This window comes from Choristoneura fumiferana, chromosome 27, assembly GCF_025370935.1.
Source record: "Choristoneura fumiferana chromosome 27, NRCan_CFum_1, whole genome shotgun sequence".
NCBI lineage: Eukaryota > Metazoa > Arthropoda > Insecta > Lepidoptera > Tortricidae > Choristoneura > Choristoneura fumiferana.
The window spans coordinates 3,016,371-3,080,545 of record NC_133498.1 but is presented as its reverse complement, the minus strand read 5'-3'; the positions used below and the strand labels follow the sequence as shown (position 1 = coordinate 3,080,545).

Genomic DNA, 64,175 nt, shown 5'->3' with positions numbered 1-64,175 from the left:
GTGTAATGGAATCCAGAAGTGCGTAGTAAAAACCACGGAATCTATAATACTCTCCAGATATCTTTTACGCTGTATAAAATCTGTCGCCATTTTCGAACAAATAACAATAAAAGAAATATGACTTCTTACATTATTTTGAGTATTGCTGAAGTTATAGTTATGATTTCAGATAAATAAATCATAAGTGATACCTGTTGTACAGTATTATTTAACAATCTTATGATTCTAACCTCAAAACCATAAACTTACTTACTTGTTTTGGTAATATTCCTCGTGAATTCTTCAGTATTTCGCGGGCGCGTGAATATTTTTCCACAAAACTATGCACTATTTCCCAGTAAAATAAATCGGCACGTTGAATCTACAATTATCACTTCCTAAAGTCCAACATTTATTCTTGACTTATAACTTCACAGTAAATTGGCGGCCCACCATTATCATAACTAAAAAGAATAAGCGGTTGTTTTCATAAATTTCACATTGTAATTCTCATAAAAAACCAATGAAGAACTATTATCTTTTTAAGAAACTTATAAGAGAATAACTATATGCCTATGGTTTTCTTCAACATCATACTACAGCTCTTCTACAGCTATAGTACAGCCTATTTTTAGCTATACAGCAACTATACAGCTATAATAACGCATAAGGCTGTATAACAAGGGGCCCAATTTTTACTTATAGAGGTTGTATAAGCGCTTATACAGCCTTGTACAGCCTCACTATATAGCCTGTGGAATACAATAAAACTAAAATACAGCTTCTATACAGCCTGTCGTGCTGCTTGGGCTTATACCTATTCTCAAGTCTACTTCCTTCGATCTTCATATCGTGCCGTCATACTCACGCCAAAAGTATTTACAGGGGTGTAAGAGGGACGGTACGATGTAAACTCTGAATTTCGTATATCCGAGAGCCTTCAAGACTCAAGTCGTAAATAACGAAAGAAACCGAACGAATACGAAATGTAATTGAAATTCTCCGTCGGTTCCCCATAATGTACATTTCTTAAATTCAATTAGTACTGCGAGAGACATTTTTCTTGAACCGACTATTAACTGGCCTGACTTTTACTCAGTTTAATAATAATTATTCTAGAGCAGTGTTGGAGTGTTATTCGACTGTGTGCAGCGACCCTTGACTGGTCTTATAAACTCAACAAAGAGGACGCGAATGTTGCAGCCTTAATTTAAAAAAATAGTTTTTTTCATTAAGATTGGATTTTGGAATCTTTTTGTATTTTTTATTTCAATTCCAAATTTTTACTTTTACGGTCATCCCGTAAAACCTGAATGGCTATCAATGTTGCCAGTTTAGTGACTTAGTCCCTAGAAGTGACGACTTTTGCTTAAATCATAGCGACCGCAAAAAAGTTTTGACGACAGAAATGGTTTTAGGTATCTGGCGACTTTTGGAGTACAAATTAAAACAGTTCTAGAAACAATTATAGATACGACATTTTTGTCAACTCGACACAGAATTATACAGTGCCGCGAGATATATGTGGAAAACGACAAACGCGCTTGCGCACCAAGTCAAACTTTATTTACTTACTTAATTAATCCAATTTATGGAATGATGGGCGATGGATGAAATTTTTAAAAGTGGCTGATTTTTTTTTTTATAGAAAGGAATAAGCTTATACTAGTCAATGGAAAAAATAACAGATTTTTCTGTAGTACCTACCAATTAATTAAAAAAATAAAATAAATAAATTTTATTCTCGCCTAAATGAACCAGCTACTGCGCATGAATACAGTTTTTAGGGTTCCGTAGCCAAAATGGAAAAAACGGAACCCTTATAGTTTCACCATGTGTCTGTCTGTCAGTCTATCTGTCCGTCCACGGCTTTGCTCAGGGACTATCAAGGCTTCAAAGCTGTAATTTACATAGATATACTTATTATGAAAACTATCCCAACAAAATGGTAAAAATTAAAAAAAAAAATTTTTTTTGGGTACCTCCCATAGATAGTTTCTCATCCAACCCTATAGTGTAGGGTCTTTTAAATTAAAAGCATTAGGGGGTTACTAAGACGATTTTTCGATTCAGTATTTTTTTTTGCGAAATATTCAAATTTAAAGTGAACATTTTCATTAAAAACGAGTTTTTGGGGTTTTTAACTTAAACTATATATATAATATATAAATATTTTTGAGAGTTGGTAAACACTGCGCTCGGCTCGCGCTGTTTGTGACGACGGCGACGGGCGCGGCCCGCGCACGACCCGCGCCGCGCCCGCGTTCTGTGTGAAGGCGTCCATATACCGCCATGCAAATACGCCCGTCGCGGGCCCGCGCACGACCCGCGCCCGCTCTCTGTGTGTGTTGCCCTTTAAGTGGCTAAATAAGAAACAAACAAGCTGAGATATGAGGTGCATAGGGGAAATTCGTGTCGGTACCGTTGACCATCAGTGGTGTAGCGGTATAGCACGCGGTACGGAATACCGAGGACCTGGGTTCGATTCCCAGTGATGGTCTTATTTTTCTGGTTTTTCTGAGCATCTATATTTCAGTTTGTATTTTCAATAGTTTTTTCACTTCTCATGCTCGTAAAGTTTTATACTCTAGTGCATAAAGTAAAATCTTCTTCTAAGACCAAGGCAATCAGGTGCAAACAGCCACAAATAGAGAGGTTTCTACATACCTATATATATTTTTTTATTTATGTAAAACTATAAATAAAAGGTACATAGTAGTGAACAATTGTTTCCACTGTTGCTATTTCATTTCCTCGCCATCGAAGTGAAAAGCAGAGTGTAAAACTGGAGCATTAAACTCATTTTACCCTCGACGTATCTATCCACCCTCGCCGTACCGGCTCGAGTGGCTATATGAGCGTTTCGGGTAAAATGGCTCGTTTTATGCTCTCGTTGTACAATCTACTGCTTTTTCACATCTATAGTCTATGCACACCAGGTTTTTAGGTAAGTTGCCAAACGGGCCACACGGTACCAGCGCCATCTAGCCTGTCATAGAAGCCCTGAATGATTTGAAAAATCTCACTAATAATTATTATAAATGCGAAAGTTTGTAAGTCTATTTTTTGTTTATATTTGTTACCTCATCACGTCTAAACCCTTTTACCTTTACTTGCCCGAATTTCATTTGCCCGAATTTCACTTGTCATACCAACGTTTGCCATAAAATATATAGAACCGTGCCTTTTTTCAGGATTTTTTTATATCAACTCTGAAGAAATTACTATTTCAGAAATAAATTACTTTATGGCAAATGAAAATTCTAGAAAACGATACATTCGGGCATATGAAATTCGGGCAAACGATAGAGAACCCGTCTAAACCACTGAACTGATTTAAATGAAATTCGGTATAATAGATAAATAGTCCCGGGAAGGACATAGGATAGTTTTTTTCCCGGAAAATTGCATAGTTCCCGCGGGAGAGTGATAACGAGTTCGACGCGGCCGGTTGTTTGTTTTTTAGAAAAATATGGCTCTGTCCATTGGAGGACAATTTTGCCAGTGTCTAGTAGGTTTTGCCGTTGTATTGTACGGTATGAAATATGAGAGGTAATGGTGGATAAACGATGACAGCGCGAATCTTCTATATTATGCATTTATTGTTTATTTAAAATGGCAGTACCCTTTACGATACTGTCCAATATCCATTCACACGGCCGCAAAATCGCTGTCAAATTCAGCCCATCCGCACTCTTTACGGCAATCCCGCAACTTTCCTCTCGGCATATGACAGCTGACAGTTAACATGGCGGCCATTTACAATCAGGTATTTTAGAGGCGGAATGTGCGTGACCCTTCGATGTCCGAAATAGGTTAATTAAAATTTAATAATTAGGTGCCTGTCAGTGATCTAAATAGAAAACAGTCCAAGGAGTTAGTCTTGTTTATCTTGATGATGAATAAAGTAGCATATTTGCGACTGACTCATTTTGTCGTGTCAGGGAGGTTATCGGGTAGGTATTGCGTAAATCGCATAACTCAGTTGATGACTTTGTGTTTATTGAAACCAGCTGTTGCTTGCGACTCCGCCTGCGCAGAATCCTACTATCCTACTTAATATTATAAATGCGAAAGTTTGTGAGTGTGAGTGGGTATGTTTGTTCCTGCTTCACGCTGAAACGGCTGGATGGATATGGATGAAATTTGGTATGTAGTATGCTGGACATCTGGAATAAAACATAGGCTACTTTTTATCCTGATATTCCACGGGATGGAGACAAAATCTCGAAACAACAACCGCTGGGCCTAGAGTCATGAAATTTGACATGATTGTTTTTAATGTAACGTCAATGAAGTCAAATTACTGCCACCTCCACACTGTACGAACACACACAAATCACACAAACCCATCTACCACCACCACACTACACTGACGTTCGAACTCAACCAGAGCTCTCCCAGAGAGATCTGAAGATGAGCTCTGGTGTGTGGAGGTGGAGGAACTAAATGAATACGCATATATATTGCATAAAGGTGGCTATCATAAGGTCGCGGGTGAGCAAAGATATTCTTTTAGTTAACTTTTCTATGTTGCTCGAGTCATAAGTAGGTACCTACCTAATTACAAAATGAATCTGAATGGCAAACGAGCAAGTGGATCTCCTGATGGTAAGAGATCACCACCGCCCATAAACATCTGCAACACCAGGGGTATTGCAGATGCGTTGCCAACCTAGAGGCCTAAGATGGAATACCTCAAGTGCCAGTAATTGATTAAAGTTCTAAAAAAATAACTGTTGAATCATTCTATACTATGTGTGAAAAATAAAGCACAACATAGCAGTTCGTAAATCGAAAAATAAAACAATAACACTGGCTAGTTGAACAAATAACCGGAACGCGAAATGTGCAAAATAAATAACGGCTCGATTGTAATTCCATAACTAAAATAAATAGAGTCAGGCACGTTCCATATTCACGTACACGACGTGAACACAGCTTATCTTTACAAAACATTGAAAATATTGAAACATTTTAAACGGGTACAGTGCAGGCAACTGTTAAAGAAAAGCTCCAAATAAAATTTGTAGAAATTGCTGGCTGTAAAGAAAAAAAAAAACATTACGATAAATTACGTACCGAATCCGAACGCTTCCACATTTAGATTCTCAAGACGGCACACACTGCACTTTTTTAAACACAAAAGTAGGCAAAGGAACCAGAAAACATAATAAATTATTTCACCTATAAAGAAAACACGCACGAATCCTATTACAAATCAAGCGTTCGACAGATTTAATGTTTTATTGTTAGGAATGTAATGTCTTTCCCACATCATTAACACAGAACCCCATAAACTTAATGAGGAGGACGCTGCAATGCCCTTCGAAGGACACCGCAGCTTGGGGGATAAATAATCACATGTGAAAAATTGCGGAAAATTTACGACAAACGAGAAAACCGAACATCCACTCCCGACCACCGATCAACCGGTACTGAAATCGTACAGAGCCCTATCCTGCTTTCAGCAAATCTATAAAAGAAAGTACACAACATCTCCGTCCTTATCGCGCTCGGCAAATCGCAATACCCGCCTCTCGCTCACATTCATTATCTTGAACACTTGTAACCAAAAACGTTAAACAATTTATCAAAAAATTAAGCTCGCGTGAAATGGAACGCGGTTTATTTAAAACTTTTTTTTGATTGACAACGCGAGGTTGTCAATTTGGGCGGGAAATATGGCGGCATTGTAGCAAGGTTATTTTTTAGGTGTGTTTAATTTGGTTTATTTTGATAAGTTGCGTATCGGGTGTTTTATTATTGCAAGCCATATGGCTCTTTCTTTGTGGGTTAATGACGCATTTAGAGATGGCCGGCGTAGGTTCGCGGTAGTTAAAGCGATTTACGACAGACATTGTTAGGGATATCTATTGAGCAAGGCTTAATAAAAATCTCTTGGGGAATAAAAGTGAATGTAAAAATGTACTAAATGGAGGGACACAGTCTGAATTAACTTAGTTACAAAGGCGAAACGGCTTCCGCGTTTTAAATGCAGCCGTTTAACACCTTTAAGGGTCTTATTCAGTTGTAATTTGGACAAGAATCGTTTAAAATTCAGTTTCGCGAGTTTAAATGAAGTAAATGGAATTCGAGATGTCGACTTAGGACCGGGTCGCAATTAGTTAGCAATTTTGATGAAGTATTCTGTTTTATTTTAGTACATTGTGGCTTAAGGGCGGTAAATAAGGAATTATGAACGAGAGTCTATTAGAAGCCCGAAGTCTGGAACTTAGAATTAGAATTAGAATTAGAATTTATTTATTTGTCAAAACATAGGTTTATACAGGTTTTAGGTTTACATTCATTTGTTTCACTATGCTTTGCCTAGCGGCGTACAAATAGCGTGCAATAGTTATAGCATGCAGCATGCTCACTTATCACAATAAATACAATGTCAAAGTTACAAAACAAAGAATTACAATTTCTATATCAAAATTAAATTCCATTATAATTATATTTGTTATTAGTTTATGTCAGTCAAGTATTCATTTATCGAATAATAAGTTTTATTTACGAGCAAATTAAATAATGAACATTTGAACAATTGTCATCAGTAATAGTCACCAGTTCTTTTGGCAGCTTATTATATATTTTGTGTGCCATTCCTAGTATACTTTTCCTGAAGAATGCAGTTTTAGAAGGAAATGCACTCATTTTATTACGGAGTCGCAAACTCGTGAATTTTTTAAATTGATTCATATTACCTCTACAGAATAACACAATTTCGAAAATATAAAGGCAAGGAAGAGTCAAGATCTTCAGTTCTTTAAAGTAATTCTTACACGATGTCATTGAACTGATACCAATTGCCGCTCTAAGACATTTTTTTTGTGCTCTAAATGCAATGTCACGGTCACAGGAGTTGCCCCAAAATATGACACCATATCTCAGCGTCGATGTGACGTACGCGTGGTATGATGTGAAGACAGCTGCTTGACTTACGATCTTCCTAAGTTTATAAAGTGCATACGAGTATTGGCTTAGCTTTTTACATATTACTTCGGGCTATTATTGCTTTTTACTTCGGGCTTTAATGAGTCGATGTTTGTAATTTTAGTACCGCCCGTGCGACATAGAATGTTTTTCATCACATTTGCGAATAAAATTTTATATTTCTTAAAGAAAAAATATAATTGTTCTATTGTTCTAAATATTGGCGATACCTTAGGCTGCGCTCTTGGCAGCGCTGCCCCCCCCTCCCGCACCATGCGCCTGACGTGCGTGTGCATGTGGGCCTCCAGCAGCGCGCGCACGGGCACGGCACAGCAGCTTTAGTAGGTACGGGCACTGACTCATTTACCGACCTTGGGCTTCATGACAAAGAAATTTGTATGCGCAATGACTCATTTACCGACCACGGGTTTCATGACAAGCATTTTATTCGGGGCGTTGGAACCAAGGTAGCCTGCATGTCACGACACTGTTTACGAGCAAGTGTGATGAAAACATATCTAATTTTGACTGAACTTGATTAAAATTGTAAGTTCTTTTTAAGAGTTTTTGTTTCATTTATACATCACACCATTCATTTATTCCTCGCCTACGCCTCGTTTCATAAACCCACACTCGTGTTTTAAGGGGCCCTATTACGATACAGTTGCATAATAGTTATTTGTGGCTGGTGCATAATGAGAGGCATTAAAGTACGAGTGTGGTTTTATGTATGAAAAATACGAATGTTTGTTCTCGGGTCTTGGGTGTTTAATATGCATTTAAGTATGTACTTATCTATCTAAATAATTATATTTATCCGTTGCTTAGTACCCATAACACAAGCTTTGCTAAGCTTACTTTGGGACTAGGTTGATTGGTGTTAATTGTCCCGTTATATTTATTTATTTATTTTATTATTTATTTAAGATCACACGAGTGTTTTAATGCCTAATTATGTATAGCCGCATACATAACTTTATCTACATGCATATCATAAGTTTACTATAATATGTTCAGATATGGCCTGTATTTTTAAGTTAGTGTTACTGATAACTAGTTTGAAGTACCTACCAAAGCTTGAATAAAACAGATAATAAAAAAATAAAGTTTTATCTATAATAATAACTATTATCTACATGCATGTCATAAGTTTTCTACAACATGTACAGATATGCATTGTTAAAAAAAGTATTACCGATACTTTAATGTAAACATTAAGATGCACCCGCAGATACCAGTTTTCTTAATAAAGGCCATTTGATAGTCGTTTCTGAACATATAATAGGGAAGTTATGATATGCATGTAGATAAAATACTATTCTCTATTAAGTCGCTTCACACTTAACAGCGAAGAGATGGATCCGTTTTATGATAAAACTTGGCACGATACGGCAAGACTATCTATAACCTACATGTGTTCAATCTATATACGAATGAATAAACCCGCCAAGTGCTAGTTGGGCTCGTACACGAAGGGTTCCGTACCATTATCTAAGTATACAACATTTAGACATTAACAAAATACGGCAAAAAATCACGTTTGTTGTACCTATGATGGGAGCGCCCCTAAAATATTAAACCCTGACATTATATCCTGTCAATCGTTCAAAAGTTAACTGGAAGAGATCCCTTTAAGGGATAAGTTCGCCTTTGTACATCTTATTATCCTGTGTTATGTTATTTTCATGTGTTTTTATGTACAATAAAGAGTTTTACAATACAATACAATACAATATTTATTTTATGTTAGCTTAATTATTTATTTTTAAAGTTAATACATATTATACAACTTAATATTCTGTGAATATTTTAAGCCACCTGTTGCCGTTATTAATATTGAGCAAAAAACGGCAAAAAATCACGTTTTTTTGTGTATGGGATCCCCCCTTTGCGACTTCGTCTGAGTAGAAATAAAAATTATCCTATTTCCTTCCCCGGGACTCAAACTATCTGTATACCGAATTTCATCTAAATCGGTTCTGCGGTTTAGACGTGAAAAGGTAACAAATATACAGAATTACAAACTTTCCCATTTACAATTATTATTTTGATGAAAGTTCCGAAAAAAAAAAGTTTTCGCGAAAATCGTGAATTGGGAAAAGCGTTTGGGAATAATATATCGCTGAACTAACATAATTTCCTTGCTCACCCGCGACCTTACGATAGCTAAGCTTATGCAAAATATGCGTGTTCACTCTGAAGATGAGCTCTGGTTGAGTTCGAAACGCGTCAGTGTAGTATGGTGGTGGTGATAGATATGGGTTTGTGTGATTTGCGTGTGTTCTTAAAGTGTGGAGGTGGAGGAACTGCATGAACACGCATATTTTGCATAAGCTTAGCTATCGTAAGGTCGTGGGTGAGCAAGGAAATTCTTTTAGTTCATTGATATGGACCTCCGCAAAGTAACGCCTGATTCAATAAATAGTATTTCGCCTCAAAATATCCCCTTTATCCTGAATGCCTGTCAATATCCCTCCAGTTTCCAGTTCCAATGCATCGTTGGAGAAAATCATATTTTCCGCCCGGACCGCGACTCGGTCTCCCTAGGGGCGAAACAGATACTTATCGGGTTGCAAACTGACGAGCTAGATTATTAGTTTCAAACTAGTTCCAGTAAGTGAATGGAGCTGAAACATTTAGGGGCTGTTTCACCACCCATTGATTAGTGTTAACTGACGGTTAAATGTGATGCCGTCTCCGTCTATTCGAACAAAAAAAATAGAGACGGTGTGCCGAAGGCACAACCTTTTTTAAGTGAATTTATGTTTTTATACTTTTTTACCAATTTTGAATAATTTTGTATGTTCTATTTGGCAGTCTGATTAAAGATACGTACGAGTTAACACGTGTTTTGCATTTAGTAGGCTCGCAGACCCTTAAGGCCCAGTTTTAGCCCTTAAGGCACCAGACCGTAACAGACGGCATCACATTAACCGTCAGTTAAGACTAATCAATGGGTTGTAAAACAGCCCCTTCGACATTTATCCTGTAAGAATTTCGAATTAAAAAGGTCGTGAGTTAAGTACTATAGAAACCAAAGTGCAAACTTAGCTTGGTCGTGTTAAATACAAATTTTAGCATTAGCAGCTTTCATTCTATATCGCCGATAGCGTCTTACGAATTTTCGTCCTCTTCATGTTGAATTTTAAATTTTTGAACCGTTCTTATTGCTAAGATGGAAGTGCGAGGTGCGAACTTAGCTTGGTCGGTTATACAAATTTCAGAATTTATAATAAGTAGGATGAAAAAAAAAATGTATGCAAAGAAAAACGATTTACCCACAAAAAATAATTATCAGCTAGTATATATCAACAAACAGGGGGCCTACTCTGAAGTTCGAAGAAGTGAGACCGAACGACACGAACTTCGATTATCGAATTTCGTTGTAGCCCTGCACTGCAGAGCCATCGGCAGAAATAAAAAAAAGTTACTATAGGAAGGTTAAAAATGTGTTTTTATTAACCGACTTCAAAAAAGGAGGAGGTTCTATGTTCCAATGTTACAAATTTTTTTTTATGTTAATTGTGGACCTATTTTCAAAATTGTTTTATAATCGAAAGGGGTATTCTTTTGAGGTGGTCCCATTGTCACCAAGTCAAGATCTGATAATGGGATCCTAGGCAAATCGAGGGCAAACCTCAAATTTTATAGGCACACCTAAGGCGATTTTGGAATTTTTAGCATCAAAATGAGCATTTACATTCAGAAAGTATCATTTGGGAACCTGGACCTGATGAAGAAGACCGTGGTGACCAATGTTTCTCATCAAAGCTAAGTAGGTAATGCTCGCTCGTCTATAAACGATCACGATTCATAGCTAAGTACGTACCTAGGTTAAAATTCAAATTGAATTTGAACCTAGGTGCGTACTTACATTAACATTCCAAGTTATAGTTTACGCAAACAACTTTTTATTTTATTCGACTTGATGGCAAACGAGCAAGTGGGTCGCCTGATGGTAAGAGATCACCACCGTCCATAAACATCTGCAACACCAGGGGTATTGCAGATGCGTTGCCAACCTAGAGGCCTAAGATGGGATACCTCAAGTGCCAGTAATTTCACCGGCTGTCTTACTCTCCACGCCGAAACACAACAGTGCAAGTACTGCTGCTTCACGGCAGGATTAGCGAGCAAGATGGTGGTAGCAACCCGTACCTCGCACAAGGTCCTACCACCTGCAAAACTATTTAAATTTAACTTATTTTTAAAAAGGCTTATTTTTAGGCTTTTTAAAAAATTGACGCAGATAACGCGCGTCGTCCTGCGCCTGAAAAAACACGCGGTGTGGATGCGCCCTTAAATAAAACTTTTATAAAAAAAAAAATTGTCTCGTACCTAATGATAACGCGAAGTGCCCCTATTCAGGGCTTTTTCGTATCCAATGCGTTATTTTAGGCAGTCGCCGGCTAAATTGATTACCTCAGAGTCCCGGCGGAAATTAGCGAGTGGCGCTAAATGCTTCGACCCCGCCTCTGCACGCTACGGATTTTGTTACACATAATAATATACGTGTATTATAGGTACTAGCCTTTACCATGGTTTCACTAGAAAAACACTAGGTTCTAAAAACTAGCCTACTCCAGCGCTGGCAGCGCATCCCCAGCGTGCCCAAGCTTGGTTAAAATTATCTCCTGTAGATGTTTTATTTCTCAATCGATTCTTGTGAAATTTTGTAATTCTTTTTCTCGGTTGAAAAAAAGAATTATAAAAATGAAATATGTACCTATACTTGCGCCACGCCACGGCGACAAATTATTCAAACTTCGATTTGACACGCGTGTGGAAATTGTGAATTTTTCACAGGGTTTATATTCGTAAAAATACATGCAGTCGAATACCTCCTGTTTTTTTGAAGTTGTCGGTCTAAAAATGAAATGCCTACTCTGTTAATTTTAATTGGGGTGACGCCATCTTTTGTCGAATAGCTGGACTACTTAAGGCAAATGTGAATTTAAGCCATGTTGTAATCAAGTAAAAAATTAAAACGATGAAATCGGACCGCATACGTCAAATGCTAGTTTGACAGTTATAATTTTTGTTGCAATTTAATTCGTAAATTCGGAGATTCAAGTTTTTATTATTATGACAGGAATCGGTTTTTCACCAAACAGGAAAATAGTCAGTGCGTTAATAATAATGAAAATATTAGCAACAAAATAGGTGAAAAATATAAATAATACTAAAATTTATAATTTTAAGAACAGAAATCATGTTTTTCTGGAGTTTCTCTTTTTTCTTTTTCAAGAATTATTTTATTTTATTCATCAATTAAATTTTTTAGTAAAGATTCTTAGCTAGGTAGTTATTGGAAAATGTAGGTTCAGGAAATGTCTCTTATTTTCCGATGTTACATATATAAGATTTTTATAATTATTTTACTGGCAGCACTGATCAAATGTCAATATCAAACTAAAAAAAACGAGCGAAGCGAGTGTCAGTTATGTGTCAGTCATGTCAATATTAGCGCTATTTTGCCGAAAACGCACGTTTTTTAATGTCTTAATTTTTAACTTTTATACGGTATAATTTTCTGTAGCGTATAAATAACAATAACTCAACTAACTAAGAAACAATACAAAGAAGTAGATCAAACTATCACCAACATAGTAACAGTATAGCTAAAGTAATATATAATATTAGTTTTTTTGATCAGTGTTTTTAAATCATGTCGCAAGTAAAATTAAATTTAATTGCCGCGGCGTGCGAGAATATGGGCATTGGAGCTAAAGGAACCTTGCCGTGGAGATTGAAGTAAGATTGATTTATAATTCATTCATTAATAAATAGAAAATAAATAAATATCACGGGACACTTGACATTATAAGGATAAAACGTTAACATAATTTAAGTTTAGTACTTTTGCTAAAGTATCGATACTTGAACTGAATCGATCTTTTTTTTTATAAAATTTATAAAAAAGCATCAACTTTTTCTCGTAGCTCATTGCCATGGTTACGTCCCCTGGACAACTCTTTAAAACCATGAGTTTCTATGTTTATGATTCATCAAACATACATTTTTGGGTGAAGACCAAAAAGTTGCACACCTGTTAAGCTGCGTTAGCAATTAGTAAAAATGACTTTTAATTTTTTCCATTGTGACATGAATATTAATCATACATTTGTTTGGATATTTTTTTTATTATTTATATAAGAGGGGGAAAACGAGCATGTGGCTCACCTGATGGGAAACAATTACCGCCGCCCATGGACACCTGTCAATGCAAGGGGTGTCACAGGTGCGTTGCCGGCCCTTTAAGAGACTGAAAAGCTAATTTTTTAAAGATCCCTTAGTTGTACTGCTTCGGAAACACTGTCCGAGGAAGATGGTTCTATACTTTAGTTGTGCGTAATTTTAGGTACCTGTGTTAAGGTGTGCTACTTTTTGGGCTTCACCCTTTTGTTATAGTTACAAGCTCATTATTTTCAAGACTATCTCCTAAGCACGTTAGGAGCATATATTATTACTGCTTTTTATAAGAAACTCTGACACCGTTGTCTCTTGGACATCCCTTCTTTTTAAATCCCCATCTCCATTTTGCCAACGGACTTCCGGGCGGGGGGAGCGTCTTCACCCTTATGCAGTTAGTGTTCCGTTAGCCCGCATGAAGCGGTTTGCTTCATCTTTCAATATGGGAACTGCTAAGGAATGGAATTCGCTCCCGTCTGTATTTCCAGATAAATATAATCTAAGGCTCTTAAAGGCTAGAGTGAATAGGCTGTTACTGAACCAGTGAGATATACCTTTGGCCTCATCTGCACTTAACATCAGGTGCGATAGGGGTGAATCATGGTCAGTTTTATGCAAAAAAAAACCTTGTAGCAAATCTAATTAATTTAAAATTTCACAGGAAAGAGATGGCATACTTCACAACGATGACCACAAAGGTGTCTTCTCCCTCTAAAGTCAATGCTGTCATTATGGGCAGAATAACGTGGGACTGTATCCCTTTGAAATACAGGCCACTTAAGGACAGACTGAACATTGTAATGACTAGACATGTGGAGAAAGTAAAGGAGACGGTAATCCTATTAACATTATAAAAGGGAAAGTTAGTATGTGTGTAAAGTTTTTGTAAACGGAAAAAAATATGTGGATGTTGTAAGTTTTAAAAATAATACTTACACATCCTACTAATATTATAAATGTGAAAGTTTGTGAGTGAGTATGTTTGTTACTTCTTCACGCTGAACGGCTGGGCGGATTTGGATGAAATTTGGCAAAAAGTTAGTTTATAACCTGGATTAAAACATAGGATACTTTTTATCCCGATATTCCCACGGGATAGGGATAAAATCTCTAAATAACAACCGCTGAGCTTAGTCATGAAATTTGGTATGCAGATAGCTGGACATCTGGAATAACACATAGGCTACTTTTTATCCCGATATTCCCACGGGATAGGGATAAAATCTTGAACTAATAACCACTGGGCTTAACAACTGTTCCATTAATGTCTCTATAAAAGAAATACGTGTTTTTTTTAATATTTTCCGATTTTAAACTACTTCTTTTACAGTCAAATATCTAATTTGTATGCAGAAAAAGAACGCTCTACATAACGTGATAAGTTTTAGACAATCTAATTTAAAGTCGACATCATTTAGGCAGAGTCGATAAGTGAGAAGTCACTATGACAGGTCAAAAAATGTCGCGAAAATTCCGCTCTCTGAATATTAGTAATCTCAAGGCGCGGCCACATGAAATCGCTCGACGCTCGTTTCCAGCGTCAAATCTGGTCACGTGACATATATCGATAAAGCCGAAAATGTTGAGTTTTATCGATGAAAAAAAACCTCTTCAATTTCGGCTAAAACACTGTTTTTTTTTCATCAATTTCTTTTGTTTGTACCAAGACATCCGCTTCCAAGACCAAGAGGATTCCTGCAAGTAGCCATCTTGTCGCTGCTGCTCGACGCGGCGACTTGACGCTACTTTTTTGAGTCGCGGGAAATTCAAAATCACATTCAAAATGGGGTCACGTGATCAGACACCACAGATATAGATTACATTAGATAACGCAAACACCTCAATCTGTATGAAAACCAACCGTGTCACTTTTTTATATCTACTGTGACGTCTCAAGAGCCCGATGTCCGCGCAAAATCGATTCAAATGCGTCGCCCGCCCGCGCCGTGGGGCTCGAGTCATAGTCACTAGTCATGATTAGTCAGTATGGGGCCAACCCCGACGTTTGGTCGGGGTTCGGACACGCGAAGTAGATACATTTGCGTAATCTAGTGTAATCTATATCTGTGATACACACGAACATACCACAAACCCCTTGATTGGCCTTGATCGTGGTGTAAAGCGAGATTGTCTACTCAGCTACGAACTATGGCCCAAACCTTCTCGTTCTGAGAGGAGGCCTGTGCCCAGCAGTGGGACGTATACAGGCTGGGTTGATGATGATGGCATACTTTCAGGTTCCTGAAGGTGTGGTTGTGGTGCCAGGATTAGACGAGGCAATCAAATATATAGACGGAAGGGAGGATGTTGAAAGCACCTGGGTGATTGGAGGTTCTCACATATATCAGGTACCTATAATTGGGTTCTACACATATATGAATATAGGTATTTACAAATATTGTCTTAACCTTTTCGACGCCAACGACTCATATAACGCACCGCAGGTTCCACGCCAAATATACGTCCATTACTTCAATGAAAAAGCAACCTTCGTTCAATTGTGTTAAGGTTCATTTGACGTGGCGGCGAAAAGGTTAACACAGAAAGCACAGCGCTTGACCGGTTGTGCTAGCTAGCGTTTTTTCTAGGATGTCCATCATAGCGCGTCTAATGGCTGAGATGATGATGATAAAGTTAAAAGAATATGCGGCGGGGGTGGGAGCGGCGTTTTTCAGTTTTTGTATTCGTATTATATTAAAAATGTTTTAAGCTTCATAATATTAATTCTGAGCACTACTACATACAACAGGTCATTTACTAAAGTTTTTCAACTATAACTATACCTAGGTATATCTTTATTATTTTTTATTTAACCTACAATATTTTCTGATAATGTAACTAAAATGGACTAATTATAATATTAGCACACTAGCTTATTCCTCAGGATTGGCATATCTCATTCAAGTTTAAAATTGAAGTATTTCTGTTTTACTAATTTAATAACAAGTGAAATGATAAACGATACCAAAGTGTCAAACAAACGATATTACCAAGTGTCAAAGTTTATCAAGACTAGCACTTAGATGAAGCGAAGTAAAACAATAACAAGTTTCAACGAAAATACAAACCCAGAAAGAGACCAGCGTTGGGATCACTGTCCAGTGGTGGTGTAGAGTATGGCACGCAGCACGGAATGCTGAGGACCTGGGTTTGATTCCCAGCGCTGGTCTCTTTTTCTGTTTTTTTTTTCTGTGCATCATCATGTTTCATTTTGTATTTTCGTTGTATTTCACGGGATGACCGTAAAAGTAACAAATTTGGAGTTGAAATAAAAAATACAAAAAGACTCCAAAAACCGATCTTAATAACAAGTTTTTTTAATAAGTCAAAAATAACTTTCAATTTATGTCTGGTTACTTTATTTTAAACTAGCTTTTGCCCGCGTGTTCGTTCGCATAGGTAGTAAAATTAAGAAGAGCCCATTGCACCTTCAGAACTAGTTAATTGAGCCAATCAACTTTTTTACCGACACTAATCTGTCCGCGACATTTTTCAAACAATTGCAGATTTTTGCAAGTAAACACGTTTTATCTATAATTTAATAGATGGTGTACATGAATACATGCCATCCTACGTAAGTTCAACCTATTAAACTGTGAAAGATCCTGTTGGAAATACGATTTTTTGGTAACGCCAGAGACAATTTTGGTAACGCAGGTGACGCCCAAAGTGTCGGTAAATAGTTGATTGGCCCAATTAAGCTCGATTCCGCATACTGAAATTTTGTTAGACGAAAAATAATTATGTCAATCAAACATTATTCGAACCAAAATTATTTGAAATAAGGATTATACAAAACGACTTTTACTAAAATAAAAATTAGACAAAGTGAATAATTATCCATACTTAATATTATAAATTCGAAAGTGTGTGTGTTTGTCCGTCTTTCATGTCGAAACGGAGGGACGGATCGACGTGATTTTTGGCGTAGAGATAGTTTATGAGCCAGAGTGACATAGGCTATATTTTATCCCGAAAAAATGCACAGCAGGGCTACTACGAAACTCGAAACTCGAAGTGCGTGTCGTGCGGTCCCTCTGACACTTATACTATTTAATACGATAGCGAGACGGTACGATACGAACTTCGAGTTTCGTAGTAGCCCTGCAGTTCCCGAGGGAACAGCATGCGATAACCGAATTCCCCGCGGGCAAAAGCTAGTGCTAAATAATTAGGCAAAACAAGGTACAACCGTACACTACACTACACAGCTATACAATAGAGTTTTTCTATTCTTTTGCCTCACTAATGTAACGTTTCCTTGCAGGCTGCAATGGCCCATCCTAACTGCGGTAAAATATACCTGACGGAGATTCAGAAGTCTTTCAACTGCGACACTTTTTTCCCCAACATCGACAAGCAACAGTTCCATCTAGTGGATGAAGAAGAAGTACCGGAGGAAAGGCAGGTAGAAGGGGACATCAGCTATTACTTTAGGGTTTATAAGCGGTTGTAATTTTACCCTTGTTCCCCGTACATAAGTTATGACTAAAGGGCGGATGATGGATGCAATATGGTGACGAAAGCATAAGATGGATAAGACTTTTATTAAACTTCGATTAATATTTTTGTATAAAAAATAATAAAAATATATAGAAATTTGAGTGGTGGTAATAATGTTCCTAATAATGGTGAAGTTGTAAAGATGTTTAGATGTAAAGAGGTCATTTCCCCTGCATAAAGTGGACACTAAAAATATGTAATATGGAAAAAAGTACGATAATTTACTACAACAATAAAATTATCAATTTTTCAATTATTTAATCTCTTTTTAGGGTTCCGTAGCCAAAATGGCAAAAACGGAATCCTTATAGTTTCGCCATGTCTGTTGTCTGTCTGTCCGTCCGCGGCTTTGCTCAGGGACTATCAATGTTAGAAAGCTGTAATTTTGCACGGATATATAGGTATGTAAACCATGTCGACAAAATGGTTTAATAAAAAAATCAAAAACAATTTTTTTAGAGTACCTCCCATAGACGTGATTTTTTTTTCTCATCCAACCTTGTAGTGTGGGGTATCGTTGGCTTGAGAATTATTAGTAGTTTATGAGTAAATAGCAGCCTAAGGTATAAAATATACCTAAACTTGGAAGATTCCGTATAAAATACGAAATCCTTAGAAAAATATTACTTAATTTTTTCGTAATGGCTACGGAACCCTATTTTGGGCGTTTCCGACACGCTCTTGGCCGGTTTTTTGATATTCAACTAGTTCTGAAGTGTAAAAATGTTGCGTGAACATTTTATATATATTTTTTTTTTATTGAAACATACATTGTAAGAAGTCCTATTTTTTGCTGTTATTTCTACTATATAGTTATCGCTCTGTCATACTGCCGATATGTGGTTTTGGTGGTTGCGGCCAGAATATCAGCTAGGCTGTTATCTTGGTTGATAAGCCTTGCGCGTTTCAAAAACGCGCGTCGATGGCGTTTTAATAAAAATGCGCTGTTCAAAAGCTCTAAGGGCCTACGCTGGAGCGGGTGCAAGCCTATTAAACAAATAGTATGCATAGAATTGTACTGCACCCGCGCTGTCTAGCGTAGGCCCTAAGGGCATCTTTTTAGGGTTCCGAACCAAAATGACAAAAACGGAACCCTTATAGTTTCGCCATGTCTGTCTGTCTGTCCGTCCGCGGCTTTGCTCAGGGACTATCAATGCTAGAAAGCTGTAATTTTGCACGGATATATATGTAAACTATGCCGACAAAATAGTACAATAAAAAATTGAAAAAAAAAAATTTTTAGGGTACCTCCCATAGACGTAAAGTGGGGGTGATTTTTTTTTCTCATCCAACCCTGTGTGAGTTTGCCAAGAAGATTTTCGATTCAGTGATTTGTTTGCGAAATATTAAACTTTAAAATGCAAATTTTCATTAAAATCGAGCGTCCCCCCTCTAAAATCTAAACCGGTGGGTGGAAAAATAGTAAGTGTATCAAACTTTCAATTTGAATTTGAAAAAATATTACTTAATTTTTTCGTAATGGCTACGGAACCCTATTTTGGGCGTGTCCGACACGCTCTTGGCCGGTTTTATATTGTACATCAATGTAAACGATCATCTACTATAATATGCTACGCTGATTTTAAAAAAATTGTATTGAAAGCATTTTGTACAAGGTTTATAGATTAAGCAATTTAATAAAGCTATTTTTGCATTCCATGAACTTGTTTTGTGACATGATGTACCAATCCCAACAAAAACATAAATATAAAATATCCTGTGACACGAAAAGTGGTGTCCGAAGAGATCCCACACAATTTCAGATTTGTTCAATTGCCTTTGACTGTGCACCACAACAACAACATAACAACAATAGGTAAATATAAATAAATAAATATCACGGGGCACTTCACACCAATTGACATAGTCCCAAAGTAAGCTTAGCAAAGCTTGTGTTACGGGTACTAAGCAACGGATAAATATAATTACATAAATAGACACATAGTTAAATACATATTAAACACCCAAGACCCGAGAACAAACATTTGTAGTCTTCATACAAATATCTGCCCCGACACGGGAATCGAACCCGGGACCTCAAGCTTCGTAGTCAGGTTCTCTAACCACTAGGCCATCTGGTGCCGTCGGCAGAAACAATAAAAGAAAAATGACAATGTGGCTTATTGATGTATAATCCAGGATTGAGGAATTTCTCTTTGTCTGCGAAATCGACGGAGCTGCACACAGCGGGGCTTCTATTCCTTTGTGGTTTATCCTTTGGGCGTCTGAAGTTACCCTATTTACCCTTTTTCTCCACTGTCTGGCTAAGAGACTATAGGCTAAGGTTATAATTATAGACCCTGAGGCATTCTTAATTTAATCTTCAATACTCAGCGGCACAAAATTTGACCGGCCGAATTACGTACCGTCTCGGGTAAAATGGCTCATTTTATGCTCTTGTTGTACAATGTACTATTTACCAATGAAACTCACGTGGCTCCTATTTTTTTTGTGTTGTATAATTACTTTCCTTTTTAATATTTCTATTATACGTTTGTGTGCCTTAGATTAAGTTCATTCTATGAAGCATCAAGAGTCGCACTTTCAGAGCAGCAAAATAAAACGCGCAATGATTAAGATTAACTTTAATCGTTTATCAATTAATACATTTAAACTTACAGTTAACTACACACGACGTGCTCCTTTTCACTCATGAACAAAGAAAGGTTGAATAATACTTTTGGTGAAATACTGAAATTTTGGGGCACGCCGTGAAATTAAAAACTAAATCTTGCCAATCGAGCGTATTTAATTCGAGCATAGTTGGTGTGGAAGCTCAAAATGAGCAGTAGTAAATTGCTCAAGTGCTAAATGTATGCTCGAAATGGCCAGAAACAATCGTTATACTAAATACAGGAATTAAACATAAACCACTTATATTATACTAATTATTTTATATTAATAATAACTACTAAATAGCAAAAGTTATTTGTGGAAAGTAAATTTTGCTAAATCGCAGCCGAAAAAAAGTGAAAGAAAGTTTTTTTTTATTTCGATACTGCAAGTGTTTGGGTGTTTCAAACAGAAAGTGTACAAAATCCCGTGAAATGGAGATCGAAATATTTTTACAAACATTTTTTTTTGGTTTTTATATTTTTTTTTTTTTTTTTTTTTTGCTTTTTTTTTTCGCACTATCCCCGGATGGGGTGAATAATACACGACGACATACATACTCGATATTATAATAATAGTTAATCAAGAAATAACATTCTACGCGATCAGCTTTGAAAAAAAAAAGAAGTTTTTATCATCAAATAATCAAACCTGATTTTGTAGAAATCAATACACAACTTTACTCCATTACTTGTGCAATACTGATTTAATAAAAAAAGCAATTTTAAGTAACAGATGTCAATACTTAAAAAAATGGGATCAAGTAATCGAGCAAAACCGATGAAAAATACACTTAAATCTATATACTAATATAAGACTTGTTGACGCATTTTAATTCTAGCAAGCAGTGGTGTCGATGTGCCGATAGAAAAAATGTTGCTCTAAAAGCACTAAACCAACAAACAAGTCACACCATCTCTCTAAAATCCTCTTTTGTAGATGGAATAAAGCGAAAATACCTCTTGTGCCTTCACACGACAGAAGCACTGCTGCCTAGCGTTAGATGAAACCTAATCCAGAGGTGTTAGAAAGAGACAGTGTCACTAGCATGCGTTTAGTGCTGGCATAAGCTACCTCAAAATAAACATCCCCTTTGGAAGCTACTTTTAAACACCCTTGAACCTGTTAAACCATTACCAACCATAATTGCCACACTCATAGACGCTTATTACGAATTGACATTTAACTCAACGTCTTTAATTCGTATCGTTCCAATTGGATTCAAATATTAATACAACGTCTCTGAGCGCACTTTTGTCCAATTTCGTAACTATTTGTAACCAGCTTCGAAATGGGAAGCGATTCTGCCCCGTAGCCAAATATTGAGAGCGGTTTTCTCACCTTATAACTCAGATAAAGCTTCTTGGTTCGTAACCAGGCCCTATGCTACCAAGTGCAAATCATGCCTTCCCACTGACACTAATAGTACGATACGAACTTCGATTTTCGAATTTCCAGCTTTGATATTTCGAAGAACCTCCTTACGCGATCGTACTATCGTTACGAGTATTCGGCGTGGTTGTAATACATTGCTTGTCATATTGATTAATCTCAGTCTAAAGATTGTTCCGCCGCGCAATGAACAGAAATGTTTTGGTCACTGCTTTTTAGTTGGTTGTTAATGGTAACTAGTCATCCCTTTAATAAGATAGCAAAATAATAAGGCAGACTATGCTTCTACTTTATCACTCTAGCAATTATCGATCTGAAACCATTCGAGCTTAAAGGGTTTGAGCAGGTAAACATCTCTTGAGCGTTTAGATTTTTTTTAAATACTGTGCCTAATAACAATTTGAGCGTTATGCTTAAGGTTTTACTGATAAAAACAGAATGAGCATTTTGTTACTTTGTGTAGTACATCCGTCAATTATGCTCAAAATCATGAGCATTTGCTTTTGTCAGTGTTACTTTGTTTGTTTATACTCTTTATTGCACAAAAAGAAAATTAAAATACTTGGCGTACATTTGTTTGTTTGCATACTTGGTATCCGTCATTTAGATAGATAGAAACTTTAATCCTCATAACAAAATAACATGGCTCTATACACGTTAACCTGGTAATGCTGAAAATCATGAGCATTTGCTCTTCTGTCATTTTTTTTACCGTGCATTCATCCGAAACCGTAAAAACCCAACCTAGTATTGCTCAAAATCATGAGCATTTTGCTCTTCTGTAGTATTTTTATGAGAATTAGTCTGAAACCGTGATATGCTTAGCATCGCTTAAAATAAGCATTTGCTCCGAGCATTCGAGCACACGCTCAATTTTCGAGATGTTTACAAGCCGTCGCCCTACTGCATGTTATAGTGTAGAAATATATAGTCAGGGTTGGTTAATTCGGGGGGGAGCAGAGGCGCGGCTGGCGGCAGGAGGGTGAAACCCATGAACATGAAAGTGCGCAGGAGAGTGGCGCGGTCGCTCCGGGACTTTAGCACGCAGATGATGCAGCTGAAAAAAAAAACATCGAACATTATTATTTTCAAATTATCCGGGCCAATCAACTCTTGAAAGAGGGAAAGGAGACGCAGACGGACTTAGAAGTTTTGAAGATCTACTTCTGTGGTTTTAAGGAATGCTTGTGTTCACACGGTGTATTGTTGGTATAGCCTCAAACTGTAACCAGGCGTCGATTTAAGTGCTGTGAACCGATATTAAAAACAAATTGTTAATTTAGAATTAACTACCAGAGCGTAATTAATTTTTGTTTTTTTTTCGAGCAGCACGTAATGCGTACAATAAATTGATTCGAGAGAGAAGCGTTCTGTGACAGCTGTCGCGTCAACAAGTGCGCCGTATTGAATAAAAACAAAGTAGTATCACGTAAGTAGTGATACATTGCGTGCAAATTTATTTTATAAGGAAAATATTAAGTCGATTTTTTCTCGAGATCTTCGTATGCAAAGTTTTAGACTTTCCCGTACTGACTGATCTAAATGTTACACCCTGTATTGCCAGCATAAAGGGGCTTCTATACGGGCTACATTTTCACTGCAATTTATGGCCGGTATTTACATCTTGCTCTTGCGTAGGGTGTCAAAGAAGGACGGCCGTAGTTCCCGGCCACAAATTGCAGCAAAATATGGCCTGTTAAATAAAACATTGTAATATAATATAACACATACTTGGCGACGTGCAGCCGCTCCTCAGCAAAGTCCAGAAGCAGCATAAAGCTCTCCTTGCTGCCGGCTTGCAGCACTCCCGGCAGGCGGAGGAACATGGAGTTACCTTGCACCACCTGTACACGAATAAATCCATACTAATATTATAAATGCGAAAGTGTGTGTGTTTTTCTATGTTTGTCCGTCTTTCACGTCGAAAAGGAGCGACGGATCGACGTGATTTTCGCCATAGCCTCCTGCGACCCACCATACAACAAAAATTAACATCGAAATTTCAATCTTAATGTCTCATAGATAAAGTTCAATTTTTTTGTTAATTTGAATGATACAGAGAAAATTACACTTTATTCCTTTTTCAAAAAATATATATTCTATCACTAACAATATGTACTAGTATTATCACTTTAAACCCCAGAAGGATAGAGGTAGTTTATGGGCCAGAGAGTGACATAGGCTACTTTTTATCCCGGAAAAATGCACAGTTCCCGAGAGGGTACAGCGCGCGATAACCGAATCAAACGCGGGCGAAGCCGTGGGCAAAAGCTAGTAATAAATAAAAATAGTTACTGTTAAATAATATAGTTACGTTAGTATCTAAAGACCTCATTAGAAATATTCTTTCTCTCTCTCCTCTCTCTTCTCTTAACCCTCAATAAGGCCCATTTATTGGAGCATACTACCACAGAATCAAAAGCAGCTATCGAATACATACCTGGCAAAGGATATTTTTAAAGCTAATAGTATTTTCAATAATTACAATGAATATTGTAAAAAAAAACCAAATCAATGCATGTGACTAAATCGCCTCTCTCTACCTTATTAAGGGTTAAATTTTCTCTTATCTACCAATATCTATGTAAGGTAAGGAGTTTAAAACCAAAATTTTGTAACTCATTTATCATCATCATCATCATATCAGCCATAGGACGTCCACTGTTGGCCATGCCTCCCCCCGATAGACCTCCAGGTGCCTCGGTTGGAAGCGGCTTGCATCCACCGTGAACCCGCGACTTTAACCAGGTCATCCGTCCATCTCGTTGGTGGACGTCCTAAGCTGCGCTTGCCGATCCGCGGTCTCCACTCGAGAACTATCGGCCCCAGCGACCGTCTGTTCTCCATGCTATACGGCCTGCCCATTGCCACTTCAACGAGCTAATTCGCTTGACTATGTCGGTGTCGGGTGTAATTCATTATCGATAATTATTTATACCCAAATAATAAAATTACACATGCACTATGATCAGGGTTGCCAGGTCTTTTTCGAATAAATACCATACAGTGAGCAAAAAAAAACTCTTCCAACGCCCACGAAGCGGCAACATCGATTGTCAATTGCGTAAAATCTGACAGTTGAATCGTTTATTAGGGAGGAAAATTAATCAGAAAAAAAAAAATGCCGAACCGCCCATACTTCGGTATTTTTGTTACATCGAACACAGTGCTAAAATAACGAACGGTTCGATAAAATACCGAATACCTAGCAACATTAAATATGATTGCTGTGCCCTTACGGGGTTTACGTACGACTCGTTTCTTGTTTGATATTGACCTAATCTTAAGAATTATGTACCTAAAACGTGAAATGCATCAAATTCTAACTTGATACTGTTGGCTACTAATCAAACTAGCGATCAATCTGTTACTTACAGCTTCCCAACGCATCATGGTGTTCTCGGTGAGGAAGATTTTGAAGTCGATCTTAACTGGTTGCCGGTCTTTTCGCTCCAGGATCTTATTAACCACCTGCAAATGCAATTATATTCGATATAATATCAATAATATCTCGGGACAAATTACACCAATTGACCTAGCCCCAAACTACGCATACTTGTACTATGGGTGCTATGGGTGTATGGGTACGGATGATAGACATACATAAATATATACTTAAATACATATAAACTAGAGTTGTAACGGAGGCCTTCTTAGCGGAGGCGGATGTGGAGGCGACGAGTTTCGCCTCCGCGGATGCGGAGGTGAAAGTGGATGTGGATTTTTTTTCCAGTCATCATCATCACCAGCCTACAGCAGTCCACTGCTGGACATAGGCCTCTTCCATGGCGCGCCACAACACTCTGTCTTCAGCCCCTCGCATCCATCCATCGGAAATATAGTAGTTTATGCTTTATTCAATTTCGTACGTCCAAGCAACGAGACATGGTTGATTCCTGTCGTGTGTTATTTGACATACGCCCGCCCCCACCCCGACCGCGTTCCCGCTGCGCGCCGAGATAATGAAATGAGAAATAAACCTCCGTTAAAACTCCGCAAAAAAAATTGCGGAGGCGGAGGCGAAGTTCCGTTACAACCCTAATATAAACATCCAAGACTCAAGTATTCATCATACAAATATTTGCGGGTTAGTATCATTTCGTCTAAAAAGCAGCTGGTCTAAGTAGCAACTCGTCTAAGAAGCAAGTGGTCTAAGAAGGAACTGGTCTAAAATTCTTTGACTCAAAGTCGAGAGTCTGCGAAGCGGAGCTCCTATTCCGCGTGGCTGAGGCGCTTCGCACCTTGACGCAACTCTAACCTTTTTTTCAAGTTCACGACAAAAACAGGTTACGACCAGTTACTGCTTAGACCTCTTGCTACTCAGACCAGTTGCTTCTTTCTTAGACCACTTGTTACTAAGACCAGCTGCTTTTTAGACAAAGTGAACAAGAGAAGAGCACGGACATGAAATGGGTACATATCGTCACTACTTAAAAAAACCGGCCAAGAGCGTGTCGGACACGCCCAAAGTAGGGTTCCGTAGCCATTACGATAAATTGAAGTTTACGATTTTTGTATTTTGTTCACAATCTTAAAAGTTCAGGTAGGCTTTTTTTCCGAGTGATTTTAATGAACATTATTTTAAGGGTCAAAGAGTCAAAATCTTCAAAAATTGCGTTACGTAAGACTTGAACGCCCTGGCGTACCCAGCTTCTGGCCCAGGAAGGGGGAAGTCACATTTTTTTAGGTTGAAACCCCGTGCTCGTTTACTCGTTCACACAACACGGCTTGCAAGGTTTTTCATAAGTTAATGCATACTACATATTACGAAGCATACAATGTCCAGGGGGGGCAGCTGCCCTCCCCTGCCCCCCTGGCTACGCAAATAAACGCCCCCCTGATCTGCCTGTATACTGACCACAGATATAGATTCACTATCTATCGATCTATATCTGTGTTACTTACCGCTTGCTGGTGGACACGCGAAGTAGATGCATTTGCGTAATCTAGTGTAATCTATATCTGTGTTACTGACCGCTTGCTGGTGGACACGCGAAGTAGATGCATTTGCGTAATCTAGTGTAATCTATATCTGTGTTACTGACCGCTTGCTGGTGGACACGCGAAGTAGATGCATTTGCGTAATCTAGTGTAATCTATATCTGTTACTGACCGCTTGCTGGTGGACACGCGAAGTAGATGCATTTGCGTAATCTAGTGTAATCTATATCTGTGTTACTGACCGCTTGCTGGTGGACACGCGAAGTAGATGCATTTGCGTAATCTAGTGTAATCTATATCTGTGTTACTGACCGCTTGCTGGTGGACACGCGAAGTAGATGCATTTGCGTAATCTAGTGTAATCTATATCTGTGTTACTGACCGCTTGCTGGTGGACACGCGAAGTAGATGCATTTGCGTAATCTAGTGTAATCTATATCTGTGTTACTGACCGCTTGCTGGTGCTGCGTCTGCAGTGCGGGATGCGGGTCGGAGTACAGGCTCTCGGCGCTGCTGCTTAGAGATGATGCGCTTCCCCATAGTAGTGCGCTCAACAAGTCTCCTGCAAACATACAATCAAAGATCTTAGATTATTTGAGACAGTATTTTTCATACCAAGGCGAAGGGGTCGCGAACAAATCAAAATTTCACTCTTCTTGCTCTACTTGCCTCCTCCCGTTTTTTTTTTTTAATAAAAACTAAAAAGAAAGGTTATTATAAATAAACTAGGCTGTTGCCAGCAATTCCGTCCGCGTAGAATCCGTTTATCGCTATCCCGAGGAAACTATGCAATTTTCCGGGATAAAAACTATCCTATGCCCTTCCCCGGGACTCAAACTATCTATATACCGAATTCTATCTAAATCGGTACGGCAATTTAGACGTGATGAAGTAATAAGCAAACAAAACAGATTTACAAACACACACATTCATCAATATTATTTATTTAAACAGCTTTACGGTGAAGAAAAACATCGTGAGGAAACCTGCACAATCCTACGAAGCAATTCAATGGTGTGTGTGAAGTTCCCAATCCGCACTGGGCCCGCTTGGGAACTACGCCCCAAGCCCTCACCTTCTGACATACATAGGCTGGGCTGGTGATGATGATGATGACTTACGATTGTTGTCGTCGTGGGTGGGGGTGCTAGGGGTGGCGGGGCTCGCGGCCCCGCCGGTCACCCCTCCGGGAGGTGCGGAGTCGCTCGCAGGAACATCAGGACCACCTGGCGGGAGGCATAGCACGTTACACCAGTAAAAATAAAAAAAAAACATTGAATTTTTTTAAAAGCATCCTTCATGCAAATTTGGTTATATGGTAGTGAGTGAGAGAGTTATTTATAACAGTTCAAAGAAGTGAAATATGTCAAAGAAATTAAAGAAGTCAAAGAAGTGAAATATGTTTAATAAGTGAAAAAGGAAAAATGTAATGAGTGAAAGATATTTAAAGAAGTGAAAAAGGTCCAACAAGTGAAATACGCTAAAGGCGTGATAGAACTCGAAGAAGTGAAAGATGTTTAAAAAGTGAAAAAGGTCAGAGAAGTGAAAGATGTCTAAAAGAAGTGAAGGTCTCACCACAGAGGCCCGGCGCCCAGGCACAGCGAGAAACACTCGGCGTCGGAAGCCGAGACGGCCGACCGCTTGCTGCCGGCGGCGCTCAGCGACGCGCCATCGCCGCTGCGAACAATAATCATCATCATCATCAACTGATTTAGTTTAAATTATACCTATTACTTGGTTTGGATACATATTTAACTAAATGTAAACAAACTTCGTGGAAAAAGCCGTGGTGGCCTAGTGGTTTGACCTATCGCCTCTCAAGCAGAGGGTCGTGGGTTCAAACCCCGGCTCGCACCGCTGAGTTTTTCCAAATTCATGTGCGGAATTGCATTTGAAATTTACCACGAGCTTTGCGGTGAAGGAAAACATCGTGAGGAAACCTGCACAATCCTGCGAAGCAATTCAATGGTGCGTGTGAAGTTCCCAATCCGCACTGGGCCCGCGTGGGAACTATAGCCCAAGCCCTCTTGTTCTGAGAGGAGGCCTGTGCCCAGCAGTGGGACGTATATAGGCTGGGATGATGATGATGAAACAAACTTCAGCTGCCGGATTTGGTATCTGCATTCAAGGTCTTTATACATTCTACTTATCTATCATTGTTATAGGTGCAAACTTGACTAGTGTTTTTCAATACAGGAATGTAAACGTTTAGATAGTTTAATGGGGGAATTTACATTTAGTTAAATACCTATCCAAACAAAGTACCAGTCCACGAAGACGCGTGATTTTGACAAAATTAGTCATTAAAGACATTGTAATTGTGGTTCTTACCACGGCGCGCGCGCACGCGCCATCGTAAAAATGACTACCTACAATCATACATTTGTATGGATAACTTTTGTGTCACGATGGAAAAAAATAAAAGTAATTTTAACTACCTGCTTGTGCAACTTATTGGTCTTCACCCACTTGTATCCTGTTCTTTGATCAAGTAATCTTTTAATTTAAAATTAAAGAAGAAAAAATTAAGCATTATTTTAGGTTATAATTTCGTCATCATCAGTATTTTACAAAAAGAGGAAGTACCTTTATTAGTCATGTGATTGCGTTTCAATGTACGATAATACACACACACATAAAATGTATCTTAAGTATTATTGACCGGGCGAGACTGAAGCGCAAGCAAAGCGTCTGCGTTTCAGCCAGGGCAAAAATGCTTTCGTATGTGCAGCTTTATGTTCTTTCTCAACAGATCCTAGTGCAGGGTTTCTCAAACTTATGGCTCCACGTAACCCTGTTAAAGTTTCTAGATGATAGCGAACCCCCCCCAAGAAAGTAATAAAATTGGCTGTTGGAGAAACTAAAAATAAAAAATACAAAAAGACTCCAAAAACCAATCTTAATCATCTTCCTAGTCTTGCAGCCTGGTGGTTTTTGGTCACGTAAACCTTGTCGCGAACCCCCTACCGTCGAATAGTGAACCCCTAGGGGTTCGCGTACCCCACTTTGAGTAACCCTGTCCTAGTGCAATATGGTAGGCAGGTTCGGTACCATTGGATTTTTTTTGGATTCAGTTTAAGACATTTCGAAGAACCCTCGAGATGTACATCTACAGCTAACATAGACCCTAGTTCATTATAGCTCTGTGAATACACAATCAACTTGTACCCCAACCCCAAGCAACCTTGAAAACACAATCTGCGAACATGCAAGGCCGGACTTTTGTGAACAAGGGCGGGCAATATTTAATTAAAATAGGGGTAACGCAAGGCCACGTTGCAAATGGTTTAAATCCTTTCCATTAAAAGTGCAAAGATATCAAATATCAAGTCAAACCGACCTTTGGGAGGTTTTGAGATTAGAGTCGCAATATTTGACTTACACACATGTGCTTGTTAACTTTTACTTAATTTGTTACAAGCTTTAATTAACTAGTTACAAGCTTTTATTCAACATGTTACAACCTGATATTCAATTCAAGCTTTTATTAAAACTGTTACCTACAAGCTTGTATTCTACATGTTAGATATAAGATTTTATTCTATATTATGTTACAAGCTTTAATGCACCTTGTCACATGCTTATATTTAGCTTGTTACCACGTTTTTACTATTCTTTACAAGCTTTTATTCAACATAGTACAAGCTTATTCCTGTCACAAGATCTCATTCAACATTTTACAAGCTTTTATTCACCATGTTTCAAGCTGGTATATAACTCGTTACAAGTTTTTAATATTTTTTCATATTCACCATGTTACAAGCTGGTATTTAACTAGTTAAGTACAAGTTTTTAATATTTTTTTCAAGTTTTAATTCAACTCATTACAAGATATAGTACATAGTTACGTAGTTAGGTTAGGATGACAATTCAAGTAGGTAGGTATACTATCAACAAAAATTGCAATCAGCAAAATAGCTTGAATAAACAAAATGTCGGGGGACATTGTCACTTCAAAGTTCAATATCTCAAAAATGGCTGGACTTTGGTAAAACATGTCTAAGAACCATCGCTTTATTAAAAATACCTACTTATATTTACATTATAAGTAAATTCGAATCAACAAGTTTTTTACTGCAATATAAATGTAGTCATTATTAAATAATACAACTAAAACACTGCACTTGCTTATCAGTAATTATGTGACATGTGTTATCATCTCTTTTGATAAAGTTCATAATAAACAACATCATAAGTCTTTGTGTTCAGTGTAAATGTCTGTCATTAAGCCGGTAAGGTTTTAGATGTGACATAATAAAACGTTGAGATATACCTCGTTTGTTTTAGCATTAGGAAAAAGCTTAACAATCTTGACTTGACTAGTATTTTTATTGAAAAACGGTTTATTAAAGTCGAGATCGTTTATAAGAACATCGAAGGGATAGCAATATTTGGCAGCTTAAGGCTTAAGGCTTATGGCCAGGAATGTGTTATTCATGAACCAATAGAAACGTTTCATTTACCTAAGCTTGCACAGTGCCGCCGAGAACAAGTATGCACACTCCGACCCTTTAGGAGACTTAACTGCCTACTCAGGCGCGGAAGCTTAGGGCTGTCGCTGTCTATTTTAGATTAATTATTATAGGGTAGGTAGGTATCTATTTTTTTTAGCGTCCTTGCACGAAACTACCACACTACACTTATATACTACAAATTTACAACTATACCTAATACAAAAAATACGTAAGTACGAAAACGTAAAAGGTGATCATCTCGGGAAGCGAGCGCAAGACGAGCGAGCTGAAATCGAAACGTACGGCACCGACGGCAGCGCACCCTTGACTAAAGAAAACTTAATCCTCCTTAAATTATCAGTGTGTGCGTGCGGCGGGTGCGTGCGTACCGGCGCCAACTGGCGCGCACACATTTAAGCCGCGCGATGTACTTTTGTTCGTAGTGAACCTAGTTGTTCTCTTTTACTATTGGTACCGCTCTGGTGGAAATAGAAACAGATGAGCGGAGCGAGGCGAGCGAGGTCAATGAAGCGTTTCTATTGGTTCATGAAAAACTAATTTTTTCGCATATCTCTGGTTAAAACGCAGCCTAACCAGTATTATCTGGTATATAAATATAAATTAATATCCCGGGACAATTCACACCAATTGACCTAGTCCCAAAGTAAGCTTAGCAAAGCTTGTGTTATGGGTACTAAGCAACGGATAAATATAATTATATAGATAGATACATACTTAAATACATATTAAACACCCAAGACCCGAGAACAAACATTCGTATTTTTCATACAAATTTCTGCCCCGACATGGGAATCGAACCCGGGACCTGAAGCTTCGTAGTCAGGTTCTCTAACCACTAGGCCATCTGGTCATCAAAGATCGCGTTAGGACTTTTCTTGGTCGTTACATCTGGTTATGTCGTTATTGGTGTCGCTATAAACAGTTTTGACTTTAGGTAGGTACTTATGAAATCAAAAGAATGTAAATGACCATTATGAGTGAGATACACCTTTGGCCTCATCTGCACTTAACATCAGGTAGTTAGGGGTCAATCACGGTCAGTTATTATATGTAACACATTTGCTGTAACTTATTTTTCAAAATCTTTTTAAATCTAAAATAAACGAAATGTATCGCCGCACCGTTCTTAGTTTCAAAATAAGACAGACCCACATCTACCCGTAGGTTTCCTGCAATGTTTGTATGTAGCTATGTAAGTATGTAAAGAACTTGTGTCTTATCTTGCAAGTCAAATTTCAATTATAGTCATTAAATTGATTTGCAATTTGGCACAAAGATAAGATGACCGATAAAATCAGTTAGCAAAAAGTCAGTAAATTTTCACAATCGGACTCAGCACTCCAAGAACAAGAAACCGAGAAGATCAAAACTACCTCAGAACTTTCCGGTATATTAATGGGACTGCAAATATATATTAACGGCACATGGTGCGAGCAATTTAGAATAATGCGTTAGAATAAAATAGAATTTGGTGTAAAAAGTAGGTATATGAGTATTTCTCAAAAAGTTGTCCCGTCATGAAATTGACAAGAAATCAGTTTTGTCAAGAAATTATTAATCATAAAACATACAAAATTTCTTGACGTCAGGAAAACGTCACGAAATCTTGTGAGGAAGAAATCGTAATTTTGTAACTACATCAAAACTTTCAATTGGATCCAACAACAAAGATTATCTGACTTTTTATCACTTTTACCATAAGGTTTCGTATATATTTAAAAACAATATTACTTATTTTTTGTGGTGAAATAGCGTAAGGATTTTTTTGAAATAAGTGGACAACTGAAAAATTGAAAAATGGTCAACTTTTTGAGAAATAGTCATATATAGTCACATGTGTGTTAGCGTGATAAGTCATGTGCGTGGTGTTTTGACTATGAGTGAAAATCACGAAAGTTTAAGACATTATAAATAGTCATATACATGAAATTTATATACTGTTACTGGCTAGAGCGGCTAGATATTAAATCTACCTCCTGTCATGTCAACGTTTTATCTCTACTGATAACAGAAAGCAACAAACCAGCACACAGTGATAACATCTGCTGGTACAACAAACTGGCGCATTATACTTTACTACCCTACTAGACTTTGCCAGACTTTAAAATATGTAGGACGTATAATCGCAGCCTCAGAGTGACTTCGTGCAAAAGGTATGTGGAGCCTGGATCTTGTAACTATTACGGACAGAGAACTAGAGGGTATCTGATACCACGAATATTCAATAAATTGTTTGATGAGACGGAATGCGTAAGCAAGGGAATTTTTAAAAACAAATTGAGTACGTGTTTGATGGATGCCTTTCATGAAGAAAATATAAACATCTAATGTCTAAGTTTTAATGGCTAATTGTGGTATTGTAGCATGGTTGGAAGTACTTAATACGATCTAATTAAAGAAGTATATAACTAAAATAAGGAGTGTAGTATTCGCCAACAAACTGTTTTGCAGTTTGGCGAAGTATAATTGTATTTTTTATTGTATAACTTAAATGATTAAATAAATAAAAAAAAATGTTATAAGATTGAGAACCACTAAATCAAATCCTACAATAAACAGTTCCCGTAAAGCAGACGTTTTCAACCGGTATGCCGCGTATACTTTCAGTGCCCTTAGTGTAAGTTTTCGGTTACAAAATACGTCTCGATCGCGTTTGCGTTAAAATCTCAATTTGTATGCAAACACGAACAGCGCCTCTAGCGGAACGTTTGCGATGTTCGTGTTTCCATACAAATTAAGATTTTAACGCGAACGCGATCGAGACGTATTTTGTAACCGAAAACTTACACTAAGGGCACAGGTGTGCTGCATTGAAATCATGAATAGCTACTTTAATAAGAAAATAGTACGAAAACAACTGACGCGTTGTTATGGTAACGGAGCGGAAGGAATGGCGAGGCGGATGGAACCTAAGCGCCAGTCTGACTCGCGCTTGGCTATTTTTTACTGGTGTGCCTTGAAACTTTGATGAACAAAAAGTGTGCCGTTAAAACCAAAAGCCGTAAAGAATAGGATGTCTGTGAGGACGAACTCTAAGAAGCTGTTTAGAATTATAATATAAGGCAGCGTGTCCTACAGAGATGCGCATTGACCAAAAGAAACTCTTTATTTACCGATCCTCGCTCAGTGTACCTTTAGTGGAAACAGCTCGGCGGAGCGATAGACAAATAAAACGCAGATTAGATTACGGCTAATAAAATTAAATAATGTTGTACAGTTCATTAGGATTATAATGTATATCTCACCTGTAAACCTTCACAACCATTCTTCATATAAAATAAACCTTCTATACACAAACACGAAATAAAACTCGTACGCGACTAAAACTAAAATCACAATAAACGGAATGTTTCTCTTATATGCTTTATAAATATTTATAACGACTCTTTATGTGCCTGTATTTTTTTATGCTGTATCTGGGATACAGCATTATATGTTTTTTGGGTATTTTTTTGGGATTGTTTGGACGTCCGAATTAAATGATTTCCTAGTAGCTACTGATAGAGGTATAAAGCCTGGAGCTAAATAAAAGACGGGCTTGCCAAGCTTATAAATAGATCGAAAGCAACGACGCAAAAGACAGTTTTAGTGTGAGGTCCGATTGTTACTAAAACAGTAAGTCTGTTTTGTTGATTGCGGACCAAAATATTGGATTGTTGGAAAATGGCGAAGGGTGTGACTGATGGGCGGACGGACTCTCCGTACTAAATATGATTAGTTCCCGATTCGGCGGATATTTGTTTTGTCGGATTCTCGTTTTGCCGGATTCTTGTTTCTTCAGCTGCTACGCTGTTTTTCAGTTGGTACCCATTATGTGTCCTTAATATAACGTTTGTTACGGAGGAAAACATCGTAAGGAAACCTGCAAAAACATGCGAAGCAATTCAATGGTGCGTGTGAAGTTCCCAATCCGCACTGGGTCCGCGTGGGAACTATGGCCCAAGCCCTCTTGCTCTGAGAGGAGGCCTGTGCCCAGCAGTGGGACGTATATAGGCTGGGATGATGAATATAACGTTTTCCATTATTTTCGTTTTTCGAGTAAAATGTACCTATTTCCGAAACAGTATATTTTCAGAATTGTTATTTTATTAACCTAACTTAACCTACTGTATTCTACAAGATGTTTTAAGAAATCTTACATACCACGCATACTTTTTTCCGTAAATTAAATTATCCGGAAAGATTTCGGAAAAATCTTTACGGGGATTTTAGTCAAGCTAACTGCGAAAATATTCTAGTTTAAGTAATTTCAATATATTTATTACATTGCATTTCTATCGTAGATACAGTTAGGTAAGGAAACTGAATCACGTACCAGGATGGATGGAACCTTTGTGCTACTGATGTCATATTGACATCCATCTCCCCAAAGAAATGATAGCGAAATTGATTATGAAAAGGTTCCACCTTGGCACGTTATTCAGTTCTCTCGACTTTATATGTGTGGTAATAAGAAATCACCAGTAATATATGTAATAAATTCTGAAGAAGTGCCAAAAGTATGACGTAAGCCCATATAACTATGTACTTTCTCTTATATTTACAATGCATGTACGTACATAGTTTAATAATGTTTCATTTTGGCCTGCGCTCAACGAAATATATTTGGGAATTGGCATGATATTCGAATAAACTAAATAATTTATTATGATATTGCAGGGTTTCTCAAACTTATGGCTCCACGTACCCCTGTTAAAGTTTCTAGACGACAGCGAACCCCTACCTCCCCCCCCCCCACCAAAGAAAGTAATAAAACTGGCTGTTGGAGAAACTAAGTTTTTTTTAATTTCAATCATCATGATAATATAATGTATATTATTTATTTCAATAAAAGGTAGCAAATATAGGTAAGAATCTAAGAATCGTCTTGCCAACGAAAATACAAACTGAAACAAACAACAACAAATAACAAACAAATTTGGAGTTGAAATAAAAAATACAAAAATACACCAAAAACCAATCTTGCCAGTCTTGCAGCCACCATTACGTAAAACTTATCGCGAACCCCCTACCGTCGAATAACGAGCCCCTAGGGGTTCGCGTACCCCACTTTGAGAAACCTTGTGATATTGTGACCAGACAATGTGTTTCGGGAAAAGTTCTCACTGCCATTTGCATTTGCTTATTTTTAGCCGCCGATGCAAAAAGACAGGTGTGGCTAACCAAGAATAAAAAAAAAATACAAACATTGGAACATAGAACCTCCTCCTTTTTTGAAGTCGGTTAAAAAGACCTGACGCGGCAGCACTTCTACGTTTTATATTGCAACATTCTTGACACTTACTATACGAGTCGTATAGTAAGCGTCGTATAATACGACGATACCTACCAATCACATTGAAAACGGTGTCGGTGATGTTATTTAAAGGAATATTTTCAAATTCCTCGACTTTTTCTATGACAAATACTTTTATAAGTTGTGAATTATTTTCCTTCCGAGGCTATGGATAAATTTGGCTTTTTAACGCACAAAAACACAAAATTAACATTTTAAAGCACCACGCGTAAACAACGTCAAACTTTGACAGCAATAGACGGACATTTGAATTTAGTGTTACCAGTGCAAGAAATTAGTTAGGTATATTGGTTATCCGCAATATGGCGAGGTTTTTTATATTCCTGGTCAGGGTTTAAATAAGTTTGACGCCAATCTCCGTTTGTCTGTGACATCGTAGCTCTCAAACTGATAGACCGATAACGAAGCGGTACAACACCACACAAACAATTTAAGAGAAAAATAAGCAATAGGAAGTCAAATCTAAATTACTTAGTTAAGTAGTTATCTTATTACACTGTTTGCTGTTGTATTATAATTATGTATTTTTTTACGTGTTATATAGCTTCTTAGTTCTTATCGTACATTGTTTTTGTTACGTTGGTATAATGGATGTGTATAAATAGGATGTTTTGAAGCATTCCGTGCCAATTCTAATGTAATGAATGTGCCGATATTACTTCTCATGGTTGGATCATAGTGTTGGTATGTAGGTGGCCACTTAAGATGTCAAAGACCTATATTATCAAAAAAGTTAAAATGATTGTTTAACATTCGTTCCACAGTGTTTAGCGATATATATAATAGTTAATTATAGTATATAGTATGGATTGGTGATAGTTGGATTTGTGTGTGTTCTAACAGTGTGGAGGTGAAGGAGCTGCTTAAACACACATTTATTGCGTAGACGTAGCTATCGCAAGGTCGCGGGTGACCAAAGTAATAGTTTGTAGTTCAATCAAAAAGTTACTATATATATATTTTGTTACTAACATAATATGCAATGCAACCGAGCTACAGGCGAAAGTGGATAGTAAAAGAGTCGATGGTAAAACGGGTTTTATGAAGGTGTTTTACACTGTTTTTCACTTCGATTGCAAGAAAATTAAACAGCAACTTTGTAAATACAAGGCTCAAGGCTCTAGGTTGGCAAAGCATCTGCAATACCCCTGGTGTTGCAGATGTTTATGGGCGGTGGTGATCTCTTACCATCAGGAGACCCAGTTGCTCGTTTGCCATCCAGTCGAATAAAAAAAATACATTAATATATTCTTTTCATTAAAAAATTGAACAATGAACTAGATATTCATTTATTTTTATTACTTCACGCCATGTTATTGACCGCGGCTGTTGGCATCTGATTGCCTTGATCTTAATCGAAGAGTTTATTTTATTAAATAGATGATAACAAAATCTTTCTATGCAGCCCACGTCCAGAATTAATGCGCCCTTTATAAAACACGAGAACTGAAATCGTAATTTTAATTATGTATTTACCTACTAGTACCTCTAAATAAAAAAAAAACTCCCAGAAACATACATAATCCACATTATTTCAGCGTGCATTCAGCCATGTTTTTTTCGCGGGAAAACACATGACAGACAAGAGACAACCCTACAAGCACCCAAATAAACAAACGTCACATGCTGATTTGGCGCCGGAATTGTTTACGTATTTTTTTAAGACGCGAAGAAATCGTTGCCATTCTATTTCTGCTTTCTCACTGGCCAGTGATGGCATTATTTTTATCTATAAAAAAAGTTAGTGTTAATCTCGTTAGGATTGTTTATTATTTTAATTTTCAAGTAAATCATACTGCTTGTTATCCTACAAATAATATAAATGAGAAAGTATGTGTGTGCGTGTGTTTGTTAGATATTATTTCCCTTCAAGACGGTGGACGAATTTGTATCCTTTTGGGAATCATGGAATCTGTCATACAGATTTAGCGGTCTTGCAAGCGTGGCAGAAATAATTTTAAAGGTTCATTGATATGGTTTGCAAAGGTTGAATCAATCAATTATTTGACAATGATGGTGATGATTAAGTGATTGTTCTTAATATACACGTGCATTCAATCTAGAAGCAATGGAAAAAATTCTACTCACTAATGAACACAGCACCAATACAAACCTACTTTTGCTACAAATAGAGACTAATATCTATTGTTTTCCCATAGCGACATCAGGAATATGCAATTTAGAACTCTACCAGTCAGCGATAGAATTGAAAGTCGTAACGTTTGGCTACAGTCGTGTGTCATTTGTTTATTTAATTGTTATTCATTGCTTTAGCCTTGGAAACGGTCTTTTAAAAACCATGTTTAAATTAGGAACAATATTTAATTTTGAATTTGAATTTCGTGTTATAAGGTTTACTTGCAACATTATGGCCATGCACCCGTGCTGCTCTCTGTTTTAAAAGAATAAAATAGATAGAGACAGTATCATATATCTGTCACACAAGATAACAGAAATTTAACAGCTTTGTAACGGGATAAATGTAAGCACAAGCACATCTTTTTACCAAAAAAAAACCGGTCAAGACTCGCGCACCGAGGGTTCGGTACATCTCTGAATAAGCCGTCTGAATAGCAATTCTGTACTACGCGTTTGACCGCAAAATTAAATAAAGGATAAGTGTTTCAAAGTGAGAAGTAGAATGTGCGTAATAATAATAAACATTATCACCAAATTTCAAGTCCATGTTAATGACAAGTCAAAAATATTCTTTGGAACAAAATTTTCCAAAAACATCTGGCTTTAGTGGCTCCTCATTCTGCCACAGCCAATTTGAGTCAAAAAAAGTCTGGCAACTCTGAGAGCTACTTTAATCTCTTTGATTCTCCCACGAATCTCCTCTTTCCTGATTCGAACACGTAAACTCCAAGCTTTGAGTCATGGAGGGATCCGGGGGGTCATGACCCTCCCTGGGCCCTGAGCTCGGTCTAAGACAACAATACATTAATTTATTAATTTATAAATAAAACTAGCTTATGCCCGCGGCCCCGCCCTATGGTATGCGGTTATCGCGTTCGCCGTCGCTCCGTTACGGCGTGAAACACGGACAAACACACAAACACACTTTCGCATATATAATATTAGTATGGATTCCCGTGTCACAGTGTTTATAACCAAGCTCTTCCGAAACGGCTCGACCGATTTTTATGTTTTTTTTTGTGTATATTCGGTAGGTCTGAGAATAGGACGTAAACTATTTTTCATACTTCTACACGGACGGAGTCGCGGGCAACAGTTAGTTATCCTATCCTATTAATATTATAAATGTGAAAGTTTGTGAGTGAGTGAGTGAGTATGTTTGTTACTTCTTCAGAAAAATTACCGAATGACATTTCGTATCGGTGTTACCATTGCATAGAAAAGAAATTACCACATGATTATTATTGTATTGCCATACGAATTAAACAATATTCCCTTCCGCACTTGATTACAGACATAAAGGTAGTGCTACATAATTTGTACAATCGCATAGTATTACATTATAAGGTGAGCCTTACATACTATAGTCTGCAAGAGTGCTGCATTTGTATGTATTCACCGATGCGCCAGCATAATGTAATGTATATATTTATAATGCAATTTAATGCAGGATTAGCACGATTACATTCTTATTTACTTTTTATTTTATGTTTAATTATTACTAATATTATTAATGCGAAAGTAACTGTCTGTTTATTTGTGGTTAAACCGAAAAACCGATTTAGATGAAAGGTATTGATCTCCATTTTTTTTTATAGTAAATTGCATAGTTTCAGCGGGATAACGATCTCCTGGCAGAAGAAGTCGCGGGTGATAGCTAGTTTTACTATCTTTCAAAGAATATCAGTACAGATTTTAAATAAAAAATTGTTAAGGGGCTGTTTCACCATCCATTGATTAGTGTTAACTGGCGGTTAAATGTGATGCCGTCTCCGTCTATTCTAACAAAACAAATAGAGACGGCATCACATTTAACCTTCAGTTACCACTAATCAAATGGATGGTGAAACAGCCCGCTAAATATTATTGTTAAGGCTACGATCATTTGCATCCCAGAAATAATATCAACCCTGATTTATTTTTAACTAGCTTTTGCCCGCGGCTTCGCCCGCGTGTAATTCGGTTATCGCGCGCTGTTCCCTCGGGAACAGTGCATTTTTCCGGGATATAAGTAGCCTATGTCACTCTCTGGTCCATAAACTATCTTTATGCCAAAAATCACGTCGCTCCGTCGCTCCGTTTCGACGTGAAGGCGCGGCCACATGTAGTCGCTCTCGCTCGTCGCTCGACTGCAGCGATAAATCTGAAGGGCTACTACGAAATTCGAAGTTCGTATCGTACCGTTCCTCTCGCTCTCGTATTGAATAGCATAAGTGTCAGAGGGACCGCACGACACGAACTTCGAGTTTCGTAGTAGCCCTGCTGGTCATGTGACCCCATTTTGAAGGTGATAAGTATCTCATTTAGTAGCAGTCGTGGCAGTGATACAAATAAAAGAAATACGGTATTTGACAACTCCTGAATTTGTCATATCTTAATATTATTATGGAAATATAGATATACAGACAGTGTTTAGCGATGAGAAAACTTAAATCGGTTGAAAATTGGATTTATAGCGATTTTTTGAAAAGTCTATATACCTGTCTCTTTCTCAAACGCTTTTCTCTATGCAGCAAGTATGGCGGTACTGGCGTTTGACGTCACATGCCATGTATGTCCTTCTCTGTCTAAGCATGGATTTCAAACCTTTATAACTTTGTTGTTTGTAAAGGTAGCTCAAAAATTGTTTCTTTTTTCGATAACAGGCATTGTGAAGTTTTAATTTACTTATAAAACATATAAAAAATAGTCAAATACCGTATTGGAGTGAATGAAAAAAATTAATAACAGTGTTGTTGCCGAAATTGGCGGTTTATTTTTTTCCAGCGATAAAGCTCAACATTTTCAGCTTTATCGCTATATGTCACGTGACTAGATTTGACACTGGAAACGAGCGTCGAGCGATTTCATGTGGCCGCGGCCTGAAAGACGGACAAACATAACAAACACACACACGCATTTATAATATTAGTATGGATGGATGTCTACACGATTCTTTAATGACATTTAATTAAAATAAGAGACGTAATACATTATAATCTATTATTACTCGCGCTTACTGATAACAAATGTGTCATGGTTACATTCTAGTCATAACAACCTTTAAATTTTAAGGGTCTGTTTCACCATCCATTGATTAGTGTTAACTGACGCTTAAATGTGATGCCGTCTCCGTCTCTTCGAACAAAACAAATAGAGACGGCATCACATTTAACTGTCAGTTAACACTAACCAATGGATGGTGAAACAGCCCCTTAAAATACTTAAATGTCTGTTGCCTCGGGTAAAATGGCTCGTTTATGCTCTTGTTGTACAATCTACTATTTGTTATAAATTAATTAAACCCAAATGGAATATTGTCCATTATAAATTAAGAGCAAAATTAAATACTTAAGCAATGTCTAAATCAATTATTAACTTAATATGTAGGCCCAAAACAAATGATTTCGGGTGGAACGTATTCGTCATATTTCTGAATGTACGTAAATACAAGTGGTCGTTTTTCTTTTCGGCATACATCAAATTTGTCAATTTTACTATAGGACAAGGTTCCATTTTCGAGGATATTCAGGATGGACAATTTTCCTTGTTGGTGTATTTCAAATTGTTCCTGCTTTGACGTATAATTGCGAGTTGTCCATTCCATTTGCACCAAATTCCAGTAAATCCTCTTGACCACGGGGCGCCGTGATGAACAAGAATTTAACTTAATTGATAGAATACAATGGATAACTCAGTGACTCCACTGAAAAGGGGAATAAGACGAGTTATGCCCTTATGTTTTTATTACACCATTGGATACAGCGTGTTTGGTTACATATTGTGACAAAAAGACATATCTCTGGCTATCCCGTAACCCAGTTTTTTGATTACGCTATGGGCATAACTCACCGTTTCTAAAGGAATTTCTACTTATCTGCAATCAGTGTAAAGGTGCTTTTAACTAAAAAAAAAAAAACATCCAACGTAAAGACACGTCTGCAGTTATTTTTTTAACAAAAAGACAACTTGTGTTATTCTGTAACATTGTGGATATAAATAGAACTATAAGCAACTATTCCCTTAAAGCATGGTGTACATAAAGGCATAAGTTGGGTAGAATAAGTGTTGTTATAACCGTAGAACAGTCGTAGTTAAGGGAATAAGTCGTCTAAGGGGATAACTCGAAAAAACCAAAAAAAAAATGTACTTATAGAATAACTTAATGTTAAAACAATATTCATTAAACGAAAGCTAGAACCTATACCTAAAGCCTGAAACCATCAAAAAACCTAATTATGACTTATTTGGTTAGCATTAAAACATATTTACTCTTATCAGGACAGATAATATTTTTACAGTGTATTCAGGTATGTATGTATTAGATTACATGGATTCTTTTCATGGCTACATTCTGTTAGTTCCTGCCACTTGAGATAAAAATAGTTATTTTTAATAAAGTACTATTACGTTGGTGATACTGCAATACAGTTTGAAATGAAATGAAATGAAAATTTAACTAGCTTTTCCATAAGTTACAATTTTCACTGTCAGAACAGTACAATGTTAGATTATGGAAAATGCTAGTTATGCGCGGTATTGCAGTCTCACCTATGATAACCTTCTTCGGGCAGTTAGGTAAAACAGAAACTGATTTTTATCAAATGTAGCTAAGATAAGAACCCATTGTACTAAGCCAACATATGTCAAATAGAGTTATTTATGAATAATGAATAATAATGAATAATGAACAAAGGGTTTGTTCGATCCCCAATCATGGCAGTTTGTATGAAAAAATACAAATGTTTGGTCTTTAAGTATTTAATATGTACAGTCAAGCAAAATGAATTGTGAATCACGTACCAGTGTGGAACCATTTCATTATCAATTAAGCTACGATTTTTTTGGTAGATGTATGGGATGTCCACATTTACATTAGTAGCACAAAGGTTCTACCCTGGCATGTGTTTCAGTTTCATCCTGGATGTACAATTATGTTTATCCCTTGCCTCTAGTACTCATAACACAAGATTTGCTTCCTTGGTGCTAGGTCAATTAGTGTCAAGTGTCCTGTGATATTTGGTTCTGACAAGTACTTAAATACTACTACTACTACTTTGACGACCGGATGGCTATGTGGTTAGAGAACCTGACTACGAAGCTTGAGGTCCCGGGTTTGATTCCCGGCCGGGGCAGATATTTGTATGAATAATACGAATGCTTGTTCTTGGGTCATGGATGTTTAATATGTATTTATCTATATAAGTATGTTTATCCGTTGCCTAGTGTCCATAGTACAAGCTTTACTTAGTTTGGGACTAGGTCGATTGGTTTCAAGTGTCCAATGATATTTATTTATTTATATTTTTTGTTCTTAAAATTTTTGTAATATGTCAGTGATACTGCAATACTGCATAACTAGCTTTTTCCATAAGGTATAATTTCTACTGTACTAACAGTACTGACATTGTACTGATCTGACAGTGAAAATTAGACCTTATGGAAAATGCTAGTTATGCAATATTGCAGTATCACTGACATATAGGGATTTTTATTAAACTTTTTGCTTTATAATTTTCCTTATAGCCATATAGGCACCTAATGCTTTTAGCTGACTTCATATTACTCCATTTTAATACTAATTCTACTGAACCTTAATAGTGACCAACTATGTTAAAAATTACATATTTAATACAAGTTTTTTTTGCACACTGCACTTTTGGTTTATTACTCTCACTGCAGCACTGGCATCTACAAAACATCTCCATACCAAATTTAACCACATAAATATAGGTATAGCTAGGTACAGTCAAGGAAACTGAATCACATACCGGGATGGAACCTTTTCGTTTTGGATTTCTATGGGATGTCCACATGATATTAGAATTTTGTTTATGGAATGATTAGCATCCCACAATACCTCTCCCTACAAGCATGTTTTCCTTGCTCACCTTTCCCAATATATATTATTATGTTTAAAAAAAAAAGCCGTGGTGGCCTAGTGGTTTGACCTATCGCCTCTCAAGCAGAGGGTCGTGGGTTCAAACCCCGGCTCGCACCTCTGAGTTTTTCCAAATTCATGTGCGGAATTACATTTGAAATTTACCACGAGCTTTGCGGTGAAGGAAAACATCGTGAGGAAACCTGCACAAATCTGCGAAGCAATTCAATGGTGTGTGTGAAGTTCCCAATCCGCACTGGGCCCGCGTGGGAACTATGGCCCAAGCCCTCTTGTTCTGAGAGGAGGCCTGTGCCCAGCAGTGGGACGTATATAGGCTGGGATGATGATGATGATTATTATGTATCGGAAATAACGAGAGAAATTGGGGAGCTTACGCGTCGTACATACCTGACAAAACCAGACTGACGAAATGTGAGGGTACCCTCTTTTTCCAATACACTACATATATAATTGCATCCTTTATTTCTAAAAATGATATTAAAGTATAGTATTTACAAATATATGTAATTTATTTTGCCTTTGTTCTACCTACCCTGACCTATATTCCAAATTCCGTCTACCAAACTACCCCTTTCTTGCGTCTAATTTCCCTAACTTAACTTGAAAATGGCTAAGGGCAACACTTATGCCCAAGTCCAGTAAAAGAAAAAAAAACATGACATTAGTATGTAAATATGTATGTAAACTCTTTATTGTACAAAATAAAAGAAACAAAACACAATTGACAAACTTTGAGATACTTGTACAAAGGCGGACTTATCGCTTTAAGGGATCTCTACCAGTCAACCTTTGAGTAGATGAGAGGAGTAATCAGTAAGGGTCCGACAAAGGAGTTTAAGAGTAAAAAAAATATTGTGGAAGCTACTATTATACAGTTTAAAACAATATAATACCCTGTGGAGTGGCAGCGCCATATTTAAAATTTACTGTCAAGCGGCGTGGCCATTTTGAAAAAATCTTCCTTGACTGCAGTGACACTACAATTAATTTCACGAATTCGCGAATTTTATAAAAAATATCACCAAAAAAAACTACTTTAATTTTATAGATAAGCCTACAGTGATAGTTTAGCATAAAATGGCATATCTAATTAAATAACAATGAATGACCTTCAATTTCTGTGAACTTTATTATTCATTATCAAATATCTGATAACCAAATTTTTCTCAGTCATGTATTAAATAACTATAATTACAAAATAAAACAATTACCTGTAGAAACACTGATTTATTCGTAAAATATTAATTTATTTACGAAACAAAGCCTTTTATAGTCTTTCAATATCAAATAATAGTATAATACGAGGTTTCCAAAAATACCAGCTGATGGCAGCGGCCACACAGTGAAACTTGAGTAAACGATAAGAACGAAATTTCTTCCGTAGTGTTGTCGCGGCCGTAATAAATGCCATCCTTGTCTATTTATGAACGCATTCTGCAAGAATAAGCAAGCGAGATATAGGTCTACCAGTTTATATTTGTTAGTGAAATACGTCACCGCCAACAACCAGGAGCCGGTCGCTTGCCACTCAAGGGTTTTTGACAGCGTACCGGGAGCCGGTCGCCTGCCAAACAAGGGTGTGCCGGGACCCGGACGCTTGCCACTCCAAGGGATACATAAACTACAATATAAATAAATCAATAAACTACATATATCTGTGTATATAACCATAATACATATTATACATGCAAATATAAAACAAAGGAAATGTCCTCAAATGTTTAAGGAGAAGGTGTAAGCCACATTCTTCTCAAGCCCTCCCTGAAAGATCCTACAGTGGGATTAGTATTAGTAGCACAAAGGTTCCGCCCTGTACTTCAGTTTCTTTGACTGTACATACACAAGCATGTACAAATAGTGAGATTAAGATTAGGTACATTAATTAAGTCCTTTAAAATAGCTGTTGCATAGAATAGCATTTAGTTTAAAAGTTAGCATAGAAGACCTGTTTCCTTCTTGAAGCAATCTCGATTTAGTAAATTTGAAAACAAATCTTACCTAATTAATCGATTTTTCATTCCTGTTGGTCTCTCAATTAATAAAACTAATACAATCACTTGCATTATATGACGTGCCTTTCCAAGGATATCCATCCATATCGTACGTAGACCGTATGTTATTGTAAAATCAACTGAAACCTGACACAGATAAGACTCGACTTTGATCAAAAGTGTGGCACAAGCTAAAACAAAAGCGAAACCACAGAAAAAGAAATAGGTCGTTCGAAATTTGTAATTTTTGACATTGCGTAAGGTTAGGTACGGTACCAAAAACAAGTATAGTATACTTATTCATAAAAAAACTAACCTTAACCTAAAGTACATAAATTTAAAAGGTATATAATAACTTACGAGTTGTAGGTTTTCGGTTTCTCTTTGGCAGGGGCAGGCTCAGCAGTAGACCCGTAAATACTACTACTAAACGACAACTGTTGTATTAACGTCATATTGGCGATTCGTATTTAAGCCGTGCAAAAACTCGAAAAGAAAAAAGACGGTCAAAACCGTAAGGATGGTTAAAATAAATTGCGCAGCGGATAACGTGCACGCGATTTCACAACAACGTAATCTGTGATGACGAATGAACAAATTTGACTCAGTTAAGTAGGGCGCGAATTAAACAGTCGGTTGTTTGCTTACACGAGACACGTGGAGAGTAGCCGTCTGAATTTGGCCGCATAATACAATTTTCCATAATGGTGGCCGGATACGTGACGTTTTGCTCGTAGAATTTGCGCTCCGTTTCAAAAACATTTTTGTTTTCATAGCAATATTACGTGAATGTTTAGAAGTTTATTTTTCTTACATATAGATTGGCTTAAAGGTTAATTTCAATCAGAGATTGACACATTGTTTTCGAATATATGCTGATATGGTCTTCGTAGCGGCTTTTAATTTATTGATTAATGCTATTTGACAACAAAATTAAATAAATAATTTAAGTTTTATACCTTAAATGAAGATAGTTCAACTAGTTCTAGTCGTAATTCTTTGAAATCTTTGAAATACTTAATAATAGTTCCTTGACAACAGTAACACAAACGTGGAACGGAACGTTATGCCACAGATTAGATAACAGAAACAGAAAACAGCTGTAGCACAGTGAAGTTGGCTACGATCGATTTTAAAATATCGATTGCACATTAACGTAGCAACAACAACAAAATGATATCGACTACTTACCGATTACGAAATATTAGTGATGGCATACTTTTTTCCGACTGATTACTTTTAAACCTCTGTTCCTGTATCATGTAACTGGATGCCGGTAAGGCATACAACGTCATAACTTCACTTTAAGCTTGCACTTCACACACTAAAATTACAGCGCAGCGTGTAGTTTTCTAACTTTGGAGCACATTAAGGGTTTTTCACTGTTCCAGTTGCTTCTAGAAAGATCTTTGTGCTTAGTTAACGACATTCAGGCACGGAACTTGGTTTTGAACTGATCGTAGTCCGCAAAACGGTAAATGTATAGATGCTTTGTACATGTACTTACTAAAACCTCACCCCTCCGATTTAGGGGTCCGCGGGTTGATTCACAGGGGTGCATTTTGTTTTAAAGTCGACGTAGTAACAGAAATAAATTGTTCTAAAAATAGTTTTAATCATGTAAAGCGCCTGACTAACTTATTTGAAACATAATTGCAATTAAAATTTTGTAGGAGTTTATCTATGGCATTATGAAGGGTAGATAAAATTTGAAATACTTAATAAGAGATGTATATTCCCTCTACCTACCTATTTCCATTTTGTGTTTGTTGTTTAGTAATGTGTTGTGTGGTTTTTGTTTTGTTGTTAAAGTGGTACTTAAGGAAATTACTTAATTAATTTATTTGGAAGTAAGTAACACAGCTCATAATTTTTTTAATTATGTACGAGTCATTAAATAAATTACTCAAAATAAATGAATTATTCTTATTATTATTCATCAGGCCTTTGCGTCTGTTCCTTCTTATAAAACACCCCGTGTACACCGAAGCTTATGACGCATGCGCTCTGCTCCTGTGACGTCACCTGTTTACCCCGAAGGCCTTGCTCAAAAACATTCATTGTTTTCTATGAATAGCAGCACATTGGCCATTCGGAAATAGTCCTAGTTACGAAACTATTTAAGAAGATATCGATTAATCGGTTCCATGGGCTGATAAACGTCACCTTAGTCTACTCTACATTCCGAGATTTCATTATTTGATTTAAAAAAATAACAAAGTCAACTTCCGAATCCAAGTAGTTCAGCTATCCGACAAGAGATGACGCCACCAAACAATTAGAAAAGTTAAAAAAATCCCGAAATTGTTATTTCAAAGTTCAATAAGTTATTTAAAAAATGGCTGGAGCTATTCTATTGAAACATATTTAGCTAAGAATCGTCGCAAGGAAACTCGCTTTATCTCGTTCGCTCGCTTTAGGTAATGTACAGTCAAGGTAACTGAATCACGTACCAGCAAACCAGCATCCGTACCAGGGTGGAACCTTTTAATAATCAATTTCGCTTTGATTTCTTTGGAAAATGTATGGCATATCAACATGACTTTAGTAGCACAAAGGTTCTACCCTGGTACGTGATTCAGTTTCCTGGACTGTTTCTAACAAGTTTGGGTTGCAAACAAGTTTTCACCACACTTGCTCGTAAATAGTGTAGAAACATGCAGGCTACCTTGGTTGCAACCCCCCAAATAAAACCCTCGACCTTAATGTGCTTGTCATGAAACCCATGGTCGGTAAATGAATCATTGCGCGTATAAATTTTCTTGTCATGAAGCCCAAGGTCGGTAAATGAGTCAGTGCCCGTACTAATGGTGCTCGTGCTGTGCGCGCTGGCCCACACGCACATGCACGACAGGCGCATGCTGCGGAAGGGGGGAGGGGGAGGACGGCGCTGCCAAGAGCGCAGCCTAGGTTATCGCCAATATTTGGAACAATGCTATTTTTTATTTTAGAAATATACAATTTTACTCGTAAATGTGATGAAAAACATTGTATGTCGCACAGGTGGTACTAGAATTACGAACATCGACTCATTAAAGCCCTCAGTCTTCGACTTCGGGCTTATAATAGACTCTCGTTCGTTATTCCTTATTTACAGCCCTTAAGACACAATGTACTATTATGTGTGATAAGGAAAACACCTATTTAATTTATGTGTACTTATACGTACAATTTGCAGTTACAGTTTTGCAGTAGTTTAGGCTACTATTACCAGGCCCTATACCACGAAGTACAAAACTCGAACTTCGTATGTTGCCGTCCCGCTGAGGCTTATGTCATTTAATACGCGAATGAAAGGGACGGTGCGATACCAACTTCGATTTGCGAGTTTCGTAGTAGCCCCTTAGAGGCCGTATTGCCTAAAGTTTCTGGCGCTCGCGATCGCAATCAAAGGACAGTTTTTTATGCGAAATCTGTCATTTGATTTCGTGAGCGTAACAAACGTTAGGCAATACGGCCTCAGGTCAAAATTAAACAACGATGTAATTATCAAGGTTTATTAAATAAATAAATACTTACTTAATTTAATTTATGTACACTTCCCGTTCAATTAATTAAATTCCTAACTTCGACAAACAATAAGGCACCAATATCGTTGTCGTGACCTTCTTCAACATATTCCCATAGCAATTCATAAGTGGTATAGTCTCCGATTGCATCACAGACAAAGTATTTGTATCTGTGGTCTTGTCAAAACCGAATTAAGTTTTTGACAGCCTGCCAACACTGAATTCGACAACGTTTGACAGCCCAACAATGGAGCTGTCAGTTTTTGACAGTTCGTCAAGGGTATCGACGTCAACTTCTGACAGATGTTACAGTTCTGACAGCCTAGAACTATCGGTTTGACGTTTGGAGTTCTCTGACAAGACTGGCATTGTACTGGAAGTGACAGAGGGTTCAGACTCACACGCAACGGAGCACATTTGGTTTGACATGGCACATTTGGTCCTAATACAGTTGCTATGGGTTTCACTCCTACTAAAGTCAATCCAGTCTTCGGCTGACATGTAGAATTCTGATTAGTTGTAACTGGCACTACGATATTACTCTTGCTTTTTTTCCTAGTGCTGTTACCTCTTGGTCTTAAAATCGGTAACATATTAGGCACATCGATGCTATCGTGGAATTCTACAATTGCAATCTTCTTCGGTTTCCTTCTTGGTTTCTTTGCTAACGCCGCTTCAATCTTTGCTAGTATTTGACTATTATCAAGCGTATTAACTGCGTTTGTTATCCTTTTCTCTGGAGGTTCTTGTATTGTAGAAATATTATCACATGTCATTTCTTCTTTGACTAGAATGAACTTGATTAAGTTGATTAGAGAGGTAAAAGCGGAAGTCTCGTGTTTGGGTTCCGTCATTTCTGTTAAGATTTTGAGGGATAGACCAACGTCCTCCCAGTTAGGGAGGGTGGAGCAAACTGGGGGGAAGGAGAACTTCTGTTCTGGAAGCAGTAATCGAGGTAGCTTCGGTGGGTTCTGGTAGTAGATGTTCTCTGTTGGGAGATAAACCACTGGCAGTTTAACATTGCCGTTTGCTATCTGAAAAAAAGTTTGATGTGAAACAATTGAAGATAGCGAGGGGAAAGAGAATAAGTTACAGTCTTACAGACTAAAAATATGACGTTAAGTATATTAAATGCACGCCATTGTATGAAATTGAACTATTTTTTCCGCGACTACGTCCGTCCAGAACTCATTTATCACGATACCGCAGAAACTATTATGAGGCCTTGGAATTAACATTACGATAGTTTTTATCTCGGAGAGTGAAGAGGTAACTGACAGATAGACGCACTTTCGTATTTTAACGATAGTATAGATAAAGAAATTAACTATAAATAAAATTAGTATGTAGATACAATAAATTAATAGTTTATTATTATTATTAAACAGAAACTTACTTCAATCGCTAAAATTAAGATAAAACTGCAGTACTGTAACATTATAATACACAACACAGCTAATTTACAATATCAAATGAAACTCTACATTTACTAGAAGCTAGTTTTTATGCAACTTTAATCGATGACGTAAAAATAATCGGTACCTATCGATTGCGAACTTCACTATCCAGTTCTTAAAAATAATGCAAGCTTTGATGAAGTATTTGATAGTGGAAATCGACTAATGTAACGTTATTTTTATGTAATATTGCTGTGATAAATTTTGTGATTATTATTAGTTACATGATTGTATTATTTTGATAATAACTACAATTATAATTTATAAATTATTGCTATCTTACGTTGGTCGTTGCTAAAGATAGTACTCTGGCTAGTGTCTGAAAAAAAAATTATTATCAGAAAATAATGAACATGTTTTCTTCTTTTGTCTATTAAACAGAAAATGAAGTCATAGGCAGTCAAAGTTCTGCGTGACATCACGGGCCCCCGGGCGAATATTCGAGCGTTTTGACAGCTCGATCAAACTCAAACGTCATTAGCTTCCCACGTTTATTGGCACACATCGCGAGGAAACCTGCACAAACCTGCGAAGCAATTCAATGGTGCGTGTGAAGTTCCCAATCCGCACTGGGCCCTGCCCAGCTGAGAGGAGGCCTGTGCCCAGCAGTGGGACGTATATAGGCTGGGATGGTTTATTGGCACAACGCTTTGTTCTGAGGCACAAAAGACAAGTCACAATAATTTTAATCACGCTAAATTCAGCATCGGTAATGTCTAAAAATTACATAAAAAATCAACCCAGGGCATTTCATAACACCTGCGAAGACACTACCTAATGACAAAAAAAAACGCTTCAAAAACGCTGAATACTCGCGCCCCCACTCCCGAACTTTGAAACTTCATCTTTGTAACTTTTTTTTGATTGACAAAAAACCTGGCGGGCTACCTAAATATATTTTTTTTTCACCCAGGAAACTCCGTACCTTCTCTCGTTGTTATAAACCAAACCTAACCTAACCTATAGTTTTCTATAGGATGACCATTTAAAAATTTCAGAAAAATTTAAGGTTTTAGTGGGAAAAAAATTATGACAAACGATGATTCGGACAAAAATTACGGTCCTTGCAGTATTCCTGAGCTATGTTTGATAAAAAATCTGTTCAGCCGTTTAAGTAATTATATCTTGGTTTTTCAAGTTTTCTAAGATGCTTAGGTTATTCTTTACTTTCATCCCTCCATTATTTACTTTGGCCTACATACAAAATTATCACTGAATTTCGTAATTACGAACACGTGCGTAAAATATAGTTTAACCACGCCGCGATAATAACTTATGCGTACATTGTGACATAGTGCACTATAAATGCAAAGGTTTCTTAGAACCATACATTCATACAACACTCAATCATGAACTTCTATCTGTGTGTATTTGTGGCTGTAGCAGTGGTGGTACAGGTAAAGATACTATCTTATTTTTGTCTTCATCATCATTAGCCTACTCCTCAAAGTGCCCGCAACGCATCTGTAACTCATCTTATGTTGTCGGTGTCCATGGGCGACGGTGATTGCTTTCCATTAGATGACCAACCTGCTCGTTTTCCATCTATCTTATATAAAAGAATCATTATCATCAGTTCATCAGCCTACAGCAGTCCACTGCTGGACATAGGCCTCCCCCGATAAGCGCCATTGCACCCTGTCCTTGGAGGTGTTGTTTTCGTAGAGGGTTTCCACAGAGGCGTGAGGTCGGTTTGACGTTTGCGTTTGCTTGCAATTGGCTCATTTAGACATTTTTTTTTAAATAAATGGCTTCTGTCCTTTTGGACCAATCACGGTCAAACGTCAAACAGACATCACGATACTAAAGCCATCTAGCGTTATTTTGGCTCTGTGAAAACCCTAATTTCTGGGCTATATAGATTATATTATCCCACAGTTCAATTCGTTATTTCAATGAACTATTTTATTTTATGTTTCCGTTCATTTTAAACTGAGGATTATGCGGTTCAGTGTACAATAGAATACAATGGCTTAGTTCGAAAGGTGGGCTGTTAACGTGATCGGGACACCTCAAAAAATTCATACTTATACCTACAAGAGAGACTTACATTTTTTTCTTCCTTTCAGACCACCACAGCGGCGTGTGTGCGCACCCAACTTGTCTCAACGCCTATCTGCTCTACACCTATCATCTCGACCCCTATCTTATCCGCCCCTGTCGTACCTACCACCATCTTACCAACCACCACTATAGTCCAGTCTAACAGTTTTACCAACTCCCTTGTGGACGTGATATCAATGTTGCCAGTATGTTCCCTGTTGAACGAGAAATTTTCATGCTACTCGCCTCTCGTGTTGCCCATCGCATCGCCTGTTTATACATCTTGTGGATGTTTATATTAAACGGTAAAGATTAATTCAGGAAAGAGTGCAACAAATAAATTATAACTATTTATATTTATAACTCCAACTCGTTGGAGGCCTACTGACAGCTCGTGTACTGGTCCGCGGACGCCATTCGAGAACCTTCTGACCCCATCGGCCATCAGTCCTGCGAGCAATGTGCCCCACCCACTGCCACTTCAGTTTCCCAACTCTTCGGGCTATGTCGGTAACCTTAGTTCTACTGCGGATATCATAATTTCTGATTCCATTCCGCAGAGAAACCCCGACCATAGACCTCTCCAAAGCCCTCTGAATGACTGAGCTTCCTCATGAGGCCCATCGTTAGCGCCCACGTCTCAGATCATTACGGCAACACACACTGGTCAAAGATTTTGACTTCAAACACTGCAGTAATTTGGAGCGACGACCTGGGCCCAATCGCATAAAAAATTGCATAAAAAAAGAAAATTAATACAAAGTACTTATAATTGCTAATTATATTATTTATTTGAAAAACACAAAATATACATACAAAGTCGCTAATACTAACTTTAATAGCTTTAAATTTGTTATGCAATTGGGCCTTGGTTTAGATCACGTTGGATGCAGAAAGCACAATACCGGTCTGAGAGGAGAGCCTTGGGGGAGGCCTATGTCCAGCAGTGGACGTTTTTCCGCTGACAGGATGATGTTTCTAAACTTAGAAAATAACCAACTCATTTAAATTATCCAAGGCAAGGCTCCGAAGATGCTGGCAGTGTTCTCTCTCTAATTAGTTTAGCCTTATTGTCTGACACGCTTGGTATCACAATCGTTTTCACCAATTCTTTCTGTCACACGGTATAAGACGAGGGAAGAAAGAGATAGTGAATTCGATGGCGAACGTCAGCACGTTAAAGAATAGGTACGGCCATTATTCTTTGTCTGAGGAAGCTGCCAGCTCTTCGGTCCCTTTTGACGTCTACTAACCTCTTTCCTCGTGGTCCTTGACTGTTGACCTCTTAGAGACGCTCAGAGTCACGCAACGAGCTATGGAGAGAGCTATGCTTGGAGTTTCTTTGCGCGATAGAATCCGGAATACGGAAATTCGTCGAAGAACTAAAGTCACTGACATAGCTGGAAAAATATGCAAATTGAAGTGGCAATGGGCAGGCCACATCGCTCGAAGAACAGATAACCGTTGGGGGAGAAAAGTCCTCGAGTGGCGACCACGAACCGGAAGACGAAGCGTTGGCAGGCCTCCCACTAGGTGGACTGACGACATCGTGAGAGTAGCGGGAAACCGGTGGATGCAAGTGGCTAGTTGTCGTTCATTGTGGCGTTCTAAGGGGGAGGCCTTTGTCCAGCAGTGGACGTCTTCCGGCTGATGATGAACCTCTTTGTTTGTTAAAAGCTTCCAAGCGATCATATAAGGGTCAGATCCATCATTCCATCGATACACCGAACTGGACAAAGTCGTATTCGGTACCTAGACCCCTGAATTTGTAAACTCTTGCTTTTTCTGCCACAAATTTAATCGGACATTTATGTGATATCAAAACAATTAGCTTTTTTAACCTTCTTTTGTTAAATATTTGTCAATTAATGACGATTTGTTACTGACATTAAAAAAACTGCCCTAAGTGTCTGAATTCTTGATTATCGTTTATGAGTTAGGTCCCTAGTCTTGGAAAAAGAACTTCATTGGACCTTCATTGGAGTTAATGAACATCAAAAATATTACGAGGGAGGGGGGGAGTCATCTTTAAGGATACTCATGAGCACACATCCGATGCCTACATGCGCGTTTGTTTTGGTGTTGGTAGTTTTGAGGACGAACTCAAAAATAGTTTGAAACGCATTTGACCGGTCATTTATTTCAACATCATTTATATATGTCCAACTGCTGGGCCCAAGCCTGTCAGAATTAGAGGAACTGTAGTATTGTATTGTATTGTAAAACTCTTTATTGTACATAAAAACACATGAAAATAACATAACACAGGATAATAAGATGTACAAAGGCGAACTTATCCCTTAAAGGGATCTCTTCCAGTTAACCTTTGAACGATTGACAGGATATCAGACACAAGAGTAGACACTACAAGTACAATGAAAAGGTTAAAGAACCGAAATTTAAATTAACTAAAAAAAAACATTTTAAATACACATACATATATAGGTACACAAACTTATACATAATAATGAAGTCAATAAACTAATACATATCAAGACAAATAAACTACATGCAAAATACATATATACATATACACCGCATATACACAAAACAGAACATACAACACTGCCTCCTTTAAGAATTTACGATGAACTGTCAAGCCAGTGCGCCCTTAAGCGATTCCGCAGGGTGGCAACCGACTGTACCCGCCTGATATCACCTGGCAATCGATTAATAGTAGTAATTGGCAACTGCTTTGAAAATGTACCTAAGTATGTTTCTGGAGCTACTAGGTATGTTATTGTATTAGACGTTGGAAAACTACCAGTTCATAATATTATTTTTGTTCATTTATTTATGTTGTTTTAATTGTATGCCCGTTATATTTTTAACCCATTAAAACCTATATCGATTTGAAATTGTTTTTTTTTTCAATAAAGGTTAATGAACGGAAACTTCATTTAATTACCAACAACCGCAAGAAACCTTCGGCATTAGATTTCGCACCCAATTATTAATCCTAGGAAAAAAGTAATAACTTTTGAAACGGTAGCTGGGACCGTGCACGACAACAGCGCCACAGCGGTGGCTACTATGGGCATTATTCGGCAGTTACCATACCGCAACAGTTGTGGTATGTGGTACTGGTTGCAGTTACTGTCAAGTGAGAAGAGTAAACATCGCCTTAATTTCAATGAATCATCATAATTTTATACTATATTAGACAACTCTGGACGATGGTAGTATCGACAAATTACAATAACATTGTGGTTCTTAGTTAAAAATGACTTCCTTGTCGCTTATCGCGAATCGGGATTTCTTGCCATCACCAACGAAATTCTTACGGCAATTATTAAAAAAAAAAAATTGGTCAGAAAATTTTACTAAAAAATTAAAAATGCTTGTCGGCTCCCCGCACCAAACGCTTTGCACGTCCCAGTCTGTGGTCCCAGTTATAGTAGGTAGGTACTTTTCGGATAGGATGGGTACGGTGACACATGAACGTTTCAGGCTAATAATTTATAAAAAAATATACATGAATCCCGAAAGAACAAAAAAAACTATCTCTACCTATAGCTTAAAAGATTTCGTAATAATAAACAAAAACCACTTAAAAATATATTATTATGTTTTAGAACTAAAAAGATACATTATAATCACGTCAAATTTAATCGCGTAAAACGGAACTCTATTTCAATAGAGCTTGACTTTGCTTATCGACCGAATCGATTCCACAATCTTGTCAAATCGTTTGACTCGCTTCATTAGTACGAGAGCGAAGGCCCTTTGTATCGAGTGTTTCGAATTGTTAGATGTTTTGAACTGTTACTTTGTTATTCAATTTAGTTATTACGGTTTTTGTTATTTTTTTTCCCGTTATTAGTTTTGATATACTTAGTGCCAAAGAAGACCGCATGGTTTGTGAGATCCCGATAGACAAGCAAAAACACTTGCTACGCGGGTAAAGCCGCAGGCAAAAACTAGTTAAAAATATAAACTATCACTAATAAAATCGATTACACACCCTTAGCATATTTAATCGAGAATCGCAATAAATCGATTCGAATTTACATTGTCACACACAAGTTCACACAACCCTTAATGACGTCATTGTGTCACCGTACCCATCCTATCCGAAAAGTACTATAGATATCATGAGTCTATGGTACAGGTTTGTGCTGCCACCTAGCGTGGAATAGCGGAATGATATTTGACAACCAAGTATTTACAAAAAAGGCCAATGCGCGAGTCGGACTCCCTCACCGAGGTTTTCGTTTATACATGCACCTAGGTATTTATGAAATTCCAGTGTTAGCAGAGCCCGTCTCCATAGCAATTATTGACGTAAGACAGACCTGAAAAATTATGAATTCCGGATTTTTCTGAAAGAGAGGTCTGTTTTCTGTATTATGGTGTTCAATAAAGTATCATTGTTGTCGTTAAGAAGGTGGAGTAATTAAGGCAACAATGTTAATCTTGATCGTAGTTTATTTCGAAGGAATTGTGACAATAGCAATTTTGTATCCCAGGGTGTCGCAGGTGCCATCTAACAATTCTTAGTGGAACTTTTTCAATTTCCTGTTAATGAACCGTGAGAATGCTCAAGACTATGAAAGTACGAAAGGAATAATACAGATGGCGTTACATGTGACACCTTATATTTATTGCAAATGTGTAGGTAGGTACAGTCAGCAGCAAAAGTAGATGAGCAACTACAGTGCTCAAAATAATCTAAACACTTTCTTATTACCTTGGCAGTAGAGTCGTGTGTAGATCATTTTAAGCACCGTGCCGTACCCCTTATCCGCTTCTGTTAGTTACTAACTGTAATGCCCTGTTTCACCATCCATTGATTAGCGTTAACCGACGACTAAATGTGATGCCGTCTCCGTCTATTCGAACAAAACAAATGGAGACGGCATCACACCTAACCTCCAGTTAACACTAATCAATGGATGGTGAAACAGCCCCTTAGTCTCCTTCATTTGCTGTTCCTCCTTACTTCTTTTGTTAAAGTTTTATCTTTGTAAAAAGTTGCCTCGAAAAGATTGCTTTGAAACCTATTGCTTGCTTTGAATTTTTTAAATTTTTTTTATATATTTTCTATGTGGTGTTAGGTTAGAGTTATTGTATTGTATTGTACTTACATTATGTTATTATTATTATTATGTTTATTCGAATGCTGACACCTCCATATAACAACCGCCCGATTTAAACTGTAGGTATTTACACTTGACATACTCTACATATAATCTATTTATTATTGCGGAATCATTACCATATCTTTTATACCTAATTAACTACTTTCAAATCATTAACATAGACATACGTGTTTAAATAGTTATTACGTTTATACTAACACTTAGCTCTACGCACTACTTTGTACGCGTAAAGCATTAAATCTGGCGGTCACTTGTAATTACAGATATATTGAATAATATTTTGCCATCTTATTTTGTAAGGCGTTGGCAGGCCTCCCACTAAGTCTTAAGTGGACTGACCACAGATATAGATTACACTAGATTACGCAAATGCATCTACTTCGCGTGTCCGAACCCCGACCAAACGTCGGGGTTAGCCCCATAAAAAGACTGACCGCTAACTGACTAATCATGACTAGTGACTGACTCGAGCCCCACGGCGCGGGCGGGCGGCGCATTTGAATCGATTTTGCGCGGACATCGGGGCATTCAGATCGCTAATTTGCTCTTGAGACGTCACAGTAGATATAAAAACTGTGACGCTCGATTTTAATGAAAATTTGCACTTTAAAGTTGAATATTTCGCAAAAATCAATGAATCGAAAAATCGTCTTAGCAAACCCCTTAGGAATGGATGAGAAAAAAGAAACACCCACACTATACGTCTATGGGAGGTAGTTAAAGTAAAAAAATTTTTTTAAAATTTTTTTATTCTACCATCGGCAGTTTACATATAATATCCGTGCAAAATTACAGCTTTCTGCATTGATAGTCCCTGAGCAAAGCCGCGGACGGACGGACATACAGACAGACAGACAGACAAACATGGCGAAACTATAAGGGTTCCGTTTTTGCCATTTTGGCTCCGGAATACCAGCGCTGCGGCTGCGGCTTACCGCAGCACAATGCTGCGCCAGCGCCTGTTCTTCAGTGCATCACATGGCTTCTCATTTATTTATCTGTTTAATTGTTATTTAATTTATGTTTTTATTTGCTATCGTAATTACCTTGTTTCGGGCATAATTTTAAGTGCTGAATTGTTAGTTTTATTACTCTTTAGTTACTAAGCCATGTCTTTGTTTTGTATATCTATCTATCTATCTAAAAAAGACAAAGATCCTACCGTACTGTCGCGACAGGGTGATCGCGGGAAGGTTAATTTTAATTTTTTGAACTGTTCTTGTTAGGTTAGCTTGGTCGGGTTGTAAGTATGTATAGCCGTTACCTAGAACCTATTGGCTGGGTGCGAAGTACTAGGTGGGGGTAATGAAATCTATCGCAGCGCTCATAGTGGCCAAAAGTAGAAATAATATTGGCTCTGTCATCTGTCATACTCATATGAATATGTCATTAGCAAAGAAATTTGTTTAGGCTTACTACCTTATATTAGTAAGTAATAGATGTTTGTCTTATGGTGCGAGCTGAACTTGCTGAGCTGAGCTTGAACACTGTCCCTGTTTTGTCCAATTCCTCTACATCCCGGACATGTCCAGCAGATACCTACCAACAATTTTCCTTTTGGAATTGTTTGTGGTTGAAATTTGGTATTGAGTAAACTCACAAAACCGGTCTTCAAAATGATACTCATTTTGATCTGCAAACGATATTTAATTTATTACTAGCGATACAAGAACAATTATATATCTTCACTATTATTTGAAGAAACCATTAAAGTAGCTTTATCTTTTTGTTTTACAGTAAAAGTACAACTAAACATGAAGTAAACAAGCCCTGACATAACCGAAATAAATCACACCGTTTGAATAAATTTTACTTACCTCATTCAACTTTAATGAACTAAAATGAATTCACAACCCTTTGTTCACCCAAACCACGGTATCACAGTAATTTTGTATTATAAGTTAATACGTTATAGGTTTGATTTTTGTCACGATGTCGCGATGATATTTCAAAACGTCGAGCCTCAGAGCCAGCAAAGTTGCGGACGATAGGTGGCGCTGATGTCGTGCATAGAGCCAATACACAAGCTTTGCTTACATTGGACTAGGTCAATTAGTGTCAAGCTTTTATTTAGTTTCACCTGTCCCGTTGTCTGTCTGTCTGTAATCAAATCTTGCAAGTAAAATTTGACCAACTTCCAGTAGTCGGATTGACTTAAAATTTGGAAAAATTATGTTAATCGCGTGCCTACAATAATCTATTAGTGACATACTGGTAGTCCAGCCAGGATCCTCTCTGCAGGACGGAACTCTTCAACGGTTAATAGCATCGACTTGAAATTTGGTATGCAAATGTAATTTGGGTGACAATACAAGTACAGTCAACAAAAAGTACAGTCAGAAAAAAAACTTGTATTCAAAATGAAATTTTTATGGTTAGGTTATTTTAAATAGTCCACAAGTCCACAAATGGAAATGAAACGAAATCCCTCCATTTCAAAGGCACTATTACTTATATCCAATTTCATAACGACCTTAGCGTTATTATAACACAGTTGATAATTATTTCTTTTGCTAATGATGTAAGATATTTCACATCGTCCCAAATCAATGATAACGCATGAACTGTATAAAAGTCTCAAATTTCATTATTTTATGTTAATCCTGCTTTAAATATGTCGCGTGCAGCATATATTTTTTTGTGCATCCAAGTATACTTAATACAGGTAAGTTTGATTCTATTTTTTTAGACAAAAAATAGATTTCTAGAATATTCTTCGATTTGTAACACTTATATGTTGACGATAATTTATTATAACTTAGTCATTGCATTCACATATAGTTAAATTAACATACATACTAAGCACATTATTGAACTAATTTAAGTAAGTACCTACACATTATTAATACAACTACCTCAAAACAAGCAGGTATCTCAAAGTTTGTCAATTGTGGTTTGTTTCTTTTCTTTTGTGCAATAAAGAGTTTACAGACCATCTGTAGTCAATTGTATGAGACCTTAATTTACTTATTAATATATCGGAGACTAGTTCCAAGTTTTCACATATATCTGAGAACTTTATTATCGGAATAAGAGGTCTAATCCTATCCTATCCTACTAATACTCGTAAATGTGAAAGTTTGTGAGTGAGTAAGTATGTTTGTTACTTCTTCACGCTGAAACGGCTGGACGGATTTGAATGAAATTTGGCAAAAAGTTAGTTTATAACCTGGAATAAAACATAGATATTCCCACGGGATAGGGATAATATCTCTAAATAACAGCCGCGGGCTTAGAGTCATGAAATTTGGTATGTATGTAGGTAGTTGGACATCTGGAATAACACATAGGCTACTTTTTATCCTGATATTCCCACGGGATAGGGATAAAATTAAATAGTTAGGTTTAGAGTCATGAAATTTGGCATTGTTGTTTAAATTTTACGTCAATGAAAACCACGATGTAATTTTAGAGAATTCCCACGAGAATGCAACTGCTGTACCTACTAATGATTTACGCGTGCGAAGCCGCGGGTAAACGCTAGTCTCATATAAATCTTTCTCTTCCAGCAATCACTGGCAGCACCGGCATGCTTACAACTCGGGAGCAACTACATCCCCAGTAACCAACTCTCAGGGCTCACCCTCGGGAACCTACAACCCAACAATATCATCATAGAACCTTGTGAAATTATCACCGAAAACCTGCAGTGCGGCGACGTGTCGGTCACAGGGGATCTCCCTATAGGGGGGACCATACGCGTGTCCGGTTGTTTCCCGGTGTACGGCGTGGTGGCGGTTGACGGGGCCGTGCCGTCGCAGGGTACTGGGATTGTGAACCATTCGTGTGCCTGTTCACGCTAGTTAAATAAAAATTGGTTATAATAAAAGTTTTATTATTTAATTGCGATACCTTGATGAAAAAATACTCAATTTAGTATTGAGCACTACTTATTATAGTGATGATGATGTAAAAATATATGAAACTTGAAGCTTAAGCCTGGTTTAACAACTCAATCTACATTTGGTTTCCTGTAAGACAGTTTTAATGAAAGGAAATCGTATTTTCAACAATGGCAACCACTAAGTTTGGTTTAATGATGGCATTATTTACTACAAAATTGAGCTCTGAACTTATCACCCGAAATTCATAATTAGGCCCCATAATATTATTATAGCCTTCTGAAATTGACATAGAAAACCTGCAGTGCGGCGAAGTGTCGGTCACAGGGGATCTCCCTATAGGGGGGGAGCATTCGCGTGTCCGGTTGTTTCCCGGTGTACGGCGTGGTGGCGGTTGATGGGGCCGTGCCGTCGCAGGGTACTGGGATTGTGAACCATTCGTGTCTTTGTTCACGCTAGTAAAATAAAAATTGGTTATCATAAGTGTCATTTATGCGCATTACTGACGCGCAGGGGCTTGGAAATTTTTTTGGTAGCGCCAGGACCGAACATGTTTTTTAAACTAATACTTATAAAATAAATAATTAACGATTTAAGTAAATCTTATTTTGAATAGGTAACCATTATGAAAAACAAAATTATGAGTTAAAATATTTTCTTATTAATGTCATTATTAATAAGCAAATTAGGATATTTTGTCTGTTATGAAGGATTTTCTTTTTTGAAAAACAACATTATGAGTTGAGATATGTTCTTAGCAATGTCATTACGATGAGTTTCGATGTTAGAAATAAAAATTTATGAACAAAAAAAAGTATAAGGGAAAAAAGTATGAAGAGTGATTATTATGAACACAAATTGGTAGTAAAATAAAAAACCGGCCAAGAGCGTGTCGGACACGCCCGAAATAGGGTTCCGTAGTCATCACGAAAAAAATCAAGTGCGTTACAACACAATTAAAACACTTAATACAGTCTTAAAATCTATTACCAGAAAAAGAGCGTATCTTCACGGCACTTACGTCCTTTTGTTGAGAAGCGCAGTTTTTCGGCATTAACTCAAAAACGGTATATCCGATCATGTTAAAACCAATTTTCTTTGAAAGTATTTATTAAGCGTTACCTTTCCATATTTTTTGCATATTTTTTGGACAAACGGTTTACAAGATAGAGGAGGGGACACAATTTTTGCTACTTTGGGAGCGAATATTTCCAGAAATCTTCACTTAATCAAAAAAGATTTTGAGAAACCTTACTATCTTTTCAAAAGAGCTGTCGAACTATGTGCCACACGTGGATGCGAGTAAAAAATTTTTTTTTTTTCAATTTCTGTTACGTGTAGTACCTATGGAGTGCCACCCCTATAAATATTTAATTTTGTAATGTTAATTTAACTACAAAAAAATAGCGGCTTTGACAAGACATCAGTACTCCAAATGTCATCATACATCTTGTAGTTTTCGAGTAAAATGCCTGTCACATACGGACGGATGGACAGACAGACAGACAGACGGACATGACATGGCGAAACTATAACGGTTCCGTTTTTTCCATTTTGGATCCGGAACCCTAAAAAAGAGTGTTGGTCACAGGGGACTCCCCAAAATCGGTTCAGGCATTTTTGAGATATAGAACTTTGAAATACTTAACAGAATCGGGGGTATTGTTATTCAAGTACAGCTAGTGTCATCTAGATCCCAACTATCAATTTAACCCTTAATAAGGTAGAGGCGATTTAGCGACCACTTGCTTTAAGTTGGAAACTGAACCTTATTAATTTCATAATACGTCACAATTTCCATTGTAATTATTAAAAATACGACTTGCATGAAAGTAGTAGATTGTACTTACAACAAGAGCATAAAACGAGCCATTTTACCCA

At 37.4% G+C, this 64,175-nt stretch overlaps 4 protein-coding genes and 1 long non-coding RNA gene across 6 annotated transcripts; 3 read left to right on the top strand and 2 right to left on the bottom strand.

Moving 5' to 3' along the window:
- Positions 1 to 12,375: 12,375 nt before the first annotated feature.
- Dhfr (dihydrofolate reductase) lies at positions 12,376 to 18,868 on the top strand. Its single transcript, XM_074108561.1, has 4 exons — positions 12,376 to 12,672; positions 13,772 to 13,943; positions 15,348 to 15,458; positions 17,378 to 18,868. The coding sequence occupies exons 1-4, from the start codon at positions 12,587 to 12,589 to the stop codon at positions 17,564 to 17,566; spliced, it is 558 nt and encodes a 185-aa protein (XP_073964662.1). The 5' UTR covers positions 12,376 to 12,586; the 3' UTR covers positions 17,567 to 18,868.
- A 1,315-nt stretch (positions 18,869 to 20,183) lies between these two features.
- On the bottom strand, positions 20,184 to 34,538 carry Oda (Ornithine decarboxylase antizyme). Its single transcript, XM_074108559.1, is given in 8 exon segments — positions 20,184 to 22,675; positions 23,350 to 23,462; positions 24,994 to 25,089; positions 27,012 to 27,121; positions 27,681 to 27,777; positions 27,779 to 27,785; positions 28,135 to 28,236; positions 34,280 to 34,538. Coding segments are annotated over 8 exon segments (702 nt in total). The 5' UTR covers positions 34,300 to 34,538; the 3' UTR covers positions 20,184 to 22,518.
- A 15,286-nt stretch (positions 34,539 to 49,824) lies between these two features.
- Positions 49,825 to 52,572, bottom strand: LOC141443337 (uncharacterized). Of its 2 annotated transcripts, none has more exons than XM_074108576.1 (4): positions 52,496 to 52,572; positions 51,591 to 51,626; positions 51,247 to 51,499; positions 49,825 to 50,884 (listed from the first exon to the last, which is right to left on the bottom strand). In XM_074108576.1, the coding sequence occupies exons 3-4, from the start codon at positions 51,286 to 51,288 to the stop codon at positions 50,000 to 50,002; spliced, it is 927 nt and encodes a 308-aa protein (XP_073964677.1). In that variant the 5' UTR covers positions 51,289 to 51,499; positions 51,591 to 51,626; positions 52,496 to 52,572; the 3' UTR covers positions 49,825 to 49,999. The 2 variants fall into 2 exon arrangements, with proteins under 2 accessions (XP_073964677.1, XP_073964676.1); XM_074108575.1 differs by lacking the exon at positions 52,496 to 52,572 and adding an exon at positions 51,834 to 51,907.
- Positions 52,573 to 52,600: 28 nt separating this feature from the next.
- LOC141443339 (uncharacterized) lies at positions 52,601 to 56,208 on the top strand. Its single transcript, XR_012453015.1, has 2 exons — positions 52,601 to 52,704; positions 53,377 to 56,208. It is a non-coding gene; the product is annotated as an uncharacterized lncRNA (long non-coding RNA).
- Positions 56,209 to 61,009: 4,801 nt separating this feature from the next.
- On the top strand, positions 61,010 to 62,281 carry LOC141443338 (uncharacterized). The gene is made up of 2 exons (XM_074108577.1): positions 61,010 to 61,117; positions 61,962 to 62,281. The coding sequence occupies exons 1-2, from the start codon at positions 61,067 to 61,069 to the stop codon at positions 62,253 to 62,255; spliced, it is 345 nt and encodes a 114-aa protein (XP_073964678.1). The 5' UTR covers positions 61,010 to 61,066; the 3' UTR covers positions 62,256 to 62,281.
- Positions 62,282 to 64,175: the final 1,894 nt, after the last annotated feature.

What these genes read in the sequence shown, in the direction of transcription:
- LOC141443337 (XM_074108576.1), bottom strand. Translation starts at nt 51,288, where the DNA reads ATGTTACAGTACTGCAGTTTTATCTTAATTTTAGCGATTGAA. An exon ending in TCTTAATTTTAGCGATTGAA is followed by an intron (nt 50,885 to 51,246) that starts GTAAGTTTCTGT and finishes ACTTTTTTTCAG; the next exon opens with ATAGCAAACGGCAATGTTAA.
- Dhfr (XM_074108561.1), top strand. Translation starts at nt 12,587, where the DNA reads ATGTCGCAAGTAAAATTAAATTTAATTGCCGCGGCGTGCGAGAATATG. An exon ending in TGGAGAAAGTAAAGGAGACG is followed by an intron (nt 13,944 to 15,347) that starts GTAATCCTATTA and finishes GCATACTTTCAG; the next exon opens with GTTCCTGAAGGTGTGGTTGT. An exon ending in GAGGTTCTCACATATATCAG is followed by an intron (nt 15,459 to 17,377) that starts GTACCTATAATT and finishes GTTTCCTTGCAG; the next exon opens with GCTGCAATGGCCCATCCTAA.
- LOC141443338 (XM_074108577.1), top strand. Translation starts at nt 61,067, where the DNA reads ATGTCGCGTGCAGCATATATTTTTTTGTGCATCCAAGTATACTTAATA. An exon ending in TCCAAGTATACTTAATACAG is followed by an intron (nt 61,118 to 61,961) that starts GTAAGTTTGATT and finishes TTTCTCTTCCAG; the next exon opens with CAATCACTGGCAGCACCGGC.